This window comes from Schistocerca serialis, chromosome 11 (genome assembly GCF_023864345.2).
Source record: "Schistocerca serialis cubense isolate TAMUIC-IGC-003099 chromosome 11, iqSchSeri2.2, whole genome shotgun sequence".
NCBI classification, from domain to species: Eukaryota; Metazoa; Arthropoda; class Insecta; order Orthoptera; family Acrididae; genus Schistocerca; species Schistocerca serialis.
The window spans coordinates 78,105,687-78,172,452 of record NC_064648.1 but is presented as its reverse complement, the minus strand read 5'-3'; the positions used below and the strand labels follow the sequence as shown (position 1 = coordinate 78,172,452).

The following is a 66,766-nucleotide window of genomic DNA, read 5'->3' as shown; positions in this document are numbered from 1 at the left end:
TTTTCTCGGCACAAAGGTAAGAATAATTCAGCAGTCAGTAGGAGAGCGTAGACAGCTTGTATGGTGACCAGTCGCAGTTGCGAATTTTTGCGGTGTGAGTTACTTGCCTCCCGATCAGCTGGGAAATGTGCTGAAATGATCGTACGTAGTCAGTGACATTTGTCTTATGCCAGTTAACATGTATGAATCACATATGTGCTCGAAAAGCAGATAGTTTTTTGCGTTCTGTCTCTCTCTGTTTCTCCCTGTTCCACAACAGTCGGTATACATTACAATCACTCATAGGTAGAATCGATACAGTAATCATTGATTGTGTTTCACAACAAATAGAAAACTTAGATGTGTTGTCGTCAATGCCATAACAGCATGCCTTTCTAGTCATATCGAATGCCTTTTGTGGCTTGGGTTTTTCCGATATGCGAATCAGGAAATACGTGGTACGAATTTGATGCCACCTACCTTGACGCTGACGACATTTTCATCTTCATCATACCTTGTATGGCACACGAATGATATGAATTCGAAACCGTTGTACTCAACGAATCGACAGCTGTGGTACTGTGGTGTCGGGTTGGTGACAACCAGTTGGTGCAGCAGTGCCGCCAACTATATTGTGAAGCCTGAAATGACTCTGCCAGGCTACTGTTTGTGTTGGATCTTTGCGCTACAATATCCTGACACACACAAACGCACAGGGTGTCTCAGGAGGGACGTTTGATATTCGGGGATATTCTAGCAACAACAGCATGACTTCGATGCTGGTATATAATTACCACCGTGTAAGGAAGGATGTAGTGTTTTGATACAAACAAATGTATTATAGTGATAAGTGGATGTTTCGTTTTGCTTCCTTTCGAACTGTTACCCAATAACTGTAATGTATTACGCCCTAATCGAGCAGGTAGGTTAGCAAATTTAAAAAGGGAAATGGATAGGTTAAAGTTAGATATAGTGGGAACTAGTGAAGTTTGGTGGCAGAAGGAACAAGACTTCTGGTCAGGTGAATACAGGTTTATAAATACAAAATCAAATAGGGTCACTGCAGCAGCAGCTTTAATCATGAATAAAAAAGTAGGAGCATGGGTAAGCTACTCCAAAGAGCAGTGAAGGGAGACGAAAATTTAATAGTCATGCGCGACTGGAATTCGATAGTAGGAAAAGGAAGAGAAGTATAAGTAATAGGTGAGTATGGAATGGGCGTGAGGAATGAAAGAGGAAGCCGCCTGGTAGAATTTTGCCCAGAGCGTAACTTAATGATAGCTAACTCTTGATTCAAGAATCATGAAATAAGGTTGTATACATGCAAAAGGCCTAGAGACACTGGAAGGTTTCAGACAGATTATATAATGGTAAAACCGAGATTTAGGGGCCAGGTTTTAAATTCTAAGACATTTCCAGGGGAAGATGTGAACTCTGACCACAATCTATTGGTTATGAACTGTAGATTAAAACTAAAGAAACTGCGAAAAGGTGGTTATTTAAGGAGATGGGACCTGGATAAACTGAAAGAACCAGAGGTTTTAGAGAGTTTCAGACAGAGCATTAGGTAATGATTGACAAGAATGGGGGAAAGAAACACAGTAGATGAAGAATGGGTAGCTTTGAGAGATGAAATAGTAAAGGCAGCACAGGACCAAATACGTAAAAAGACGGGGGATAGTAGAAATTCTTGGATAACAGAAGAAATATTGAATTCCATTGATGAAAGGAGAAAATATAAAAATGCAGTAAATGAAACAGGCAAAAAGGAATACAAACATCTCAAAAATGAGACTGACAGCAACTGCACAATGGCTAAGCAGGGATGGCTAGAGGACAAATGTAAGGATGTAGAGGCTTATCTCACTAGGGGTAAGATAGATGGTGCCTACAGGAATATTAAAGAGACCTTTGGAGAAAAGAGAACCACTTGTATGAATATCAAGAGCTCAGATGGGAACCCAGTTCTAAGCATTCCATTAGAACTATTGACAGCCTTGGGAGAGCCAGCCCTCACAAAACTCTACCATCTGGTGAGCAAGATGTATGAACAGGCCAAATATCCTCAGACTTCAAGAATAATATAATAATTCCAATCCCAAAGAAAGCAGGGGTTGACATATGTGAAAAATACCGAACTATCAACTTAATAAGCCACGTCTGCAAAATACTAACGCGAATTCTTTACAGACGAATGGAAAAACTGGTAGAAGCTGACCTCTGGGAAGATCAGTTTTTATTCCATAGAAATGTTGAAGTACGTGAAGCAATATTGACCCAATGACTTATCTTAAAAGACAGATTAAGGAAAGGTAAACCTACGTTTCTAGCATTTGTAGACTTGGAGAAAGCTTTTGACAGTGTTGACTGGAATACTCTCTTTCAAATTCTGAAGGTGGCAGGGGTAAAATACAGGGAGCGAAAGGCTATTTACAATTTGTACAGAAAGCAGATGGCAGTTAAAAGAGTTGAGGGGTATGAAAGGGAAGCAGCGGGTGGAAAGGGAGTGAGACAGGGTTGTAGCCTATCCCCGATGTTATTCAGTTTGTATATTGAGCAAGCAGTAATGGAAACAAAAGAAACATTCGGAGTAGAAATTAAAATCCATGAAGAAGAAATAAAAACTTTGAGGTTTTTCGATGACATCGTAATTCTGTCAGAGTCAGCAAGGGAACTGGAAGGGCAGCTGAGCGGTACGGACGGTATCTTTAGAAGAGGATATAAGATAAACATCAACAAAAGCAAAACGAAGATAATGGAATGTAGTCAAATTAAATCGGGTGATGCTGAGGGAATTAGATTAGGAAATGGACACTTAAAGTAGTAAATGAGTTTGGCTATTTGGGTTGCAGTAGGTACTGGGAGATGAAGAAGCTTGCACATAAAATAGAGTAGCATGGATAGCTGCATCAAAGAAATCTCTGGACTGAAGACCACAACAACAAAGCATAATTCATTTCCTCAAGTAGAAGTGGGTGAATTCAACAGCTGGACACAAACCGTAACTTTTCGGTCGTGGGTTTTTGTCCAAAATATTATGTACCCACTCACATCTACATGTATTAGAAGTTTGGAACAGGAATTTCAGAACACCCTGTAGCTCAATGCAGTTACTAATCCACGATCGTATTTATTCCGGTAGTTCCAGATTTTTAGTATGTTGTATTAACTTAACCCTGCTGTAAAATCTCGGCATTAGAGCGGACGTATGCATGTGGTCACATTCGAAAAACCAGCCGAAATCGCGACAAAATCTTTTTCCCTATATGTCTACTTTCCAGTGCAAATTTCGGTAAAAGTAGTGTCAATAAATTTTGTAGAGCATTTTTCTCCAAACTTGCATCTACGATTTTTTTTCTCTCTCTTATGGGTTCCTAGATATTATGCCTTAAAAATGTGTATGAGTTAGGAGAAACACGCATTTTTTACGAATAGGTTTGATTTGTCGTGAGTCGTTCTTTCCAGGGCAATTTTGAGAAAAATTAACTGACAACAATGTAGTACAGCATAAAATACCCATAATGCATATAAGCTGCAATGGGTTAATCCTGAGCCCTAGTTAGAAATGCCGAGATAAGGGAAAAGGAAGAAGAGCAGCAGTTTAAGTCTGAACACCATTTTAGTTGACATGTTACAGTTTCCAGTCTGTAACATGCCAAAAGAACGTTAACACATTTCAACTCTTGTTTTTCTGCGAGTATTAATCGACATGCGAGATTTTGCTCATCACTCCAGGTAATTTTCGATAGCAGGTGTTCCAGACTTTGTATCGTTCGAATTACTGATTAAAATTGCCATATAAATCGCTGGTGTGTTTTGTGAGCAATAACTAGCAACAATTGCTCCTGACATTGCCAGCGAGATATTGCCCATGTGTAGCCTGCTAGATGAACTCGTCGTGGGCGAACCTATCAGATAATAGAATGCACAAGTGTGTAAGAGGTCACAGGTAAATGATGCTCACTGCTGCATGTTACATATCACTGAAATAAAACACAGCTTTAATCAATGACGATCACAGCTCTTGAATGATATTTCCGCCTTCTGACTGTACACACTTCCTTGTTCTATATTAAAATCGTGATTTTGGCCTTAAGTCATTATTATCAGGTTCGGTGGGTATAATTAGACATTGTTAAGTGATGTCATCGTTAAGATCTATTGAAATGGATGTGCAGCTTGCAGAAAATCCAAAATCGTCTAAATATTTGACAAACAAGTAGCAAATATTGAAACGTCCCCTTTGAACAATTATACAAGACTGTGCTTAAACTGACACACAATATTTTTAGCGCAACGCAATCTGACTTTCAAAAATCCCTACAAAAGAATGGCCCTGACTAACATTAACCTATACCTTTCACAAATCACTTACCTCACAAAAATCTTCGTTAATCGAACTACTGCAATACAGCGAGCGCCACTACTGCCAGCTAAATAAAAGATTCAAACTGCGGAAGGCACTAAGTACTAACAGGCATAGTTAGGAAATGAAAGATTTTAATAGAGAACAAACAATGTATTTACCTTAATGGTCATAATATATATAGCAGTTCATGACACCCAGTCTTACAAATTCCAAAACTCCGCCATCTCTCTCCCCACATCCACCACTGCTGGCGGCTCACCTCCAACAGCACAACGCTGCGCGCTGTTAACATGCAACTGCCCAACACTACAATAGCGAATATTACAACAATGCCACCCAGCCACAGACTGCACACAGCACAGCCAGTGATTTTCATACAGAGCGCTATGTGGCGTTACCAATATGAAAACCTAAAGAGCCTACTTACAATATGTTTTCCAGTCATTAAACAATTGAGCGACAGAATGAACATTAGTACAGTAGTTACATGTGTGGGTAATTTGGTCTGAAAATATACTATGGAAGATACTGATTGACTGATGGCCAAAGATGAATAGCATGGGTTGTATGTCCCTGTACGATAACACATGTTCACAGGAAGATCATGGGTACATAAAATAATACATCTGTGGAAGAACTATGTTTTCTGTGAATACACTTACAAATACATCTTTGGAAGACCAGTGTTTTCTGTGTCTACAGGGTGTAAACAGCATGTTCATAGCATGAAAATGTGACACCATGCCATAATGAATACCCACATCATACACAGGTTTAAATGAGAAACATGTCCATGTGCCAAGCCAACATAACGTGACAATATTGCACTGGTGTTAAGGATACGAATTTCATTGGCGCAAGGACGATAAAGACGCCTCATTTAATGATACACAAACGGCAAAAAAGCAATGAATAAATTCTAGTGTCCCGTTTCTCCCTCGGCTTTGACCACAGGGTGAGCACTCGGATGCACGGATTTGGTTTTCTGTTGTCGACACACACTGCCACAGTGGGCACGTGACCTCGGGGCGGCGTAGGTTTGTCCGTAAAACGTCCCACAAAATTGGAATGCCGCCATTTCCTTAGTACCGACAGAGACCCTTCGTGTGTGCTATCTATTTGGGGCAGGCGTTTTGTAGACCCCATAACAATTTGCATTCGATACCTGGAATAAATTCTTCTCTCAGCTTAGATGAGTAAAAGGAGCGGGCGTCGTCTAACTGCACCGTCACGTCAGCGAGTGTTCACACTGTCTGTCACGTAATGTAACGTCAATTCGCTTAGTCTGTGTGAGAGTATAGTATTGCAACTGAGGAAACAAGGTTGTTAATGGCCAAAGTAAACCTCATAAGATATGTTCTTGATCAGTTTTGATTGTGCTAAGACGTGAAACAACATTGCAAAACGTCGACATTTCTGTGCTGTGGGAAAGTGAGCATCTGTTCTGTTACTCTCAAACCTAAATAATTTTGTCGCTTTCGGATATCTCACATTGCTTGTGTAAAAACATCCAATGCAAAAATCCTGCAAGTCGGCATGAAACATTTACAATTTACCACGAAAATAAAGCACAATAATAAAAAACAAGATTAAGAAGATACAAAGCACAATATCCACTACTATAACACACGCGAGTGCGGCAAAATAGGGTAACTTACGATGGTAGCAGACAATAATACTGTCGACATTTTCTTCGCGAAAATCGTTGACCTGCCGTGACGTGACGAGACGTGACAGTCTGTTGACGACTTGACTGAATGCCACCATTTGAAATGCATTGTGGAACGTTTTGACGGGACTCAATGGCCGAGGTGAACTGTTCTTAAAAAGAGTCATGCCGAGATCACGTGATAATTTCTGCTTAATGTTGACAACGTGAGCACCACGCAGTGCACACTCCAGAGATTTTTCTACTCTATGGCTTTGACCGACGTCATATCTAAGTCACAGGCGCTACATCTGAAGGATATGAGGTTTATTCCTAAAGCAAAGAACGTATCGCAGAAAAGAAAGATAATAGACATACATACAATAAAATTTCATAGCAGCTCACGCGAATTAAATAGCCACAAGTTATAGCGCAAAGAAACTGAGGTAACAAAAAAGAAAGTAACAACATTAAAAGCAAACAGGCATAAAATAATTCCAGAATGGGATTTTCACTCTGCAACGGAGTGTGCCCTGATATGAAACTTCCTGGCAGATTAAAACTGTGTGCCGGACCGAGACTCTAAGTTTTTTTTTTTTTTTGAACGTATATAGACTTTTATTTACAAAATAACAATTTTCGTTTTACAGTTACAGTTTGCGATTTACTTGTAAAGACGAGACAATCCATTCTTTGCTTTCCAGGTAATTATTTCATTTGGTCCTTTTTTATATATATTTTTCGAGAGTCTGTCAGTCACATTTCGTTAGTTGTTTCTTGCACTGTTTATTGTTGCAGTTTAGCTTCTTCTGAGTCTTTGTGCACTACATCTGTACGTGTGGCATAATGGATAGGGAATAAGCATTGATTGTACGATCTAGTTATTTACAGGGAAAAGTTAGTAAAAAAAAGTTATTTTATGGAATTTTTACTCATTACTAGTTATGGTATTATTATTATTGTTATTATTTTTGTAGATATTTTGAGTTGTAGATGTGCTCTATTCATTTTATAATAATGTTCAGTTATTACTATCTTCTTAGTAAATCTTGTGTTAGAAAACAAGAGGGAGGCATTTTACGTTGGGTCTTGAAAACGAGACCTTAGTGGGACATGCACTAGGCGTGAAATCAGTTTGACAGAAATATTAACGAGTGTATCAATTGTCCGCTGTTGTTTGATGAGTGAACTCGGGACCTTTGCCTTTCGCGGGCAAGTGCTCCACCGACTGAGCTACCCAAGCACGACTCACGCCCCCTCCTCACAGCTGTACTTCTGCCAGTACCTCGTCTCCTACCTTCCAAACTTTCTGTGTTTGCAGAAGAGCTTCTGTTAAGTTCCAATGTTTGCAGGAGAGCTTCTGTTAAGTTTGGAAGGTAGGAGACGAGGTACTGGCAGAAGTACAGCTGTGAGGAGGGGGCGTGAGTCGTGCTTGGGTAGCTCAGTCGGTGGAGCACTTGCCCGCGAAAGGCAAAGGTCCCGAGTTCGAGTCTCGGTCCGGCACACAGGTTTAATGTGCAAGGAAGTTTCATGCATTAAATTAATTATTATCACAGTTTATGCAAGCAAGTGAAAGAACCATAGACGGCCTTTTAAGTCCGTAATATCACTCGTGGTAAATCCTTAGTCTATATTTACACCTATAGGGATACTTTGCAAATTACATTTACGTGCTTGGCAAAGGGTTTATAGAACCACCTTCACGATAATCCTCTATTATTCCAGTCTCAAACAGCGTGCAGAAAAAACGAACACCTATATCCTTCCGAGCGAGCTCTGACTTCCTTAATTTATGATGATGATAGTTTCTTCCCGTGCAGGTCGGCGTCAAAAAATATTTTCGCATTCTGAGGCGAAAGTTGGTGATCGAAATTTCGTGATAAGTTTCTGCCGCAACGAAAAACGCCTATGTTTTAATTATGTCCGCCCCAAATCCTGTATCGTGTCAGTGACACTGTCTACCCTATTTCTCAATAATGCAAAATGTGCTGCTCTTCTTTGAACATTCTCGATGTAGTCCGTTTGATCTGTCTGGTAGGGATCCGACACCGTACAGCAGCGCTCCAGAAGAGGACGGACAAGCGTGGTGTAGGCAGTCTCTCTAGTAGATTTGTTGCATCTTCAGCCAATAAAACGCAGTCTTTGGTTCACCTAGCCACAACATTTCCTATGTATGGTTTCCAATCAATTTTGTTCATAATTGTGATTCCTATGTGTTTAGTTGAATTTACAGCCTTTAAATTTGACTGATTTATCGTCTAACCGAAGTTTCACCGCTTCCGTTTAGCACTCATGTGGAGAACCTCACACTTTTCATTATTTAGGGTCAACTGCCAATTTTCGCAACATACAGATATCTTTTATAAATCGTTTTGCAAATTGGTTTTGATATTCTGATGACTTTACTAGATGGTAAATGACAGCATCATTTACAAATAAGCCGGCCAGAGTGGCCGAGCAGTTCTAGGCGCTTCAGTCTGAAAGCGCACGAGCGCTACGGTCGCAGGTTCGAATCCTGCCTGCGGCATGGATGTGTGTGACGTCCTTAGGTTACTTAGGTTTAAGTAGTTCTAAGTTCTAGGTGACTGATGACCTCTTAAGTTAAGTCTCATAGTGCTCAGAGCCCATCTACAAACAACCTCAGACGATTCATCAATTGTCTCCGAAATTGTTTATATAGATAAGGAACAGCATTACCTTGGAAAAAGCTGGAAATCTTTTCCGTTTCCTCCAATTACTATAGACTGTGGCCTCTGTGACAGGAAATGAGGAATGCAGTCACAGTCCAGCCTGTGAGGATATTCCACAAGCACCGAATTTGACTAGAGGCCGCCTGTGAGCTACAGTGTCAAGTGGCTTCTGGAAACCTAGAAATAAGGAAGAAATTGGAAATCCCTTGTCAACAGCGCTAAATACTTCGTGTGAATAATCGCTAGTTGTGTTTCACAAGAATGGTCTTTTAAATCCGTGTTGACTGTGTATCAATAGACCGTTCTCTTCGAGATAATTTATAATGTTCAAACACAATAGACGTCCCAGAATTATGCTGCAAATCGACGTTAATAATATGGCCCTGTAAATTGATGGATTATGCCCACTGCATTTCTTCAGTATTAGTATGTTTCCACTCTTTGGGTTACGGATCTTTTGTCAGGGAGTTACAATATTCAGTTTCTCTACGACAATCCTGTGTTCATGCACGTTGATTCTTACAACACAATCCTGTGTTCACTAATCTCAGTATATGTTTTGGTGCCCATTATTAGCTCTGGATTATTTGTTTGCTAAGCCGGTCGGGTTTGTTTCCACAACTGATAACTATTCGAATGGGCTCATGAACTTACTGCTCGAAATACTTCTCGGAGAATGTATTCAGCACAGTTTCGGACGATGTTCTTTCTGTATCTCCGGATTTAAGTATGTATTTTCGCCAACATATCCAGGGTAAACTGAAGCAACTACCAACTATATTTGCAAGAGGCGGGTACGTGTTTGAAATTAGACTCAAGTTTCCTTTGAACCTTTCAGCAGTTCCATCATCTGAGTTGGGAGGTCGGCAAAGGATCCAGTTACTATTTTATTCCGGTTGCCAAGCATGAGCTCAACTCATACTAACTTACAGAAACTATCTACTTCAATGTCGCTAAAAGATAAACTATCGGTACTTCTAACAGCAACAAACACACCAATGCCAACTGTGTTTAGCCTGTCCTCTATGATCACCGTTAGCTCATTTGCAAAAATTTCGGCTAGACTTATCTCCAGCTTTAGCCAGCTTTAGGTGCCTTTAATGATTTGAGCATCAGTACTTTCTCTTAATGCCTGGAGTTCTGGTACTTCCACGACACAGAGAGGACAGTTGACAACTGTTATACCGATTGTTCCTGGATCTTTATTCTTCCTGCATTCGACCTGCACCATTTGAGACTGAAGACCTATTTGAGTTTCTCTGAGACCCTCTAACCTAAGAAAACCGCCCAGTCCACGCCACACAGCCGCTGCTACCCGTGTAGCCGCCTCCTGTGTCTAATGGCTCCTGACCTACAGGCTGGCGCACGAAATGTGTTACCAATCGTTTCTTTCACAATTTACGGCGCACATTAGATATCCCGCTGGAATCTCCACCGCAGTACCAGCAGAGCTTGGAAAAAGTAATGGCTTACGAAATGTCGTGTAATTCACGATACTGCCGCTAGGAGACTAGTAAGCAGCAATAACTGACAATGGAAGACTGACGACACAGCAACGATCGGCAGTTGTGTTACTTTTCATGAAACGAAAAGCCTTGTTGTGGCTCAGAGGCACTTTGGACAATAGTTTATCACATGATGAGTCCCAGGTTTTACGATAAATTTGTACAGGAAGGAACAGTATTGGAAGCGAAGCGTCCTCGGCCTAAGCCTGTTTGTTCGCCGGAGAATATTGAAGCGGCACGAGTTGCTGTACAGAGAAGTCCCGGGAAATCGTGTAGAAAGGCAGCAGTGCGACTGGGAATATCCAGACGCTCCGTTCAACGCATTCTTAAAAGTGACCATATGTACCCATACAAGATGACCTGTGCACAGAAGCTCACTGAAGAACACAAGCAGCAGAGACTACTGTTTGCTCAGTGGGCGGAGGATAGGGAGGAAACTCTCAACAACGTTTGGTTTACAGACGAGGCGCATTTTCATTTAGACTGTGTGGTTAACAAACAAGATGTACGCTTTTGGGTCACTGAAAACCCACAAGTGCTTCATGAACAACAACATTATGCTCCGAGGATTACAGTGTGGGCAGCAATTTCCAGTCACGGACTTATTGGACCCTTTTTCTTTGAAGAAACTGTGAACAGATTGATTGATTGATTGATTTCTTTATTAATCCATGTAGCAATTTACATTGTGTGGATTTCTTCAGCAAAATCATATACAATACAATATACCTACAATTATACACATAAAATTTGTATTTACACACATTTTTGAGGTATCTTAAATTAGTTTTATATCCTTGTGTAATTTGTAATTTTCTTATAGTACTGTACAATTTTTGATTTCATTTTATAATTATTTCCTCATGTATTACAATGCAGGCTACTTTAAGTACACTATGTGTTTTAATTCAGATAGTCCATTACTGCGTAATAACTTTTATTTAATTAAAAAAGATTTAGTTTTGTTTTGAACTGTCCAATTGTGTCAATATGTTTTATTTTTTGAGGTAATTTATTATACAATTTAACAGCATTGTACAACAAGCTCTGCTGAGTTTTAACTTTATTTTTCCTCTCTAGATGCAGATTGTATTGGTTTGTAGTTTCATAGCTGTCTACTAAAGAATTTTTCATATAGCAGTCAACATTTTTTTTAAATACATAACACTTTGAAAAATGTATTCGCAGGGGACAGTTAGGATTTCCAGCTTTTGGAAATGTTCAAGGCAGTGAGCCCTACTGCCACTCTTGGTTATTATACGAATTGCTCTTTTCTGTAATTTGAAAACTATTTGAATACTTTTATTGTTGACTCCCCAAAATATTATTCCATAGGTAATAACAGAGTGGATATAAGAAAAATATACAGATCTGACACATGTAGTATCACAAACTGCAGTCAGAATTCTCAGAGCATAGCATGCTGTAGCGATTCTGTTACTAAGTATTTTAATATTTTCTTCCCACTTTAACTGACTGTCAACATGCATACCAAGAAATTTTGTGTAGTCTACACATTCTATAGTTTCATTGTTTAACTTAAAGTTGTTATAGTGTGGTTTTTTGCGGACATAGAAGTTAACAGTATTTGTTTTTTTAAGATTTAGTGTTAGTTTATTGTTGGATGCCCACTCACGTACACTGTTTAGTGTTTGTTTGGCTCTTTCTTTTAGTGCATCTGGTGATTTGTCACTGATTAGAACATTTGAGTCATCTGCAAACAATATTGTTTGTCCATGCTTGATGCTCTGTGGGAAGTCGTTTATGTAAATGAGGAATAGTACTGGGCTAAGGACACTACCCTGTGGGACACCTATATTTACATAATTAGGGTCTGAAGTATACATCACAATATAGTTTGAGCAACTTGAAATATGTGAGATTTCAGTTATCTGTCTTCTATTTTTTAGATATGACTGGAACCATTTGTTCACAAGTCCCCTTATTCCAAGTTCATCTAACTTATTTAATTGAGCATGCTTCGCAATAGCTTCATTCCACAGCTTCTTGCTACTGCCTTGCTCTTCAACACGCAGTGGTTCATGCAAGATGGAGCAAGGCCACATACTGCAAACAGTGTGTTGGAGTTTTTGCACGAGCATTTCGACATGCGGATCATTTCACTCAGGTTTCCAGGTCGCTTCAATGACGGACAAAATTGCCCCCCCCCCCCAAATAGTCCAGACCTCAGTCCATGCGACGACTTTTTTCTTTGGGGGCGCCTAAAGGAAAAAATTTTCCCGAAACGTCCACGTGGTTTAATGGAGCTCTGAGGACTTATTCTTCAGGCTTGCAGTGAAATTACGGAAGACATGTGCCGTAGGGTAATCACTAACTTCAGTATTCGTTTGAGGGGAGTTAGGAAACGAAATGGTGGACATATTGGTCATGTGCTCAGTTAGAAGAAATCTCCATGGACGGCTCTTCATTGTAGTATATGTTCCTTTCAGATTGTATTGGCAATTAAGTTTATATTCAAAAAGAAAATGGTAACACGTTTCCTGCGCCACCCTGTATTTAGCGGAATACTATGGATTAATGGTAATACTTAATAATAATTCTTAATAATGACAACTATTGAATCTGAGGGGATATCACGGGAAAGTGGGGGTTTTGGGTGGGGACAAACTAAAATCTAGCACAACAATGGCAAAATGACATAAATAGTAACATGTGGGAAACGTATAGCTGCAGACTTGAGACAGAACAATGCAAGGGAATTCTATATAGTTTTCAAAGAAGTAATAACAGGGAACAAGCAGGAGCACTTCAAAGATTCAAAAGTCAAACTGATCAACAACAAACACAACTTTGTATTACTAGCAAAATACTTCAGATAGCTTCTAAACTGCGAGGAACCAACACACAACACCTCATTTTCAGACAGCCTCAAAAGGAAGAGCCACCCTCAGAGCGACTGTCCTGCATTAGACTGAACAACACACTGGCCAGCCGAAAAACGACAGGACGCCAGAAGAAGAGGGGATATTGGCTGAGATGTGAAAGCTAGGAGGGAGGGGGGCAGCTGAAACCGTTTACGAGGTTACGAAGTATCGCTGGGAGGAAGGAGGAATAACGGACGACAGGCAACAAGGCACAATCCATCCGCCACATAAGAAGGGGGACAGGACATACACCCACACTTTCCCAGCTCCAAACTGAGGCGTCTACTGAGAAAGACAGAAGAGCAAGCATAACACACAAACGGCGACTACCATTTGGGTTGAGGAAAAATAGTTTTTGCCCAGAGCAAATTCCTTACTCGAAAACAATCATCAGGATCAGAACAATGAAGAACCTCAACACAGTCATTACATTCACCGATTTCAAAAAAAGCCTATGATTCTCTACAGACAGTATCCTTAACAATGGATGAAGCAGGTATAGACAGTATCAGCAGACTGTCAGTCAAACGGACACGTGCAGACACAACTTCAGAAGTTAAATTCCTAGGAGAAGTTTCTGATGCGTTCAGAATTACCACAGGAGTTCGGCAGGGCGATGGACTCTCACCCATTCCCTTCGGTGTGATCTCAGACAAGCACATGAGAGGGAGGGATAAAGAACTACAAGAGGAGAATGTTGAAGGAATCCATCTAGAACAAAGAAGAGTAAGATCTGAGATGAAATATCTCGTTTTGCTGAAGATATTGCTATTATTTCTAAGGACAAAACAGATGCAAAGATAAAGATAGAACCACAATACAAAATAGCAGCTGAAGTCTGACTACAAATATCGAAAACGAAAACAGAATGCATTGAACACAAACACTATACAGAAAAATGTCTACAAACATAAGGTGGAAACGTCAAACGAGTTTATAAGTTTAAGTATCTGGGACAGTGAATACAATTAAAAAAGGAATTAGCAAACAAATAAAAATCGGTATCATTCTGGGTAAAATTTAAAAACTGCACTACAGTAATTAAACCAGGTGCACTACGCAGATCTGAATGCCTAATACTGAATACAAGAGGTGAACGAGAACGACTGGAAAACCAGAAAAACTTGAGAGCGACAAAAGAACAAAACTGATAGCTTGACAAATATGAGAAATGAAGAGCTATAGTGAAACATAGGAACAGCAGACACAATAAGACAGAAGAGATGAAAGTTTTATGGTCATGTTTACGGAATGAATGACAAGAGTCTAACAGAGAAAAATTTTAATTTCATTTTCAAATTAAAAAACACCACAAGATGGTTGGAAGAGACAAGAAAGGATCTGAGAAACCCCAACATCAAAGAAGACACCAGAGAGGACAGGGAAAATTTCAGGCTACAGATCAATAGTGCAAAGTTTGTTATCTGACAACAAAACTCACAACCTAGCAGGTTGATGTTAAATGAACAGAGGCAGGTCGTCAGTCAATGCATAAAGAGATTCTGGGAGGAAGAATAATAATTTGCCATTATCTTAGGTTCTAAGCTATCCACAGTTGATCAAATTCAGTAATAAAAAAATAGGAAACCTAAGCAGGATGTAAGCAGGAAATTAGGAGAAGTCAACACAGAATCCCTAAATGAAGCACTGCAAAAGTACAGAAGATTCATGAGAAAATAACAAATGTTGGAAATGCTCACTGGAACTGAGCTATATATGTCAGTTCTAGATATCGAGTCCAAGTATTTTCAGCGTTCCTGCAATAGGCGAGTGCAGTTCTTTGTCATAGGATTTCTGTTGTTGATGTTGCACTCTGTACTACTGCGACAAACAAGATATCCTGGAATTCGACAACTAAACTTGACCTAGATATCTCAAGTACTGAGAGAAGACATTAAAAACTTCTACAAAGTAATAATAATAAACACTTAATGAAATGTCATCAAAAATAACGAACTGTGGAATGGAGAACTACAATTAACCTATACAGGCCTAGCTGTCCTCTTGTTCCTGCCTAACCTCACCCACATAAATCCTGCCTGACCTAACCTTCGGAAATCATGTCTTATGGGAAAAGAAGTATCCAAATATTTTACGAGAACCAAAATTATAAACACTGTTGTTACTTGATCCACCAGCAGCAGTTTAAGCTGTGCCCTTTGGTTGCTGCCCAACCACACTCTCGGAAGCAGTGACGTAGTTACAGTAAACGGCACATTTTACATCATCAGGCACTAAGACAAGCACAGATAACATATAATGATGGGACGCGGGACACTTTCATCTTTCGCGTCGTAGACCGATGAAATCACGAAGTCGCCGGTCAAAGCCGACGCGTGGAACAGGACACTAAATTTAAACCGAAATAGTATTTAATGCCTGAAATTCACATGTACGCCAGTGGTAAATCTTGTGAAACTAAATTATGTCTTACGATAAGTACACCGACGACATGTGTTTCAAGAAACCACAACGATGTACTAACCTCGTCAAGCATTATCCAAACGATCGAATGAAGAAATCACTTGGCGTGGCAGCTTTGTAGGAGCATTTATAATTCACAGACGCCCGACCTTCCCGTAATTAAAAGATACATAAAATTAATGTTTCTCCTACACAGACTGCCTCAGACTGTTCTGAATGAATAATCCGTTCGAGTGGTTTGTAAAATTAAATTATTCTAAATGTAACTGCTGTGTCGAAGATCTCCATATTTATTAAGCACGCACGAGTCGAGAATGAATGTTACACATGTGCAGTCATTTCGGTGGCCGTGCTTTGGCAGACGGAGACCAGACGCTGATTGGTGACTCGGCACAGACCGCTGCCGCTGCTCCGCGCTGTTGCCGCGTTTCTCTGTTTTCTAAGACTCTGCTGGGAACGGGGACAGGAACAGTCGAGTCCCTCGCCTTTCCACTCAAACCGTTGCTAAGCTACGGCGTAGGCCGTAGAGGATAGCCGTGTATTGTTGACAAGAGCGTAACGTCACGATTTGTCTTGTTTAGTCTAAGAGGGTGCAGTTGATTGATAGTCTTTTTTGAAAGGGCCTTGCTCTAAATTCTGACAAAATGAGTTACGAAAGATAACAGATGATATACACATAGATACATGTTTTTGCTTGCCAAGCTCTTTATTCCAGGTATTGTCAATGTGTTTTTGCGGCTGAGTTACAGCGACGTCATTTATGAAAGGGCTTTACTCCTGGAATAGCACCCTTTCAATGGTGATCATATTCGCATGCCTTCTACTGAATACTTAATCCACTATATCTTATGTTTCCCTTTTCGTAGTTCAAATGTTGTTACTTCTGAGCATGTGTTGTGAAATGTAAAATAGCTTCGAGTACCGGGTTGGAATGTACCGAAAGAAGCAAGAAAAGAAAGAAAGAAAGAAAGGCATAATGTTGGAAATTATGAACATAATGCTGTAAAAACAGCAGCAGTGAACTGTCACGAGCATACTAAACATTTGAACGCCTGTTTCTTTATGCATTTTCAACATAATAACTCATAGTCACGTGTTGTGGCTTCTAAACACATAGAAGGACTGCAGAAGCAAACACTTGATGTTATATTTGCGGAAGTGTCTGTTGTTTTTAATTTAGAAAATACATGCACTGGACACGTAGCTGTTAACAGCAAGGAAGATCAAGAAATTCAACATTTACTTAATTATATTCGGCATGAATATAGGTATTTCTGTGATGATTATATGAAATGGCTCTACGTAACACTACCGTTGCTGCTGGTGCTGCTTTTGATGATAATAATCGATGAAACCATTTCATGAACTTTGATTAGAGTAATAATACTGTGAAATTGAACAGGAAAAAATGAGCAATTTAAAACACTAATAAAACATAACTTGACCATGCGTACGAATTACTTATTCAAGAATAGGACCTTATTCCAAGATTTTGGACTTTTTTTTCTCAAATGGATTGCAAACCTTAGCAACTGCTCTAGTAGTAAACTATCCATTTCGTCCTATTCTTTAAACAGGGGAAAGCCATCCCTGTTACATTCCATATACTCACCTACAGAACGGTTTTCTTCACCCCTCAAAACTTTAGATTTGGAGTAATGCCTTTTCATGGATAAAAACAGTAAAATCGATCAGGCAAGGGGAGTCCTTCACTAGGTTAAAGTAATGGAAGTCGTTTACCTATTTTTGTTTTGTTGCACACATCTATGCTGAGAAGCAAGTCTCTATGGTGATGGAACGAGTTGGTACATCAGACCAACGTCTGGAACCTTAAACAGATAAAAGTACACGAGTAGTAGGCAGATGTCAAGCCACCAAGTAATATGTAACGTAATAAACAATACAACACAAGAATTTGCTTCATTTTTATACATGGGGTCACGTCAGCGTAGAAGGAGTGAGTCATTAAAGTATTTCAGATCAGACTTGAAAGTGCGTCGATTCCTGCTAAGATTTTTTAATGTGTGTGTGTGAAATCTTATGGGACTTAACTGCTAAGGCCATCATCAGCCCTAAGCTTACACACTACTTAACCTAAATTATCCTAAGGACAAACACACACACCCATGCCCGAGGGAGGACTCGAACCTCCGCCGGGATCAGCCACACAGTCCATGACTGATGCACCTAAGACCGCTCGACTAACCCCGCGTGGCTAAGATTTTTTAATTCTTGTGGCAATTCATTGAAAATGAAGAATACTGCACGTCCGAGTCAAGAAGGTAGGATTGAAGTGCAGTGTGGATTTGTGCCTAGTATTAACTGAGTGAAGGCTGCTAATTCTCAGGCACAACCACGAGTTGTTAACAACAAATGACGTTAAACTACACACTTAGAGGCCAGAACTCCCGTAATCCGGAACAGGGGTCGACCACAGTTTCGAAAACTTGCTCCACATTTTGCTCTAATTGCCGTTTTCCGAGCCAAGAAGAGCCTTTGAGAATGAGAAAAACTACATGGGATGTAACATCGTAAATCATAAGCTAACCAGAATAATCAAAGTATACTAATTCTCTTGTGGGGCTATCGCTTATTTCAGATACTCTTCCAGTGATAGTATGAAACGTCCCCTTAGTAGAGAATGGCCCTGTCTAATTTTAACCTATACGTTTCACAAATCACTTACTTCACAAAAATCATCGTTACTCGAACTACTGCAATACAGCGAGCGCCACTACTGCCAGCTAAATAAAAGATTCAAACTAAGGAAGGCACTAACTACTGATAGGCATAGTTAGCAAATGAAAGATTTTAATAGAGAACAAACACTGTATTTACCTTAATAGTCATATTATATATAGCAGTTCATGACAGTCTTACAAATTTCAAAACTCCGCCATCTCTCTCCACACATCCATCACTGCAGGCGGCTCACCTCCAACTGCGCAACGCTACACGCAGTGTTGCCAACTCTAAAAAACCCGAGTCGCTAGATTCAATATCAAAAGTCGCTAGAAAGTCGCTAAAACTGATTTTACTAGGGTTATACTGAAAATTTCGTGCTGTGAATGGTGCAATAAGCCAGGGGGGGGGGGGGGGGAGGTTAATGAAATATTAATAAAAATTGTCTCATACCTAATTGTTATATTGTCTTAATTAAATGACGCATTGCTTGCAACAACATACATATAAAATACACTAACGTTTAATTAAACATGTTATCATAATTGACACAACACATAAATTGTTGTTTCAATCACAGTAGTCAAATATACTAGAAATATACAACTATATTTGTAACAAAAGAAAGCAAGAATTCAAATTAGGTTACAAAATATATAAATACCGGTATGTGAGCTATTCATCGCCGTCACTCAGAAGATCGAATAACTCTTCTGGTTCATGCTCTGACAGAACTGTAGTTGGTATTCACTGAGGCGTGGGAAACTGCAAGCTGAAGAGAGTGACAAATGCAATGGATCACTACCAAATGCTTCAAACCATATTCTCTCTTGAGTTGTTCGTAAAGCCCATTGTTTATTCCAACTATTGCAGAAGCATTATCTGTGCCAGTTCCTACCATATTAGTGATTGGAAGTTTGCGATCTTTCAAGGAATTCACAAGAACAGCAGCCAGATTTCTGGCATCTGCAGTTTCTACTACAGCGAGTTTGATAAATGCTGATCTAATGGTTTGGTTGTTTACGCTATAGTACCGTACAATGATACCTAGCATTTTTGATATTGATACATCTGTGGATTCATCTATTAGTACACTGCATTTTTGGTCACTTATATCTTCAACCAATTATTGTGTAAAATATGGAGCCAAAACTTCAGTTATAATGTTAGTGCACTTTGTACGATGTAATTGCATGTTCTATCACCGGAAAACACCTTCTTGCACAGTATTGCTAAATGATCTACAACTAAAATAGAACAATATTCAGCATTAATAAAGAAAGGGCGGCTTCCTCTCTGCTTGCTATTCTAACTGTAGTTTTCGGAACAATTTTCACAGGTAAAGTGGTTTGTGTTTTTTTAATCAATTTTTTGTTTATGCTTAATAGTTTTCGAATACTTTCTAATATCACACAATTTAGCATAAAACTCTGTTGGACATACTTGACATCTTGCCTTGGATAAGTCTCCAACGACTGGTTTCAGCCACCCATTGAATTCAGGTTCTGCTTCCCACGCATCCCGATTTTTTTTGAGCGTACTGCTTCTTCTTCTTCTTCTGCGGTAAATCCATTATGTAAGCCACCACAACATAAGTTTCACCAATTTATAATCACTGAAAATACATTAAAACTCAGGCGAACCAGAGGTCATGAAACAATCTACTCACTCGGTAACTCGATATCAGTCCTACTGTTCATTGTTTAAAACGTAATAATGTCTGAGATACCCCCACCGAATTGTTCTTGCATTACCACTGTGCATGTGTTAATAATTTGACTGCGAGTTAACATTTCGAAAAATTAGAGATTGCTGGACAGAAATGTATTTTATTATACTTAATATTACGTATGTTTTTTGTCAATTCGAAAAATAAAGGGAGTTCAAAAGTTGAAGAATTATAGATCGATACGCTATCGACGATAACAGGCTAGTGGGTAATGAATAATGAATTGGTCTATAGTCAAGGTTTTATTACTCTGTAGGCAATTCCGACATTCAGGTTTACTAAATGCTGAACAATGCTACATGATCTGCTAAGAACTTAATTTAACTTAGTAAATCTAGAACAAAGTCAGTGTAGTACCCATTCTATAGTTAAAATCTTAGTTTTGTTACTGAAAATACTAGACCAAAATAGTTTTGATTTGTACTTCAAAAGTCGTCAGTACTCCAAAAGTCGCCAGATAAGTCGCTAAATAATTTTTGTCGCTAAAAAGTTTTTTTTGTCGCTAAGACGAAGGCAATAGTCACCATTTCTAGCGACAAAGTCGCTAAATTGGCAACACTGGCTACACGCTGTTCACATCCAGCTGCCGCTGCCCAACACTACAATGGCAGACAACAATGCAAACTAGAGACAGACTGCACACAACACAGCCAGTGATTTTCATACAGAGCGCTACGTGGCGTTACCAATAAGAAAACCTAAACAGCCCACTTACAATAGATACATCGCTATCAAGTCTTTGAAGAAGATACTGAAAATGCGCTCTCTATGTCAGCTTACCACCTACCAGAACACCCACGAGTTTGGATTGTTCGGACTGACTAATCAAACGCCTATTATGTCAGTTTTACTTAAGTTGTTCGCTAGAAACTGTAAAAACTGAGTCTTACTTTGATTTAGCATCAATTTGCTTTCTACAACCCATGAACTTACGCCTACTATATTTGATACAGTACTACCTACCTTCACTACCAAGAAATCTGTCAGAAAACAGATAGATCTTAGAATTGGCCGTAATTTCCACATCAACATTAATAGTCCGCAAGCGACCTGATGGTGTGTGGCGGAGGGTAATTCTGGTACCACTAAGTGATCCCCGCCCCCCCCACGTTCTCCGTTCCACTTGTGAATGGCGCATGGGAAGTGCGATTGTCGGTAAGCCTCTGTGTTGGCTCTAATTTCTAGAATTTTCTCGTGGTACTTATTTCACGAGACGTATGTGGAAAGAAGTAATATGTTGTCCGACGCTTCGTCGAAAGCGTTTTTTGCAAGTTACAGCAGTAAACCCCCTGCGATGCTTAACGCCTCTCTTGTACCGCCTGCCACTGTAGTACGTTGAGTATCTCTGTAACGCTCTCGCGCCGACCAAACGATCCCGTGGCGAAACACGCCGCTCTTCGTTGGATGTTCTGTATCTCTTCTGTCAGTCCTACCTGGTAAGGGTCCCAGGTGCAAGAATGGCTGGAACAAGCGTAGGTTCTTGTATCTGCGTCCACTCATTGCCGCTTCTCGGTATGAACAAAGAATGCCGTGATCAGCTGCTCCGGTTCTTCGTGACGAATACACAGCACTCCTTTTCGGATCTGTTTCAATACAGTAAGGCTTAAAAGGCTACTCTCCACTGTTGTAACTAGGTGACATAATTGATTGACCTACCGTGTTATTACTATTTGCTATTGACTAATGTACCTTATGAACCCTCCAGTTCCAGCCAATCCCGATACGAAGAAAGTCACGTATGCAAAAACAAGAACTGCATTATCCGTGTAGGAACCGGACACGGAATCTTCGCTCACGGACCACGTGTCTCCACTCCTTACCAAGCGCCGCTTTCGCTGGAGCATGTTTACCTTCATGCGTGTCAAAGCGGCAGTCGTAAAATATTCTTTTCCTTATTTCTCGGAAAATGTACGTTTTCTGACAACATATAAGATGATGAAAAATGCTGACGTGACTATTATTTCTCGATCCACTTAATTCTGAGTCGATTTAGTGTCATTAACTTTAAGGCCGATTTTCTCATACTGTGGTAGGTAATGAGCGAATGTATCTTACATTCTTTACTTTCGTTGAGGGTCAATACCTGTCATTTCGATCGGACGATGACTGAAAGGTGGGTTCGAATTCGGAACCTTCCGCAGTGAAACAATTTTGGAAGACCGAATTCAGTATTTCCTTCTCTCTGTTTTCCTGGAGATACTAGAAGGTATCAGATAGATTATATAATGGTAAGACAGAGATTTAGGAACCAGGTTTTAAATTGTAAGACATTTCCAGGGACAGATGTGGACTCTGACCACAATCTATTGGCTATGAACTGTAGATTAAAACTGAAGAAACAGCAAAAAGGTGGGAATTTAAGGAGATGGAACCTGGATAAACTGAAAGAAGCAGAGGTTGTACAGCGTTTCAGGGAGAGCATAAGGGAAAAATGACAGGATTGGGGGAAAGAAGTACAGTAGAAGAAGAATGGGTGGCTCTGAGGGATGAAGTAGTGAAGGCAGCAGAGGATCAAGTAGGTAAAAAGACGAGGGCTAGTAGAACTCCTTGGGTAACAGAAGAAATATTGAACTTAATTGACGAAAGGAGAAAATATAAAAATGCAGTAAATGAAGCAGGCAAAAAGGAATAGAGGCGCCTCAAAAATATGATCGACAGAAAGTGCAAAATGGCTAAGCAGGGATGGCTAGAGGACAAATGTAAGGAGGTAGAGGCTTATCTCACCAGGGGTAAGACGCCTACAGGAAAATTAAAGAGCCCTTTGGAGAACAGAGAGCCTCTTGTATGAATATCAAGAGCTCAGATGGAAACCCAGTCGCAAGCAAAGAAGGGAAAGCAGAAAGGTCGAGGGAGTATATAGAGGGTCTATACAAGAGCGATGTACTTGAGGACAATATTATGGAAATGAAAGAGGATGTAGATGAAGATGAAATGGGAGATATGATACTGCGTGAAGAGTTTGACAGAGCACTGAAAGACCTGAGTCGAAAGAAGGCCCCAAGAGCAGACAATATTCCATTAGAACTACTGACGTCCTGGGGAGAGCCAGTCCTGACAAAACTGTACCATCTGGTGAGCAAGATGTATGAGACAGGCGAAATACCCTCAGACTACAAGAAGAATATAATAATTCCAATCCCAAAGAAAGCAGGTGTTGACAGATGTGAAAATTAGCGAACTGTCAGTTTAATAAGTGACGGCTGCAAAATACTAACGCGAATTCTTTACAGACGAATGTAAAAACTAGTAGAAGCCGACCTCGGGGAAGATCAGTTTGGATTCCGTAGAAATACTGGAACACGTTTGGCAATATTGACCTTACGACTTATCTTAGAAGAAAGATTAAGGAAAGGCAAACCTACGTATCTAGCATTTGTAGACTTAGAAAAAGCTTTTGACAATGTTGACTGGAATACTCTCTTTCAAATTCTAAAGGCGGAAGGGGTAAAATACAGGGAGCGAAAGGCTATTTACAATTTGTACAGAAACCAGATGACAGTTGTAAGAGTCAATGGGCACGAAAGGGAAGCAATGGGTGGAAAGGGAGTGAGACAGGGTTGTAGCCTCTTCCCGATGTTATTCAATCTGTATATTGAGCAAGCAGTAAAGGAAACAAAAGAAAAATTCGGAGTAGGTATTAAAACCCATTGAGAGGAAATAAAAACTTTGAGGTTCAGCGATGACATTGTAATTCTGTCAGAGACAGCAAAGGACTTGGAAGAGCAGTTGAACGGAATGGACACTGTCTTGAAAGGAGGATATAAAATGAACATCAACAAAAGCAAAACGAGGATAATGGAATGTAGTCGAATTAAGTCGAGTGATGCTGAGGGACTGAGATTAGGAAATGTGACACTTAAAGTAGTAAAGGAGTTTTGCTATTTGGGGAGCAAAATAACTGATGATGGTCGAAGTAGAGAGGATATAAAATGTAGACTGGCAATGGCAAGGAAAGCGTTTCTGAAGAAGAGAAATTTGTTAACATCGAGTATAGATTTAAGTGTCAGGAAGTCGTTTCGGAAAGTATTTGTATGGAGTGTAGCCATGTATGGAAGTGAAACATGGACGATAAATAGTTTGGACAAGAAGAGAATAGAAGCTTTCGAAATGTTATGCTACAGAAGAATGCTGAAGATTAGATGGGTAGATCACATAACTAATGAGGAAGTATTGAACAGAATTGGGGAGAAGAGGAGTATGTGGCACAAGTTGTCCAGAAGAAGGGATCGGTTAGTAGGACATGTTCTGAGGCATCAAGTGATCACAAATTTAGCATTGGAGGTCAGCGTGGAGGGTAAAAATCGCAGAGGGAGACCAAGAAATGAATACACTAAGCAGATTCAGAAGGATGTGGGCTGCAGTAAGAACTGGGAGATGAAGAAGCTTGCACAGGATAGGGTAGCATGGAGAGCTGCATCAAACCAGTCTCAGGATTGAAGACCACAACAACAACAACTTTGTTTTCTTCCGTTTTGGTGCCAGTTTAGTCTCTGAGTGAGTAAATAGATGATTTCGAACCACTTACTGTTTGTAGGTAAGACCAATACTTGTAAGGGCCTTCAGTCGAATCGGTTGCCAAAATATTGCAGTCAAATTCATTAAAAGCCTGACTAATTGTCCTGCTTTTCCTCACTTTCGCTTCGTTCAGCTTTTGCTTGTCAGCTAGATTTTGACATATTTTGAATCTGTGACGAATGTCTGTTTGCTTATGTAGAAGTTTTCCAATACGGCTTCAGACCTCTGGCAGGGTACTCGGACAGTGGAGCCAGACTACTGAGTTAAGAAACACACGTGTGTCCCGTCACAGAACGACACTCAAGTGTGTGGGACGTATACCAGATAGCACCGACAGGGGCTGCTGCACGTATACAGAGAAGGGCAGCACGAATCGTCCCAGGTTTATCTGAACCACGGCAGAGTGTCACGGAAGTGTTGAAGCAGCTCTGTCGGTAGACGCCTGGAGAATGACGCAAGCTGTCCCACGGCAGAACGCCCAGAAGTTGGGCAGACGGCTGCTGATGCAGAGCCAGGAGTCCAGAGGCGGCCCCGGCAGGGAGGCGGAGCCAGGCCGGCCGCAGCGCCATCTAATTGCCTGCCAGTTCCCAGAGGCAAATGTGAAAATACTAACCAGTACTAAGAAACTAAACGTATTTAACACAAATCGAGTGAAAGGAATAGGTAATTCTGCCAAGGGAGCCATATTTCTAACGTTTCGCGTCGTTTTCTTCTTAGCACAAGGACGTATAACAGTTCGCAAAACCGAGCAGTATAGCTATTCTGTTAAACGACAAAACGGCTTTACATTTCAGGGACCAGATCACCCAGCAATAACTTCAACACGGACGCCAGGTGTTCATCTGCAGAGCAATCCCGCCACTTAAACACGTACCGCCGTCAGGGGAACAGCGTCGCCGACATCGACACCCTATCTGCAAACACGACGGCGCCGAGATAGTCCCGAAAAAAGGCGACGTACTCTTTCGCCCTAATCTAGATTTGCCGCCTGGAATCTAGCGCGGCACTCATACAGACAGCGGCGTCTGTCACGAGAACGGCGTCGCGAGAGACTCCGCAGCCGGCTGTAACGCAATTTTCGGACCACAGCTGTTTAGCCGCGCTTTGTGAACTGCTCCTCAGTTAAAAGTGTTCGTTTGTTGCTGACGATACGAAAAAACAGTCAACTCAGCAGAAATCTGGAGGCGATGGTGATTTGGTTTCCCAAGCAGATCGACTGTGGGACTATTGGTACCTACGTGTTTGCTTGCATTACACGTGTAGTGCACGAACAGGAAACGCGATCGTCGGTAATCAAACAAGTGGTCCAGCCAAGGCCGGTGATGAAATGTAACCCACTCCCTTTTTGCGGTTACAGTATTTTATTCTGTTATCGGACAAATGGGAGGTGGCGGAAAAGAATCTCAAAAAAGAAAAATCGAATTCCAGGAGCCTTTTTCCGCTGTCGTGTTTGCGTGTAAGACTTGAATCACTTTCGCTAACCAAATCACATATCTGTTTTGTGGAGGCGTTGTTACTCTACAGTAATGGTGTCTGTGAAACAGCTGATCTATTTCGCTTGTGCGATGAGGCAAGTTCAGCAGTACTTTGGTAATAACTTGAACCAAGGGAGAGAACAGTGTCTTCATGTATGTCAGCCGAGTCGTGATGAGGAGGAGCAGAAAGAGGGTATTGGTTCGGAATCGATGTGTAAAAATCTGTCCTATTCCTGTTAATTCGTTGGAAGGTTTTTCATTCTCCCACTTCAGTCGCACACTTTGTGGAAAGAGGGTAAAGCAGTCGCTCGTGGAAGATTTTCTGTGGACAGCGGAACTGCTGTGTCTGGATGGACTGAAATGTCACAATGACCTCCTCCTGTGGTTACATGTTTCGGGAATTACTTCATTGAGCCAAGCACGAACTCTCTCTCTCTCTGACCTGCATCACTAACGTTTGCGTGTAAATGTAACAATGAAGCCTGTATAAAGTAATATTACTACAGAAGTTCTGCTTGGTAAATGCGAGCTATATTTCAGAGATGCCTACAAGTTTCTTGTCACAGCTTTCAGTGAAGCGAAATGAAACTGCGTGCGGAGATAACAAGGAATCAGCTAACCTGGAAATAAAACTCGGTGACTCTTTCAGACTCATCGCAAAGCTTTAAAAGTCAACTACAACATTTAGACGAGATGGTCAGGCAGCTCTCTCGCATCGTCAGTAATGACGGACGCATTTAACAGCGTCTCTGGTTGGCGAGTGGTGCTTCCGCCGTTATTAACGGTCTGCTACCATCACTAACTGGAGATGAGGTCTCAGTTTCCCAGTATGATTCACAAATATGGGTCAGGAGTCATTAAATAGGGATGTAAAGCACTCTTTTCTTTACGGTTTCAGTATGTACCTACGTCACACGGTAACGTTTCGTGTGTGACGCGGTGGTGGATGTTCAGCAGGTAGTGAACATAATCTGTCGCAACAAACTGGTGCCATCAGTTTCTTCTCACTAGAACGTAGCTTAATTTCATCTGTTACCAATGTTGCCTGAGCGTAAAGCCTCCAAATAATGCCTCTTGGCTGAAGTTTGAATGTTTATGTGCAACTAGCGGTGTGGGCTAAACGAGAGTCGTTCCTAAGTATGCGTCATTCATTGATATGGTGGCAGTACCAGACGAGATTCCTTAGAAAACTTTAGTGTATTGATGAGAAAGCAGACAGTAGTTCTGCCGTAGTAGATGTGTTTGCGCTAGGTGGGACATAGCTTTCTGAGATTAAATACATTCACGATTCGCTCCAATTCCTTATACAATCTAGTAGTGTGGTCTGCAGGGTGTCCCAAAACGTACGGTACAAAACCAAATTGCTGTAACTCGACTTGCGATTAACTTAGAGAGAAAAACTTAAGTTTCTCTGACGCACCCATTGTTTCGTCGTTAAAATTTGTTTCTTGTGGACTCGTCAGTGTAGACACATTTAAGTGATGAATGCGTGGTGTAGTTTGTGAAAATGTTTCTGCTTAGAAGAGGGACAGCGTCTCACAGGGACTGCAGCCAGAGGCTGGCGTGGGCGGTGACGTCAGACTGGAGTCTCGTAACGTACCGTCAGGTTCTGCGGCGGCACTGATACCGTATAAGGTGGCTCGACTAGAGTTTAAATTTTGTTTATTTATGTAGCTGAAAATAGCTACGTTTATGACTGTTTTTGAGGAGAGCAGTTATTGTATTCGATCGGAACCGTATAGGGATCCAATACAGCACATTATTCGGACAGATGTTGATCACATATTTACCTGCAAGATTCTGCCTAAACAGACAGCTCCCCAAGCAACTGGGCAGAGCGAAAAGAGCCCTGCGTTGCGTCCACTCCCTTCCCAAGTTTGTTATCGACGACCAATCACAGCTTGAAGAAAGAGAAAAATTGTGACTGGCGACCTCGGATACAAAGAATACTAACTGCTGAGGTGGCGTCATTTTCCACAACAGTTACTAACTAGAACTGCACACCGCACTCAGTTAAAAATAAAACTGTGTCATTTTCACTTAATTTTGGTTCGGTATGTTAAAGAAAATGACGAACTACTAACAAGTGAGGAGAAGTGTTTCATGAGGAAAACCACAGGCCTGCTACTCTACGTCTGCATCTAAAGTACATTCCACAAGCCAGCTCACGGTGTATGGCGGAGGGCGGTTTGTGAACCAGTGCCGCCTCCCCCTTTTCCCGTTCCAGTCGCGTATGGTTTGCGGGAGGAACGATTGCTGTTAAGCCTCCACAGTTTTATCCTCGTGGCCTTTTCGCGAGATACAACCTAGGAGGAGATAATGCAGTGGTCAGCTATTCCAGCGATGTACGCTCTCAGAAATTTAACAGGACACCATAAGGTGACGCAGAACGCCTCTCTTGCAGTGTCTGCCACAGGAGTTGGCAGAGCATCCCAGAGACGCTTCCGCGCTTACTAAACGAACCTGTGACGAAACGCGCTACTATTCTCTGGATCTTCTCTGTCTCATCTATCAGTCTTGTCTGACGAGCACTTTTCAAGTATTTGTCTCCACTCGGAGTGGCCGCGTAGTTAGAAGCGCCATGTCACGGACTGCGCGACCCTCCCGCCGGAGGTTCGAGTCTTCCCTCGGGCATGGGTGTGTGTGTGTGTTGTTCTTTTTGTAAGGTGCTGACTCTGTTGATGGATGAAATTTCCTGGGGATTCTTCCAATGTACCTCAGTCTGCCATCAGATTTGCCCTCTTTCTACCAGGAGGTTATCGTAGGTCGCTAGAGTAACGAAGGGTATATAGCGACTGGAGAAAAGCGCAGGCCATTCCCGTTTGCAGGGAAGTTCGTGGGGCAGATGCATATAATTGTATACCTATATCGTTTATGTCCATCTGTTGTAGAGTTATGGGACATGTTTTGTGCTGCCCGCATCTCGTGGTCGTGCGGTAACGTTCTCGCTTCCCACGCCCGGGTTCCCGGGTTCGATTCCCGGCGGGGTCAGGGATTTTCTCTGCCTCGTGATGGCTGGGTGTTATGTGCTGTCCTTAGGTTAGTTAGGTTTAAGTAGTTCTAAGTTCTAGGGGACTGATGACCGTAGATGTTAAGTCCCATAGTGCTCAGAGCCATTTGAACCATTTGTTTTGTGCTCAGGTTTTGTCAGATTCTTGGATAGCAAAAATCTCCTCTGTAAAAATGAACATGGATTCCGCAGAAAGGGACCTTGAGAACCTCAGCTCGCCCTGTTGCTCCATGAGACGCCGGCGCTCAGGTTCACTGACTGCAGGAAGGCATCTGACACCGTCCCACTCTGCCACTGAGTGAACAAATACGAGCTTCGCCAGTTTCAGACTAGATCTGCCACAGGATACGAGACTTCCTTACGGAGAGAACAGTACGTACCGAAGAATATCTAGGAGAGAATGTACAGAGCGATCCTACGTGGAATGACCATATAAACCAATTAGTAGGAAAAGCGGACCCCGATCAGATTCATAGGGAGAATCTTACGCAAATGTAAGTCGTGGATTACAAGGCGCCTGTGCGACCAATTCTTCGCTGCCGTTCATCAGTGTGGGACGCTAACCGGGTAGTTGTGACAGGAGAGGCGGGGAAGATCCTGCGGAGAGCGGGATGGTTTGCTCGGCGCGATGGAAACAACAGACCCCAGCACCAGACGCTGCTAGAGGGGCGTGCTGTGTGTCACGGAGAGGGCCGCCACTGAAATCTCGGGGCAGCTCTTTCCGGAAGAATCGGACTGTATGTCACTTCTTCCCACACACAACTCGCGATGGGACCGCGACGAGAAAATGCGAGCCCGTGCAGGGGCTCGCCAGCAGTCGTTCTTCCCGGCGCCATTCGCCACTGGAGAGGGGGAGGGGGGACCAGTGAGTGGTACAGGAGGTACCCTCCGACACACACCGCCAGCTCACTTTCGGAGTATGTTGTACATGTAGATTAGTTTTACGTTCTAATTTAACTCCGTATCGCTACGCGCGCATATTCCAAGACATTTTACGGAAGTGACTGCTTCCACTGATTGTTCAGTAATTTCGTAATCACACACTAAAGTGTCTGCCTGTGTAATTACTCGCAACACGTCACATTTGTCTGTTTTGAGGGTTAACTGCCACCTGCTGCACCGAGCGTCGCTTCCTTGCACGCCTTCCTGCGTTTCGCTACAAATTTCACAGCGTACCGACTCGTCTGTATACACCAATGTACGCGTAAAGCCTCATTGAACTTCCGACTTTGCATACTAGGCCATGTATATATGTATTATGAAAAGTAACGGTCCTATAATATTTGCCTGGGCCGGGCGCGAAGGTTCTTTTACGTCTGAAGACTTCTCAAAATCGGTTCAAATAGCTCTGAGCACCATCGGACTTGACATCTGAGGGCATCACTACCCTAGAACTTAGAACTACTTAAACCTCACTAACCTAAGGACATCACACACATCTATGCCCGAGGCAGGACTAGAACCTGCGACCGTAGCAGTCGCGCGGCTCCGGACTGAAGCGCCTAGAACCGCTCGACCACAGCGGCCGGCCGGGGTTTGCATTTTCTGTCACCAGAGACGCCGCACAGAACACATTTTGCAACCATAGTTTCAGCATGGGAAGCGGCTATTGTCTTAGCGTTGACTGAGTACAGAGAAATTCGCCGGAATTTATTGTCTCCGTGTGTGGAAACAGTGCAGCAGACATCGCCACCTTCTCCGGCAGCACGACGGCAGTAATACGGTCCCGAAAAAAAAAACTAAAAAAACAAGGCGGTGGAGTTTCTCGTCCTCATCTCGATCTGTTACTCAAGTGTAATTCGGCACGGACACGGACAGCGCCTGACGCAATAATGCCTTTGTGAGCAATCCCGTTCCCAGCTGTAACGGAATTCTCAGCGGCAATTTATAAACACCGCCTGATTTTAATCGTTCGTTAATCTGGCGCTGATGAATTGCACACCAGCGAACTCGAAAGAAATTCGATTCCAAACATGATTTGGTGAAGGCTTTTTTGTTATCTATTGGTAAATCGGGAGACTGTGTTTTCTGTGGGTTAAGGGAGAGAAGACAATGCACTTCTAGTCCCTTTCCGCAGCACTGAAACTTAAAACCGGAAGATTTAAACGAGATGGTCAAATCGCTTCATCGCCTTGTTAGCAAGGCGACCTCAGTTAATAGCGTCTCTGGTTTGGAAACGGAGATCAACAGCGAAAGTTTGCTGCCGTCACTGACTACAGAGGCTTCCTTAGTTCCCAGGGAAAGCAGAGCACGCGGCGAGAGGTGAATGAGTGAGACGTCGATATATGGTGATATCAAGCGATTTCTCTCTTTCTGGACTCAGTGTATAACTGTGCACAAGAGTAACGTAATCTCTGTGATGTTGTCGTCTACGTGGCGGGATGAATAAGCATATGTGTCGGAACAAATAGGTGCTATCAATTTCTTATGAGCAGAAGGCAATGTAGCTTCGTATATGACCAATGTTAGCCGCTAAGTACTGCCTCCAGACGCATGTGTGGATGCGTTCCAGAACTTTAATGGTAGCCGGAAGGTTCGATGTTTACATCGAAGCGCTGATCGGAACGAAACAGAAGAGTCGTTGTATCCGTCATTCACAGAAATGTTCAGAGTACCAGAGACGCTCTCCTACTTAAAGTCAGTGTACTAAACAGAAATTAAAGATTTTAATAGTACGCAGTAGTTGTAGCATAGCAGTTGTCTTTGCTGTAATTGTCCTGTGGTTTTCAAACTTTAGATTTACTCCAATTACTAGTAGTTTTCTACTACGGAGAATTAAAACACGGCGGAGTGCGGACTCTAAATTCCGTATGACCAGCTACATCTCTCCTCTGTCGTCATCAAGTCTAATTGTTAAAGTACGTGGCCAGAAATTGTGAGACGTTGCAGGCCTACTTCGCAGAGGCAGAAGCAGCTATAACGAAAACACTTTGCCAACAGAGGTTGTGCGATTCGCATGCCGAGCAGAAAATAAGGCGACGGAAATCTCTACGTTTGACGCTTGTAACCCGCGGTGTTCCAAACGATCGATTACGTGTACCTTAATTTAAAGGTTTCAAAAGCGTCTTAGACCTTGTCTTAGTGAGAAGGGTGTAAGGACAAGCTCTGGCAATTGTAGGGCCGGCATATGTGGCGTTGCCGAATCGGTCGTAATAAACACGACGAGAGGTCCGTGTTATGACGTCACAGTTGTTTATCACAGAACGAGGCCTGAAGCGAGGTGTTTAGAATTCTAAGTGTAAATTTTCTAAAGTAGGTGACTACATCTTCATACGCGTTTCCACGGCGGTGAGGTGTCGGTCGGGTCAGCTTAAGCTGCAAGTGCTTGCCAGACCATCACAAACACACGTGAAACAAAACTCGTTACGATTTAGCCAGTGACGAAAATTTGGACACTCTCTTTCAAAAGGGAGAATGTCAAGCCAGTTGACTGCACAAGCTATGCAGCAATCCTGTTTCAGAATCCTTGCATGGATCGAAAGTAGGGATGTACGTCGGTCGTCAGATCTAAGACTCTACGAATGGCGACGATTTTTGACACGACTGAACGTATTCTCTAACTCATTATTAGGATGCCCTGTAGCATAATAAAGCGTGTCACATGTATAGCTGAGGAAATTGCAAGAAAACTATATGCCTCCTGCCAAACCGATATTTGGTATTGTCACTGTGGAAGCGTTCACCTATAGTCTGGGAGACGAGTCTTTGGTATTGACAGCTCGGTAGCGTCTTTCCGTTGCCTAGCGACCGCAGGCAGGCAGCCAATGACGGCCTGACTTTGAGCGGGTAGCAAGGGCCACGTTGCCGCTCTGAAACCCGGTCGCGCGCGCCTATGAAACTTACCAGGTCTCGCGTGCAGGCGGTGCGGTCGTTCGTCGTTTGTCTGAAGTTGAATTCGCAGTTTATTTCGTTTTTGTTGTTTTTAGTGTTTATTTGTTTATGTATCGTTGTAAACAATGTCTAGTGCGGCGGGTAGTACCAGCCCAACACAAGAAGTGAAACGGAGGAAGAAAAGTGTGCTACACACCCAGGCCCGTGAATTCGTGTGCTCTGTGAGGGATTACTTTGAGAAAGAAAAGGACAAAGTTGGGCCCTTAATTCCTGTTGTTCAGGTTGTGAAGAGAACAGCAGCAGCATTGAAAATAAGTAAGAACACTGTTGTGAAGATAGGGAAAGAACAGTATAGTGTAGATTGTGACGAGAGTGGCACAACAAAGCTGCACACACCAGGAAAGAAGCGACCGAGAAATAAGCAGGTGACAGCTTTGGACGATTTTCAGAAAGACGCTATTCGTCGTCATATATACAGCTATTATAAGAGAAGGGAACATCCCACTCTATCTAAATTACAGGTGTCGCTTCAGAAAGACGATCTTTTTAAAGGGAGCAAATTTTCATTGCGTACAGTGTTGAAAGACATAGGCTTCAGCTATTCACTGTTTAACGGACGCAAAATATTAATGGAAAGGACAGATGTAGTTGCATGGCGGTGCAGATTTCTGCGCAGGATCATGGGTGTGGAATTCGAAAGTATAGTGTGGTTAGATGAAACTTGGGTCAATGCCAGCCATTCTTTACGCAGAGGCTGGAATGATGGAACGCCCGAGGGGACAATGGCAGTGCCTGTTGGCAAAGGAGGGCGTATTATTGTCTTACATGCAGGAACATCGAAAGGTTTTGTGCCAAACTGCTTGAAAATGTTTCGGTCAAAAAAGACGGGAGATTACCATGAAGAAATGAACAGTGTAGTGTTTCAAGAATGGTTCGAGACATCGCTTATGAAGAATCTGACAAGTCCATCAGTGATTGTTATGGACAATGCGCCTTATCATTCCGTTGTTCACGATAAGGCACCAACCTTGGCAACAAAAAAAGACGATATCATTCAGTGGTAGAAACGGCGAAAAGTAGATTTCAGAGAAGATTTAAGGAAGGCGGAACTGCTCGAAATTGTGACACAAAAGAAACCCCAATTTCCAACATACGTAATTGACGAGATTGCTAAAAGGCACAGGCATGAAATCGTTCGGCTTCCTCCATACCACTGTCACTTCAATGCAATTGAAGGAGTGTGGGCGCAGATAAAATATTACATTGTTGCAAACAATAGAAAATTCACGATCTCTGAAACTCTCCTTCCAGCAGCCATCAATAAAGTGACAAGCGAGACGTGGGCTAGAATTGTAAACAGCACTGCAAGTGCCATCAGAGAGGCGGCCAAAACCGAAGGGGTTGTGGAAGAATGCATCGAAAATTTAATTATACATCTGGGAGAGAGCAGTGATAGTTCGAGTAATGCTGAGGAAGACAATGTCAAATCAGATTCTGACAGTGATGTGAGTGGTGTTTTTCCATTACAGTAACTACAACGTATCCAGGAATGTAAGGAGGGAGTTTGCTATCGATCTACAACCAGATCATCATATTGTGAGTACTTTCTTCAGATTATAACTCTTAATACACTGACCAATTATTCTGTAGCTTGTAGTAGAACAAATTAATAATGCTAATACTTAACAACGGAAACCAAAACTGCTAATGTTCAACAACTTGCGAAAATAGTTTTCATTTCAGTTGTGAAGTTTTACAAATAACTTTATTATGCTTCAGCATCTTAGATGTTGTTGTTGTTGTGGTCTTCAGTCCTGAGACTGGTTTGATGCAGCTCTCCATGCTACTCTATCCTGTGCAAGCTTTTTCATCTCCCAGTACCTACTGCAACCTACATCCTTCTGAATCTGCTTAGTGTATTCATCTCTTGGTCTCCCTCTACGATTTTTACCCTCCACGCTGCCCTCCAATACTAAATTGGTGATCCCTTGATGCCTCAGAACATGTCCTACCAACCGATCCCTTCTTCTGGTCAAGTTGTGCCACAAACTTCTCTTCTCCCCAATCCTATTCAATACTTCCTCATTAGCTATGTGATCTACCCATCTAATCTTCAGCATTCTTCTATAGCACCACATTTCGAAAGCTTCTATTCTCTTCTTGTCCAAACTATTTATCGTCCATGTTTCACTTCCATACATGGCTACACTCCATACGAATACTTTCAGAAACGACTTCCTGACACTTAAATCAATACTGGATGTTAACAAATTTCTCTTCTTCAGAAACGCTTTCCTTGCCATTGCCAGCCTACATTTTATATCCTCTCTACTTCGACCATCATCAGTTATTTTGCTCCCCAAATAGCAAGACTCCTTTACTACTTTAAGTGCCTCATTTCCTAATCTAATTCCCTCAGCATCACCCGACTTAATTAGACTACATTCCATTATCCTTGTTTTGCTTTTGTTGATGTTCATCTTATATCCTCCTTTCAAGACACTGTCCATTCCATTCAACTGCTCTTCCAAGTCCTTTGCTGTCTCTGACAGAATTACAATGTCATCGGCGAACCTCAAAGTTTTTATTTCTTCTCCATGAATTTTAATACCTACTCCTAATTTTTCTTTTGTTTCCTTTACTGCTTGCTCCATATACAGATTGAACAACATCGGGGAGAGGCTACAACCTTGTCTTACTCCCTTCCCGACCACTGCTTCCCTTTCATGTCCCTCGACTCTTATAACTGCCATCTGGTTTCTGTACAAATTGTAAATAGCCTTTCGCTCCCTGTATTTTACCCCTGCCACCTTTAGAATTTGAAAGAGAGAATTCCAGTCAACATTGTCAAAAGCTTTCTCTAAGTCTACAAATGCTAGAAACGTAGGTTTGCCTTTCCTTAATCTTTCTTCTAAGATAAGTCGTAAGGTCAGTATTGCCTCACGTGTTCCAGTGTTTCTACGGAATCCAAACTGATCTTCCCCGAGGTTGGCTTCTACTACTGTTTCCATTCGTCTGTACAGAATTCGTGTTAGTATTTTGCAGCTGTGACTTATTAAGCTGATAGTTCGATAATTTTCACATCTGTCAACACCTGCTTTCTTTGGGATTGGAATTATTATATTCTTCTTAAAATCTGAGGGTATTTCGCCTGTTTCATACATCTTGCTCACCAGATGGTAGAGTTTTGTCAGGACTGGCTCTCCCACGGCCGTCAGTAGTTCCAATGGAATGTTGTCTACTCCGGGGGCCTTGTTTCGACTCAGGTCTTTCAGTGCTCTGTCAAACTCTTCACGCAGTATCATATCTCCCATTTCATCTTCATCTACATCCTCTTCCATTTCCATAATATTGTCCTCAAGTACATCGCCCTTGTATAGACCCTCTATATACTCCTTCCACCTTTCTGCTTTCCCTTCTTTGCTTAGAACTGGGTTTCCATCTGAGCTCTTGATATTCATACAAGTTGTTCTCTTATCTCCAAAGGTCTCTTTAATTTTCCTGTAGGCGGTATCTATCTTACCCCTAGTGAGATATGCCTCTACATCCTTACATTTGTCCTCTAGCCATCTCTGCTTAGCCATTTTGCACTTCCTGTCGATTTCATTTTTGAGACGTTTGTATTCCTTTTTGCCTGTTTCAGTTACTGCATTTTTATATTTTCTCCTTTCATCAATTAAATTCAATATTTCTTCTGTTACCCAAGGTTTTCTACTAGCCCTCGTCTTTTTACCTACTTGATCCTCTGCTGCCTTCACTACTTCATCCCTCAAAGCTACCCATTCTTCTTCTACTGTATTTATTTCCCTCATTCCTGTCAATTGCTCCCTTATGCTCTCCCTGAATCTCTGTACAACCTCTGGTTCTTTTAGTTTATCCAGGTCCCATCTCCTTAAATTCCCACCTTTTTGCAGTTTCTTCAGTTTTAATCTACAGGTCATAACCAATAGATTGTGGTCAGAGTCCACATCTGCCCCTGGAAATGTCTTACAATTTAAAACCTGGTTCCTAAATCTCTGTCTTACCATTATATAATCTATCTGATACCTCTTAGTATCTCCAGGGTTCTTCCATGTATACAACCTTCTTTCATGATTCTTAAACCAAGTGTTAGTTATGATTATGTTGTGCTCTGTGCAAAATTCTACAAGGCGGCTTCCTCTTTCATTTCTGTCCCCCAGTCCATATTCACCTACTATGTTTCCTTCTCTCCCTTTTCCTACACTCGAATTCCAGTCACCCATGACTATTAAATTTTCGTACTTGTACTAAATAGCTCTTATCAGTTTTCGACTTAATGTATTTCAAGCATCAACTTTAAATAAATTCACGCGTACCAATACGACTTGTATTTTGTCTCGCTTTTATTTCTGCTGCTAGAGAATGCGTGTAGCAGACAGGGCGCCGCGTGCTGTGAGCCACGTTCGGCAACAGCGCCGTCTGCCCGCCGGAACTGTCACTACCAATCACTCGTCTCACCGACTATAAATGAGTCACAGTCTACCGTGAAAAGGAATTCATCGAATAAGTTCAAATGGTTCAAATGGCTCTGAGCACAATGGGACTGGTCATCAGTCCCCTAGAACTTAAAACTACTTAAACCTAACTAACCGAAGGACATCACACATATCCATGCCCGAGGCAAAATTCGAACCTGCGACCGTAGCGGTCGCGTCATCGAATAAGTAGACGTTTGCTGTCGTCCCACGTAAGAAGAATAGCCATCACAATAACGATGCGAGTTTTGGGGAATTTACGATAACTCAGTTACTACATGGGTAACATTAAAACAACAAGGAGATCAGTTCTTGAAATCAGTACTTTATTCCAGCTATGATGAGATACAACTGTTTTAAGTGTCGAAAAAAATTTGCTTCAGACCTCACCACAGCAGGGAGAGAGGCATGCACGGCATGCACCGTCTACATATGTATCTGTATGGTCCAAGGTACGAGACGTGGTTTGTGTCCAAAGTGTTACACGGGCCAACGAGCAGCGTATAACGCAGTCAGCCACTGCCAACTAAAACTTTCGTTGTCTTCCTTCTCCCTTCTCGCGACCGGCCCTGCCGAGAGTGGATGACACAAGTTTTCTTGTTCTTTTTTTTTTCTCTCTATTGGCGTTTCAGTGACTTAATGTTTCACTTGAATGTCGTCTTTCTCCTCACTTATGCAACGTCTAAACGTCCTCGAAAGATCTTTTCTTTTATCTGTTGCCAGAATGGAATCTGTCGAAACAGACAAACAACAGCTCGACACATTGCCACTAAATAAAACAGTTTCTGACGCTGTGTGACCACTACATTACATCTTCACAATCTATGGGTGGTAACAAAATATACGCTAACTGTACGAACGTAATTAAGATTTCACCTTGACCCAAGAGGAATCTTTCCAGCCGTTATGAGTCTCCAAAAGACGGGAGTTAAATGAGTTACACCTTTTACCGCACAATGCGTATGATGCAGATGAGCATAATAAACATATCACACGCTTTAATTGGTGCGGATAAAAATGTTTCGACGATATTTATTGACGATTTGTACACCTGTGTTCTGGAAGATTTTCTCACTCAACCTCCTCCTCTTCAGGAGTTTATGTTAACACCAACTGGAGGCATCTGAGACACAAGGCATCCCTGGATGTTTGGAGTGCGAAACAGCACTGTCCGGATGCACTGAAATGACGCAACTGGTCAGCAATAGGAATGTGATTCACAAGTGGGAATGGGCACGCTTGTCGTAAATGGTAGGCTACGATAGGTTCTGCCGTGGGTAGATTAAAAAAAAAAAGTTTCCGTCCTCATTTACGTCAGAATACCGGTGTTACCCGTGAGAGAGCTAGACTGGCGACATTTCTGACCGCTAGCAGCAACAGCCAGTCGCTGAGGCAGTGACAAAGCTCTGTCGGCTGCAGGAAACAGACAACTGACGAACAGATAAGTTCGGCTTCTGCATTACAGGGATCTGCATTTGTGACTGAATGTGCTCTTAACCATTACAGTGTCATTATGCGGATCTGATGCTGGTTGGGTGACTTGGTGTGTCGCGTGCTGGCGTTCCAGTGACGTGGTGGAACATGGGCGGAAGACTCGACTGGCAGTCATCGCTGACACAGTATGTGTGTAACGTACGTAGAAAGAGGAGGCGTGGCGTTAGCAGTGCAGGTTGAGCGAGGTTTCCCATGCACCACCGTTATATATTCCTGACGAAACATGACAGCTTGCCGTGCTAAAAACATCATAATGCAGTGGTAGACTGTAGGTACGCAAAAGGAAACGAGATACGTGTGATCAAGGCAATACGAAATAAGATGTAAAATATATTTCCTGATTACAAGAAGCCCTCTAGTAACGTACTCAATAGATACATGTTGTTACAGAAGCGAGTGTCACGCTAATATAGGGCACCAAACATGACCCTACAGAATCGGTATTAATGAAAGGAAGGACTATACACCGTTCGTGAATTGCCGAAGTATTGAAAATGAGACAAAACTTTCAACTGTGTTGGTCCAGTCACAATGACGATATACTTTTATAACGTGATTTAGAAGCGATGACTCAGAGACTGTTGAATGCGGAGATATTAACTCTTGTTTGTATCTCGATATGTATCTAAAATACTTGGACAATAATGTTTGTAACCAAGTAGCCCTCTCTTTTTCTTCCGGTCACAAGCTAACACTATTTTACTTACTTTCACTACACTGAGAGGTGGTAAATTTCGCGTCAAGGCCTCCATCAAGGTGGGCTACTGGACCATAACACCTGCTGCGAGTTCCCACGTGTTTACTGAGCACGCGAGGTGGACTGTACGGCAGTTGTGGCGTTTACACGGGACACAACACTCAGACGACGAAAATTTCGGAAACCGTTTTTATCTAGTCACGTTTACATGTTGAACCTTAGTCGGTTTTACTAGTCCTAACTAGTAACTCAGTGACCGGGTTGTTCTAATCAGAATCGACAGCAGACCAACACCGACAACGATAGTTCAGGTATACATGCCGACGTCGCAAGCTGAAGATGAACAGATAGAGAAAGTGTATGAGGATATTGAAAGGGTAATGCAGTATGTAAAGGGGGACGAAAATCTAATAGTCATGGGCAACTGGAATGCAGTTGTAGGGAAAGGAGTAGAAGAAACGGTTGCAGGAGAATATGGGCTTGGGACAAGGAATGAAAGAGGAGAAAGACTAATTGAGTTCTGTAACAATTTTCAGCTAGTAATAGCGAATACCCTGTTCAAGAATCACAAGAGGAGGAGGTATACTTGGAAAAGACCGGGAGATACGGGAAGATTTCAATTAGATTACATCATGGTCAGACAGAGATTCCGAAATCAGATACTGGATTTAAGGCGTACCCAAGAGCAGATATAGACTCAGATCACAATATAGTAGTGATGAAGAGTAGGCTGAAGTTCAAGACATTAGTCAGGAAGAATCAATACGCAAAGACTATGGCTCTGAGCACTATGGGACTTAACATCTATGGTCATCAGTCCCCTAGAACTTAGAACTACTTAAACCTAACTAACCTAAGGATAGCACACAACACCCAGCCATCACGAGGCAGTGAAAATCCCTGACCCCGCCGGGAATCGAACCCGGGAACCAGGGCGTGGGAAGCGAGAACTCTACCGCACGACCACGAGATGCGGGCAATACGCAAAGAAGTGGGATACGGAGGTACTAAGGAATGACGAGATACGTTTGAAGTTCTCTAAAGCTATAGATACAGCAATAAGGAATAGCGCAGTAGGCACTACAGTTGAAGAGGAATGGACATCTCTAAAAAGGGCCATCACAGAAGTTGGGAAGGAAAACATAGGTACAAAGAAGGTAGCTGCGAAGGAACCATTGGTAACAGAAGAAATACTTCAGTTGATTGATGAGAGGAGGAAGTACGAACATGTTCCGGGAAAATCAGGAATACAGAAATACAAGTCGCTGAGGAATGAAATAAATAGGAAGTGCAGGGAAGCTAAGACGAAATGGCTGCATGAAAAATGTGAAGACATCGAAAAAGGTATGATTGTCGGAATGACAGACTCTGCATACAGGAAAGTCAAAACAACCTTTGGTGACATTAAAAGCAACGGTGGTAACATTAAGAGTGCAACGGGAATTCGACTGTTAAATGCAGAGGAGAGAGCAGATAGGTGGAAAGAATACATTGAAAGCCTCTATGATGGTGAAGATTTGTCTGATGTGATAGAAGAAGAAACAGGAGTCGATATAGAAGAGATAGGGGATGCAGTATTAGAATCGGAATTTAAAAGAGCTTTGGAGGACTTACGGTCAAATAAGGCAGAAGGGATAGATAACATTCCATCAGAATTTCTAAAATCATTGGGGGAAGTGGCAGCAAAACGACTATTCACGTTGGTGTGTAGAATATATGAGTCTGGCGATATACCATCTGACTTTCGGAAAAGCATCACCCGCACAATTCAGAAGACGGCAAGAGCTGACAAGTGCGAGAATTTTCTCACAATCAGCTTAACAGCTCATGCATCGAAGCTGGTTACAAGAATAATATACAGAAGAATGGAAAAGAAAATTGAGAATGCGCTAGGTGACGATCAGTTTGGCTTTAGGAAAAGTAAAGGGACGAGAGAGGCAATTCTGACGTTACGGCTAATAATGGAAGCAAGGCTAAAGAAAAATCAAGACAATTTCATAGGATTAGTCGACCTGGAAAAAGCGTTCGACAGTATAAAATGGTGCAAGCTGTTCGAGACTCTGAAAAAAGTAGGGGTAAGCTATAGGGAGAGACGGGTCATATACAATATGTACAACAACCAAGAGGGAATAATAAGAGTGGACGATCAAGAACGAAGTGCTCGTATTAAGAAAGGTGTAAGACAAGGCTGTAGCCTTTCGCCCCTACTCTTCAATCTGTACATCGAGGAAGCAATGATGGAAATAAAAGAAAGGTTCAGGAGTGGAATTAAAATACAAGGTGAAAGGATATCAATGATACGATTCGCTGATGACATTGCTATCCTGAGTGAAAGTGAAGAAGAATTAAATGATCTGCTGAACGGAATGAACAGTCTAATGAGTACACAGTATGGTTTGAGAGTAAATCGGAGAAAGACGAAGGTAATGAGAAATAGTAGAAATGAGAACAGCGAGAAACTTAACATCAGGATTGATGGTCACGAAGTCAATGAAGTTAAGGAATTCTGCTACCTAGGCAGTAAAATAACCAATGACGGACGGAGCAAGGAGGACATCAAAAGCAGACTCGCTATGGCAAAAAAGGCATTTCTGGCCAAGAGAAGTCTACTAATATCAAATACCGGCCTTAATTTGAGGAAGAAATTTCTGAGGATGTACGTCTGGAGTACAGCATTGTATGGTAGTGAAACATGGACTGTGGGAAAACCGGAACAGAAGAGAATCGAAGCATTTGAGATGTGGTGCTATAGACGAATGTTGAAAATTAGGTGCACAGATAAGGTAAGGAATGAGGAGGTTCTACGCAGAATCGTAGAGGAAAGGAATATGTGGAAAACACTGATAAGGAGAAGGGACAGGATGATAGGACATCTGCTAAGACATGAGGGGATGACTTCCATGGTACTAGAGGGAGCCGTAGAGGGCAAAAACTGTAGAGGAAGACAGAGATTGGAATACGTGAAGCAAATAATTGAGGACGTAGGTTTCAAGTGCTACTCTGAGATGAAGAGGTTAGCACAGGAAAGGAATTCGTGGCGGGCCGCATCAAACCAGTCAGTAGACTGATGACAAAAAAAAACTAGCCTCCACGTTTCGAGAATCACAATTTTTAAACGCATGGCCTCTGCGGTGCAGCTGTCCTCGGTGCAGCGAACGTATCAGTGTCTTCCTAATGCGAGGAGGAGACGTTAACAAATAACGGAGAGAGTGGATTTCCTACTGACGCCAGTGGAATAGGAAGGCGGATGATGATGATGAGATTGCACATAAGGGGATACTGGAAAGTGTTATCCACGTCCGTTAAAGCGTCGTCTGCTGCTTTATTGAGAGACGGAAATTACGCTCGTCGTGCAGGAAGAGCTATCCGATCGCTGGTCTAAGAGATTCCTCACAAAAGTTTAGGCGTTTAGGGGTGGCCAGAATACATCTGATCGAGTAAGGACCCATCCGTACTGTTGTGCCCAGAGTCACGGGACGCCACGCCGTGTCGCCGGCCGCTGCTGGTGTGCGGCAGCCTCTGCCACCGAGTGAGTGGGTGGCTGTGGTCGTAGCTTCCGGTTTCCTGAACAGTTTCTCACACACTGCGTGGACTCGAAGAATACAGACGTGCAATATCAATAACGTTTGTTTCATTTACAGACTTTTAACAACTTCCATGCAAAAAAATCGGAGGCATTACTTTACAGCACGCCCCCGTGGATGAACCTGAGTCAGAGAGACAAAAATACGGAGACATGAAGTCCTCTTGCTATCCTCTAACATACTTAAGGCACAAGAATAATACTATACGGAAACAAATACACTTCATCTATTTCTCCTAGCCAGAGTCTAACTTTATGACATATATACAGGGTGTTTCACTCCTGTACGTTCGGTTGGCATCTGCGACGTCACCAGCCACCAGATGCGTACGAGAGCCTCTGCCACTTAGTGAGGCGTTGGCTGTGGTCGCGGCAGGTTAGAAATTAGCCAGCGGTGGACGACTCGGAACTGCTACGTGTCAGATCGATTTCTGTGGTGCAGCAAAAATATAATTTCAGTGTCATCCAATTGAATAAAAAATTAAGTGCAATATATTCAGTCAGATGCAATAAATACGAGAGTTGGAACTCAAACTGAGGCAACTATTTATTCACAACCGATACAAAAGAGTTACATGCTTTCACCTGTTACTGTCCTCCAAAATAGTCACCAGCCTTGTGTAGAACCCTTTGCCAGCAATGTGCAAGCCGTAGCAGAGCCTGTTCTGTTGATGGTACAAATGGAGCGGACTGAAGATATGGTGATTCTCGTTATCCTCCACGGCAGACTGTCAATGCGCGGTATTACTGTTCGTTTTTGGAGTATCACCTGCGACCAGCTTTGCGAAAGAAGCGGCGACACTTTCTGCGCAACCCACACATAATTTTGCACGACAATGCGCGGGCGCATACAATGCAAGCTGTGGCTTCTCTGTTCGGTCCATGAGACTGGGATGTACTGTACCATCCACCGTACTCCCCAGACTTAAGTCCTTGTGACTTTGATTTGATTCGGAAGATGAAGGAACCTCTTCGTGACATTCGCTTCAGAACTGTTCCAGAGATTCGACAGGCAGTAGATGCTCCATTCGCACCATCAACAGAAGAGACTCTACTGACGGTATGCTACGCTGGCAACGGGTTCTACACAACGCTGGTGACTACTTTGAAGGACAATAACAGGTGCAAACATGTAACTCTTTTGTATCGGTTGTGAATAACCAGTGGCCACCATTTAAGTTCCAACCCTCGTAATTTCTCGCCCATTGCAGTAGTCATACATCTTCACACCGCATCAAATAACTTTGTCCACATTAACCAACATATTTGGAAGCAAGAGGGAACGTGACAATGTGGGCATTTCTTAACGCGGTTGAGCGTCTCAGTGTGAACAAATATCGATTGTGGAGCTGGAAGTCTTTCATCGATAACCACATTTCCAGAATCGATATAACAGTGTCAACATGACCAACCAGTAGCTGTTTTGTGAGATAGATCTATGGAATCCGCCTTTGATGACCCGTCGTAGGACGCACTAAACAAATCGTACTGTGCGTCATTCACAGAAACGATTTCTGGATTACATACACTTAGGTACGTGAGTGTCTTCCTGAGAAGGTAAGGATTCAAATGGTAACAAATAATTCCAGCATAAGAGACGTGTTTGGCTCTTACTGGGACATGGTTTTGAAATAATTGCAGATACCTCTATCTGTTACGGCTTTGTGCTATCGACTATCAAACGCGATTGAGGATCGATATTATACTTGACAAGAGGTTATAATAATGATAACTTTTCTTGTTTCGCAATGTCAACAAGACGAGTTTGGGTCTGTTGCTACATACGACAGAACTGTTGAAGAGATCACCGCACCATTTCCGTACAGGAAATTTAAATGTCACAGCAGTTCAAAAAAATGGCTCTGAGCACTATGGGACTTAACATCTGAGGTCATCAGTCCCCTAGAACTTAGAACTACTTAAACCTAACTAACCGAAGGACATCACACACATCCATGCTCGAGGCAGCATTCGAACCTGCGACCGTAACTGTCGCGGGGGTTCCGGACTGAAGCGCCTAGAACCGCACGGCCACCGTGGCCGGCTGTCACAGCAGTGTAAACAGGTCGTCTACAGGGCTCGCGTGATCCTTTTGCTGAATCAGAAGCCAGAGCGATTGATAATTGTATAGTTGGCAGCTGTAACCAGGAGAGTTAAAATCGATCGCGCCGCGCGGGATTAGCCGAGCGGTCTCAGGTTAAGTAGTGTGTAAGCTGAGGGACTGATGACCTTAGCAGTTAAGGCCGATAAGTTTTAACACACATTTGAACATTTTTTGACAAAACCGATCGGAAACATTTCCGCCGTTTGCTTTTTCAAAATGTATCGGGCCTACATTAAAACAAAAATGAGACACACTGGAAAGTAAAATAAAAAAAAAAAATTCCATTAACGCACGAAACTTTCAGAATAGTTATTATATTACTTTAAGGAGCAGAATGTCAGGTCAGACACACTCGATTACAGGGGTAGCATATGCGGCAGTGAAGGATCGTTAATAATGAATGAGGCGCTAGTGTCGATGTTATGACGTCACCATAGTGTATCAGCAAGAGACGTCCCCCGAGACCAGAATATACGTAACGGAACTGAAGTGAAGGGAACAGTTAATCCTGGGAGGCGCGCCATATTTCCAACATTCTCCGTCGTTTTCTACTTGGCTTATCTAAGTATAATATTTCAAACTAGTGTTTACATTACTGTTATCAGCGCAAAACCGAGGGATACAGATAATTTTTTATATCATAAAGAGGCTTTACACTTTCTGTCATGTGAGTACCATATTTCGCAACAGTAAATTCAACCTGGACGGCGGCAATCGTCTTAACTTCGAGTGACCACAGAGCAATTGGCAGAATTTATTTGGTATCCATGTGGGGAAACAGCGCCGCAGACATCGACACCTTACGTGGTAGCAAGGCACCACTGATAGGGTCCCGGAAAAAAAGGCGATGATCATTTTTGAAATTATCTTGATTTGTTACTCAAATTTGGGGGCAAGAATACGGATAATGTCTGACGCAAGAAAGCCGTCGCGAACAACTTCGTTCCCGGTTGTAACGGAACTTTCGGCCTACAGCTGTTTTCGCGGCAGTTTATAAACACCGCGTCATTTTAATTGCCGGTCTATCTGATGCTGACGAATTTCAGAGCAGTGAACTGGAAAGAAACGTGATGGTGATGAGATGGAGGCCATTTCTTAGCTATAGTTTATTCGGAAGAACGTAACATGTCTTATTGTCTTTTCTGTGGATTAAGGGAGGCAACACTTTGCACTTTCAGTCTGTTCCCCTAAGCGATGAACATCTACATCTACATCCATACTCCGCAAGCCACCTGACGGTGTGTGGCGGAGGGTACCTTGAGTACCTCTATCGGTTCTTCCTTCTATTCCAGTCTCATATTGTTCGAGGAAAGAAGGATTGTCGGTGTACCTCTGTGTGGGCTCTAATCTCTCTGACTTTAACCTCATGGTCTCTTCACGAGATATACGTAGAAGGAAGCAATATACTGCTTGACTATTCGGTGAAGGTATGTTCTCGAAACTTCAACAAAAGCCCGTACCGAGCTACTGAGCGTCTCTCCTGCAGAGTCTTCCACTGGAGTTTATCTATCATCCCCGTAACACTTTCGCGATTACTAAATGATCCTGTAACGAAGCGCGCTGCTCCCCATTGGATCTTCTCTATCTCTTCTATCAACCCTATCTGGTACGGATCCCACACTGCTGAGCAGTATTCAAGCAGCGGGCGAACAAGCGTACAGTAACCTACTTCCTTTGTTTTCGGATTGCATTTCCTTAGGAGTCTTCCAATGAATCTCAGTCTGGCATCTGCTTTACCGACGATCAACTTTAAACGATCATTCCATTTTAAATCAGTCCTAATGCGTACTCCCAGATAATTTATGGCATTAACTGCTTCCAGTTGCTGACCTGCTATATTGTAGCTAAATGATAAGGGAACTTTCTTTCTTTGTATTCGCAGCACATTACACTTGTCTACATTGAGATTCAATTGCCATTCCCTGCTCCATGCTTCAATTCGCTGCAGATCCTCCTGCATTTCAGTACAATTTTCTATTGTTACAACCTCTCGATATACCACAGCATCATCTGCAAAAAGCCTCAGTGAACTTCTGATGTCATCCACAAGGTAATTTATGTATATTGTGAATAGCAACGGTCCTACAACACTCCCCTGCGGCACACCTGAAATCACTCTTACTTCGGAAGACTTCTCTCCATTGAGAATGACATGCTGCGTTCTGTTATCTAGGAACTCTTCAATCCAATTGTAACCTCCCCACAAAAATTTTAAAAGACAGAAATATAAAATGAATAGGAGCCAAGTGTAACCTCCCCACCGTAATTTAAATGACAATATTTAATAGAAATGGGAGCCAAACGTAACCTCCCTGCAATGAAATGTACTGACAAAGGCAACAAAAATGTGAAATTCGCAATCTGACTCTGGTGTGAGCTCCCACAAAAATAATGAAAAACAATTCAGTGCTAATCAAACTTCAGTGACAATGAAAATTCAATTAAATCGAAATATCTGTCTTTGGCCCTGTGCAAAACAATCAGAATTAAATTCTTACCTCATTGAAACTGCTTGTCAAATTTCTGCTCTTATTGTTGCGCACGGCTTGGAGGAACTGCATTGCAAATAATAATTTTTTTTTTATTTTTAAACTTAACTGAAACTTTTCTTTAAGGGAAGTGGAACGAAATCGTTAGTTCAATTAAATAATTTTTTTTTGTAAAAATTGCTTTGAAATCAAAATTATTATTGGGGCACTTGTTGGAAATTAATTACAATAAATAAACTTTACATTATCTGATGATTACCTACATTAACAATATACCTCATTCAGCATCTTGACCAGAATGCCATGTGGACGCTCGCCGACTCCTCACACACACAACTGCACTCGACTGCTACTACCGACATACTGCACTGCTCACAGACTGCCCACTGACAGACTGCTCGCAACTGTACTGCACGACTACTACTAGCGTACTGCTCGCAACACTCGCGCGGTCAAGCGCAGACTAACCACGATAAATGGCTCTCTGGTCAGAGATTTTAACGTGCCTCACCATCGCTGCTACGTTACATACGTGTTTCATAACCCTCCACTGGGGGGGGGGGGGGGGCAAAAATTTGGCAGCGATGGTGAGTCATTTGGACTTGCCATCGCAAGAAATTTTTACAATTTACAGAATTTAGTACATAAATTAAATGTGGTGCACACGCACCGAGTACAAAATATATCAGACAAAGACAAAATGCGAGTACAAAACATAGTAGCAAATCAGAAAACTGTATATACAAATTATTTGACAGATAACAGAGTGCACACGCACTGAAAAAATTCTTTAGCATAAACAGAATGGCAAAAAAATCATGTTGACAAGTGACATGAGTGCACATGCACTGAAAAAATTCTTTAGCATTTTCAGAACAAATAAACAGAATGGCAGAAAATCATGTTGATAAGTGACATGAGTGTACTTGCACTGGAGTTGAGAACATATCAGCAAATGACGAAATGTATATACAATGAGTAACAAATGACGTAAGTGCATATGCACTGAAGTATTGAACATACAGAATGAGTACAAATCATATTGAAAAATGAGAAAAGTGCACAGGCACTGAAGTTCAGTAGAAAACATATTAATACCTAACATAAGTGCACAAGCACTGTAGTTCAGAACATATCATCAAAATAAAAATATATATACAATATAAAAGACAAGAGTGTACATATACTGTACTTCAGAACAAATCAAAAAATGTCTTTAGCATTTTCACAACAAATAAACATAATGGCAAAAAAATCATATCGACAAGTGACAAAATGTACTCGCACTGGAGTTCAGCGAATCGAAAAAAAATGTATAGCCATGAACATAAATGATGTTAGCAAAAAATGACTTTCATTATTAGGATAGGAAAGGGAAGGATTGCATCATGGTTGTAGCACTTTAGATTGCACACAGCTGTTCTGAAAGTCCATATCTTTCCACAGAAGTACAACACCAAGTGACACAATTTGAAGTTCTTTTCCCATCAGAATTTATCAGTGTAGCCAAGACACTGAACTGTCGTACTAATGTTCCATGTTCTCATTTTGGCAGTACACTAGGTACACCAAACAGTGGGACCATAATAACGTCTTCATCGCTCGCGGTGGTGGACAGCATGTCGTGTCAACACCACGCTCTTACAAGGCACACCAACGTAGAATTAGTGCAAAACCAAATATAGTGCTCCATGATCACTAGGATAGACAGGACAAATGGACATTGCAGTAATTCAGGGTAGTTAGCTCATAAGGTGAAGGACATTAAGTCACATACCATTCTTCATTAGTAGTTTGCGGCATTCATAGCCCAGTTATTGAACATTTCTGTACCATATATGTAGTAGTACAGAAAAATGTTCATTAATTGTTCTACATAGAATCAGTAACCTTCTTTTCCTAGTTACAAAGCATTATTAAATAATCGCATTCTTTTCCAGTTACAAAGTATAGCATGGTTAATTAATCATTTGTCATTCCAATATAGTATTAATCATTAGCCTTTTCCTAATTACAAAGCATTATTAAACAATCACATTTTTTTCCAATCACAAAGTATGGCATAGTTAATTAATCATTTGTCATTCCAATACAGTAAGAATCATTACCTTTTTCCTAATTACAAAGCATTATTAAACAATCGCATTCTTTTCCACTTACAAAGCGTAATTAATCATTTGTCATTTGAATATAGTAAGAATTATCAGCCTTCTCCTAATTACAAAGCATTATGAAACAATCACATTCTTTTCCAGTTACAAAGTATAGCATAGTTAATTAATTATGTGTCATTCCAATATAGTAATAATCATTAGCCTTCTCCTAATTACAAAGCATTATGAAACAATCGCATTCTTTTCCAGTTACAAAGCATAATTAAGAATCATTAGCCTTCTTCTAATTACAAAGCATTATTAAACAATAGCATTCATTTCCAATTACAAAGCATAGCATACTTAATTAATCATTTGTCATTCCAATAGTAATGATCATTAGCTGGCATCATGGGTAATCGTATTACAATAAACAGTGGCAGTCCTTGGCCAGTTACAAAGCATATTTAGTATGACAGAATAATGTTCATCAGAAGTCTTAATTGAAAAGGAGAGTCAATTATTGGCCTAGCATTAACATAATACATTGAGTGATACAAATTATTGGCACTCATTGGTCATTTACCAAAATATGAAAACTCAAAACAAGAGCTAATTAATGGCTTAATTAATAACATAATTCATTGGGTGACATTAATTATTGGCACTCAGTGGCCAGCAAGTATTGAATAGAGTAAAACATTGTTCATCATTCAGTATTACTCAGATCATTACAAAGTCAATATTAAAAATCAGTTAATTACAGTCATTGCATTAATAATCATGGCCATTATAAGTAGTCTCATTACAATAAAACATTGTTCCTCATTCAGTATTATTCAGATCATTACAAAGTCATTATTAAAAATCAGTTAATTACAGTCATAGCATTAATAATCATGGGCATTATAAGTAGTCTCATTACAATAAACAGTGGCAGTTATTAGCCAGTTACAAAGCATTATTTTATATATATATATTTTTTTTGTATCATTAAGAAGTCATTACTGAAGTGACATACTATTCAGAGCTGATCAGCATTACTCAGAACTTTCTCAAACTGGTATCACTATTTGAGACTGGTAATACATTTTTTGTTAGCAATGCATTGCGTTGGGATCGATAATTAATTGCTGAGGCATAACACTATTTTTCCAGAATGAGATTTTCACTCTGCAGCGGAGTGTGCGCTGATATGAAACTTCCTGGCAGATTAAAACTGTGTGCCCGACCGAGACTCGAACTCGGGACCTTTGCCTTTCGCGGGCAAATGCTCTACCAACTGAGCTACCGAAGCACGACTCACGTCCGGTACTCACAGCTTTACTTCCGCCAGTACCTCGTCTCCTACCTTCCAAACTTTACAGAAACTCTTCTGCGAACCTGTAAAGTTTGGAAGGTAGGAGACGAGGTACTGGCGGAAGTAAAGCTGTGAGTACCGGACGTGAGTCGTGCTTCGGTAGCTCAGTTGGTAGAGCATTTGCCCGCGAAAGGCAAAGGTCCCGAGTTCGAGTCTCGGTCGGGCACACAGTTTTAATCTGCCAGGAAGTTTCATATCAGCGCACACTCCGCTGCAGAGTGAAAATCTCATTCTGGAAACATCCCCCAGGCTGTGGCTAAGCCATGTCTCCGCAATATCCTTTCTTTCAGGAGTGCTAGTTCTGCAAGGTTCGCAGAAGAGTTTCTGTAAAGTTTGGAAGGTAGGAGACGAGGTACTGGCGGAAGTAAAGCTGTGAGTACCGGACGTGAGTCGTGCTTCGGTAGCTCAGTTGGTAGAGCATTTGCCCGCGAAAGGCAAAGGTCCCGAGTTCGAGTCTCGGTCGGGCACACAGTTTTAATCTGCCAGGAAGTTTCATAACACTATTTGCTTTTGACCTATTGCTGCAAATGAGGATAGGTAACGTCATTCGTCGTGAGTCAGCTGTAGCAAGGTTATGTAACAAGGCAGTATATGTGATCACATTTATAAATGATAAACACAAATGGGTAAAAAATAAAAATGCAAGTACTAGAACAGGTATAATAAGTAACAGGTTTAGTAAGTATCATGAAAAGCTTCTCCTGGAAAAAATACAAAATGGATTATTGACCTGAAAGAAGAAACGCATACTATGCTGAAAAGTAGTGAACTTCGAATTAACAGGTAGTGAAATGTGTATAAAAATGTGTTCCATAGCTGTCCTTTCCAAAACTTTCCGTCATCCTACTATGCAATGTAACACCTGCTGTCAAACAAACTGCAACAAATACTTAAATAACTACATAGCCTAAATATAACTTCAACATTATCCTCATCTGTAAAAAAAAAACTTCATTATCAATCACTTCATTATCCATATTATCATAACTTCATTATTATCATCACCTGTAAAGAAAAACTTCATTATTCATAACAGCATATTCTTCATCATTATTCATCAGCATTCATTATCATCTAAAAAAAAAATCACTTCATTATTCATTATACAACTATTCCTTATCTGTAGCATATTTCATCACTAAAACTAAGATGTGTAGTTCTGTCTGACAGCCTGCATCAATCACCTTGTATTCTGAAAGAAAAAATTAGTTAAGACTGCTATTCTATGATGAGTATAGTATATTCTTGTTAATGCTTGTTAATCCTGATCCATTTACTCTTCCTCATAAAGTTATCGCATCTTCTTTCGTTTATTCCGTAGGTGAAATTCCCATTTCTGTTGAATTTATTTCTTACACGCATCATTTCTTTCTGAAATTGATGACCAAAGATTAATGTCTTGCATTTAAATCATATACCCACTAAATAATGACTGGTTTATGGTGACATAATTAACCATACAGCATAACATGACAGAAAACGTAATGTGTCAAAGACATTGACAGTGTTCAGATGCAAAAATGTACACAGAATAATACAATGCAGCAGCAAAAAATGTAAAACAGTCACGATCTTGAGATGTCATAGGGCAAAAAAATGTCAAAGTCAACTGGTGTGTGTTATATCTTAACTATTTCACAGTGCATACAAACAAAACTGGAATACAATCAGACACACAAAAAAAAATGGAAAATGTGCACGGTCTGATGTGTAACGACAAGAAAAGCGACCTGCTAACCTTACCTTGCCGGGCACTTGTCAAGAAAAAATACGATAATCATCAGTAATTAGTCAGGTGAATATAATTGCATTAGTAAATGGCATCATAGTGTGTTGAATCATACAGTGTCTTCATTCAATAAACGGTTTAATATTTGACCAATGGTGGTTGCCTTTCGATTTTCTGGTTCTCAAAGTTTCGACGTGTACAACATTGGGGTGAGGGATGCTGCGAATCCGATATGGACCTGCATATAGAAGTTCAAATTTACTGCACTTACCTTTTAATTTACTGGATAAATAGTGTGTACGTACTAATATCTTCTGTCCAACGTGAAAGTCGCGGCGTGGACAAACCTGTTTTTGCTGTCTTCTCCGGCGCTCTGCGGCACGTTTGATGTTGTTCAGCGCAATGTCAATTATTTCGTGGTGTCTTAGTCGACGACATTTAGGGAAGTTTACTAATTCTTTAATTTTGTTTGGTGGTTCAACGTTTTTCAATATAACAGACGGAGATAGCATAGTGGATTCATTTGGAATGGAATTAATTACATTTTGGAATGAGAGTATGTGTGTATCCCAATCAATATGTCTTTTGTGGCAGTATATTCGGCACAGCTTACCAATTTCTTTCATTAATCGTTCACAAGGGTTCGAAGAAGCATGGTACTTGGATATATAAATCGGGGAAATGTTTCTAGCTCGTAACATGCGCGTCCATGTACCAGAACGAAATTGAGATCCATTGTCAGAAATTACTCTCATCACATGCCCTACATGAAATAGAAAATGTTTTACAAATGCTTTCGAAACAGTTTTAGCAGTAGCTTTGCGTAATGGAGTGAAAGTAACAAATTTTGAAGTGAGCTCAACAGCGACAAAGATGTAGCAAAAACCACTGTTAGTTCTCGGAATCGGACCAAAAATATCTACAGCGGCCATATGTCTTAATTTAACAGGTATAATGGGATATAAAGGAGGAATATGTGGAGTGGTGTCTGATTTAGCTTTCTGGCAAATTTTACAAGACGCTAAAACTCGTCGTATACGTTTTTCCATGTTGGTAAAATAACAGTTGTGTCTCAGTATAAGAAAACATTTTCTTGCTCCGTAATGTGCGTAACTTAAATGAGTGTACCATATTAATTTGTTAACCAGTTCGTCAGGAATGCATAATAACCAATTGTTGCTGTCAGGATGAGAGCGGCGAAACAGAATGTCATTGCGTACAGTGTAATGGTTTCTAATCGTAACATTATTCCTATCTTGCCAAAGGTGTTTAATTTCTTTCCACACGTTGTTTTTATTTTGTTCTTGTGCTATGTCCTGTAATGACGATGAAATAAAGTTTTCAAATGCAACTTGCTGAATGTACATGACACTGAAATTTGTTTTGCAGAAGTTGGTTGCTACGTCTTGCTGATTGTTGCTCAGAGAACGCGATAGTGCGCCTGCTATAACATTTTGTGTGCCGGGAATGTGAACTATTGTAAAATTAAATTCCTGTAAATAAAGTTTCCATCTGCTTAATCTATCGTGAGTGAATCTGGCCGAAAGTAAAAATTGTATCGCTCTGTGGTCTGTGTAAACGGTGGTATGTCTGCCATAAAGAGAGTGCCGAAATCTCGTAAAAGCCCATACAACACATAACGTTTCAAGTTCTGTAACAGAATAATTTCGTTCAGCAGGTGACAGAATGCGGCTTGCAAATGCGATGTTTTTGATTGCTATTGACCCATCTTCTTCTATTTCCTGGAAAATGTGTACGCCTAAAGCGGTATTGGAACTGTCGGTGGCAATGGAAAAATTTCTAGTAAGATCTGAGTGCGATAACAGTGGAGCATTCAACAGAGCATGCTTCAGGTTCATGAATTCAGAATGTGCTTGCTTATCCCAAGACCAAATACTGTTTTTACCTGTTAATTGGCATAACCTGGGTGTGTCTAAAGCAGAATGATGAAAAAATTTACGAAAAAAGTGAATTAAGCCCAAAAAACTGCGTAATTGTTTTTTCGTTGTAGGAATAGTAATGTCACGTTGAGCTTGAAGTTTTTCCGGATCAGGTGCAATCCCTTCTGCTGAAATTACATGTCCCAGAAATTTTATGGAAGTTTTGCCAAAATGCGATTTACTGAGGTTAACTGTGAGTCCTTGTGCATGAAAAGTTTGTAACAGTTGTTCAAGAATCAGATTGTGTTCAGACCAGTTAGCTTCTGCGATAAGAATGTCGTCTACATACGTCGTAATTCTGCCCTTAAGTTCTGTCGGAAGTATTGTGTTCAAACTGCGAATAAAAGCTGCAGAAGAAATAGTTAAGCCTAATGGTAATTTGCAAAATTGATAACAGTCGCCAAAACAAAGAAATGCTGTGTATTTTCTGCAATTCGGATGAAGTTGAATCTGCCAAAATCCCGATTTCAAATCTAATGTGGAATAAATAGCTGTACCGTGAAATTTCTGTAAAAGTTCCTCTAATGTCTGTGGTCGGTCTGTTTCATTAATAATAATGTCATTAATGTGACGTGAATCAAGTACAAGGCGAAGTGAGCCATCTTTCTTCTTAACAATATGTAGCGGGTTTATGTACGGACTAACTGCCGGCTCTATAATTCCTTGATCAAGCATATCCTGCAATTCTTTTTTAACTTGTTCTCTGTGAATATATGGAATGGGATAATGCTTTGCTTTAAATGTGTCGTGCTGTTTGACTTGAAATTCATACATAAAACCGGACATAGTACCAGGAATGTTGTCAAAAACTGGAGCTTGCTGTAAAAGAATTTTGCGTAGTTGCGTTCGTTCGTCGTCTGTAGTGGCACTGCTTTGTCTAACTTTATCGGAAATCATTTGCATTACGTCGTAGTCAGCTTCGTCTGGAGTATTATAGTTGTGTACGTACGTATCCGTGAACAATGTGGAATTACAATCAATGTTACGTGTTGCGGAAATGACCTCTGTGCGATTAATTGTTTGTTCTTACGCAGACAAAGAGTGCTGAAATTCTAAAGCAAGTTGTACATTTTCATCCTTTAACATTAAATAAGAATTTTGAAAATCGATAACTGCGTCGTGTTGTACCAGAAAATTCGTACCTAAAATAACGTCTGTTGTCAATAAAGGAACAATCCAAAAATTTGAGTGGAAAGTATGACCTCCAATACAAAATGATAAATGCGTCTGTAATTTAACGTCTACTCCTTTACTCGGTACTGCTCCTTTCACTTTTGTTTTGCCTAAAGGTAATGTCGGATAGGTATTCTCTTTGTTGCACTCGTTGAAAGTCTCCTCATTTATTACTGATATAGGTGATCCGGAATCAATTACTGCTGAAAATTTTGATGAACCAATTTTAATTTCGATAACAGGATGTGAAATAGTTTTCTGAACAACTGGTCTTTCCTGCAAAAGAGTGTCTCGTATGTCGTCAAAAGTAATTACATTTTCACGAACAACATTTTGCGTGTCAAAGGTAGTGCTTGTATTATTGGAAGATGCGTCCTGTACAGTATCTAGTCAGATTCTATCTGACGTGTTATTATTATTAGGAGGATGTTGTGGCATTTCGACTATTTGAACTGTCCTATTACTTCTTCCAGACGTATTACGCTCTGGATGATACCTACTGTCGGGTTCGTTCATGAGAATAGGTTCTCGTGCATAATTTTGCTGTTGGTATGACCGACTGTTGTTAGATGTACGCTGAAAATTGTCCTCATTATTTTTACGTCTGTCGTAATAGTCCTTCCTATACGGTGCATTACGATAGGAATTGAAATACTGCCTTCTTTGTACGTAGTTGTTTCCTTGCTGCCGTACGTTACTATTTGTTGGATCTGTGACTATACGTGCACGCGGCGAAACATTAAAGCCTGTTTGACCTTGTGCATCCCATTGTTGGTTAGGTATGCTAACCGGCTGGTTTTGATGTTGTTGTTGTGAAATATCTCTATTGTTACTAAAGTGTGGTTCCTGTTGCTGAAAATTTTGACGATATTGATAATTAGAATTTTGACTGTTATTAGAGTTTTGGTAGTTGTCGTTCCTAAAGCGTCTGTTATCTTTCCTATTGAAATTACGCGTCTGATCATAATTGCTGTACTTTTGTTGACCTTGGTTATTATAAGAAAAATTTTTGTTTACAAAAGAATAATCAGATTGTTGTACTTCCAAGAGCTGTAAAAGATCTCTGAATGCTGAAATGTTTTCCTTTTGCTGCCCCGTTAGAAGTGACACTCTTAATGACCGTGGTAATTTGGAAATGCATAATTGTATAAGTGCAGATTCACTGTACGGTTCACTTAGGTACTGGTTTTGTTGGACCATATGCTCAAAAAATTGCGTGACACTGGGAACATTGGAGTTCTCATAATTTGGCAAACTAATTAGTTGATCTTTAATTCCGCGCTGTGTCGTCTTCGACCAGTACGCTGACAGAAAAGCATTCTGAAATTCCTCTACCGAGTAACACTGTCTCGCGATCGGTCTCATACGAGTTGCCGGTTCGCCTTCCAAAAAACTGCAAATAAATTCAAGTTTATGTGTTACAGGCCAAGTCGGTGGAAAAGCAAAGCTAAACTGTTGTATCCAATCCAGTGGGTGAATCTGCGTTCAATCGTTTTTAAAAACTTTAAACTTTCTCACTGACAGAAAATGTTTGTAATCAAAATTATCGTCTCTGTGTGATGGAACAGTTTTAGGATTGTAAGAGAATCTATTGAACTGTGGTTGTTCGGAATCTAAGTCCCGTACTCTCTGTAGATTACCCAAATTATACGCGTTGCGCGAGTCTGACAGATGTTCGCGAAGTGGCGTCTGCTGTGATGTGTTATTAACTGAAATACTTTTCATTTCTGTTACTTCTTGTTGTAAACTCGACAACTTCCTACGCAACGTGCTATTAGACGAATCGATCTCATTAATTGTCTGCTGTAAATTTTGAAATTCAGGTGTTTGATTAAATGAAACCCGTGAAGTATCGTCTGATTTATTGTCATTAGCACTTTCGATAGCATCAATACGACTGGCCAATTCATCATATTTTTCAGTCAGTATTTTTGCCTGATCATCGGTTTTAGAATCGGACGCATTAATCTGTTTTTGCAACTTACGCGTAGTTTCGCTCAGTTTTTTAACATCAGCTTTGATGACATCGCAATCCTGTGTTAGTTCTAATTGTTCGAATCTGTCTGTCACTATTTGAATATTTACTGTGTGTGTATCTGTTTTTGATGTAAGATCAGAAATTTCATCCCGTAATTCCGCGTTCAACTGTTCTATGGTATTAATTTTGTCGGACACTGTAGTAATATTATTGTCTACATACGTCTTCGCTTTCGCGAACATTTTACGTTTGTCTTCTTGTCTTTGTGCAGTGATTGTTTGCATGACTTGACGTTTGACTTTATTTTGATCCTGAATAAATTTGCGGAAACGCGTATCACTGTTTTGTATGTGAAGATTAAAGCGTTCGTCAATCTGAGTGTTCTGCTGTTCGAATTTCGCGTCTATCTTTGCGTCCGCTGTGCGCGAAAGTTCTACCGTCATTGCTTTAAACTCGTCCCGTAATTGTGTAGCTTTTTCAGAGCATTGTTTAGCGACTCCGCTAATTTCGTCTCTGAGTGTTTCTGTTGCAGCTGTTCGCAATTCCCTTAATTCCTGAGCAACAGACTTAATTTCTTCGCCACTTTTTTTTGAACAAGCCTCAATTTCCACGCGCAACTGTTCCTTAGTGTCGTGACACTGCGCGGCAACGGCTCTAATTTGTTCACTAAGCTGTCTGGAATTGTCGTCTAATTTTTCATTTAACTGTCTGGAATTGTCGTCTAATTTTTCATTTAAGTATTGTTTGAGTTTTTCGTAATCTTGTTTGTTATCTTCCCTAAGTTGTCTAAAATCTTCACTTTGTTTTTCATTCTGTTGTTTGACCTGTTCACTAAGTTGTTTGAAATTTTCATCATTATTTTCTAGTCTTTTACTATTTTGTAGCAATATTGCCATAATTTGACCCAATGTAACATTATCTACTCCATTCTCTATACTATTTGACGGTGTATTTGCAATTGTCGCGTTTTGTGTGACCATTTGGTCATTCTTTGGTTCACAAAAGGCTTTCCCTGTCAAATGTACACTCTCATTCACTATTTCGGAATTAAAGAACTCCGGCGTACTTTGTGTACCTTGTTCATTTTCATTAAAAAAATTTGTCTGTACGTTACTTGAATTTTCCAAATCGGGTGTGTTAAGCTCGGCAGCGCTCATTACAACAGAGCGTCCCGCGTCATCAATTGTCGTCAAATTAACAGACGAGACAATTGAGTTCGTTTGTTCATCATTAAAATAAAAGTCATCATTAGTGGTTGTAATGCACTGATTGTTAGTGAATGCAGGATTGTCATCATTACACTGCGTGTCACATGCCCTATCGGTAAAGTTGTTTGAGACGGTAATTTCATTCATAATACCTCGCGATACACTATTCACAGTCTTTCTCGGCATTTTCACAATAGTCACAAATATTCACAAAACAAATAAGCACAATGCAAAAACAACACACAAATACCACAAAGCAAACGAATTGTCGTTGATCTGTGGAAAGAAAGTCACAAAATTAGTAAAAGCGTACCGCCAAATCCTAATTATATCTAAGCAAATAAGAGCAAATATCTGACTGTTGTTCAAAAGATTCTCAACGAAATACGATCCTGGACTGGGTGTCGCCAAGTGTAACCTCCCCACAAAAATTTTAAAAGACAGAAATATAAAATGAATAGGAGCCAAGTGTAACCTCCCCACCGTAATTTAAATGACAATATTTAATAGAAATGGGAGCCAAACGTAACCTCCCTGCAATGAAATGTACTGACAAAGGCAACAAAAATGTGAAATTCGCAATCTGACTCTGGTGTAAGCTCCCACAAAATTAATGAAAAACAATTCAGTGCTAATCAAACTTCAGTGACAATGAAAATTCAATTAAACCGAAATATCGGTCTTTGGCCCTGTGCAAAACAATCAGAATTAAATTCTTACCTCATTGAAACTGCTTGTCAAATTTCTGCTCTTATTGTTGCGCACGGCTTGGAGGAACTGCATTGCAAATAACATTTTTTTTTTTTATTTTTAAATTTAACTGAAACTTTTCTTTAAGGGAAGTGGAACGAAATCGTTAGTTCAATTAAATAATTTTTTTTTTGTAAAAATTGCTTTGAAATCAAAATTATTATTGGGGCACTTGTTGGATATTAATTACAATAAATAAACTTTACATTATCTGATGATTACCTACATTAACAATATACCTCATTCAGCATCTTGACCAGAATGCCATGTGGACGCTCGCCGACTCCTCACACACACAACTGCACTCGACTGCTACTACCGACATACTGCACTGCTCACAGACTGCCCACTGACAGACTGCTCGCAACTGTACTGCACGACTACTACTAGCGTACTGCTCGCAACACTCGCGCGGTCAAGCGCAGACTAACCACGATAAATGGCTCTCTGGTCAGAGATTTTAACGTGCCTCACCATCGCTGCTACGTTACATACGTGTTTCACAATCACACAATTGGTCTGATAATCCATATGCTGTTACTTTATTCGTTAAACGACTGTGGGGAACTGTATCGAACGCCTTGCGGAAGTCAAGAAACACGGCATCTACCTGTGAACCCGTGTCTATGGCCCTCTGAGTCTCGTGGACGAATAGCGCGAGCTGGGTTTCACACGACCGTCTTTTTCGAAACCCATGCTGATTCCTACAGAGTAGATTTTTAGTCTCCAGAAAAGTCATTATATTTGAACGTAATACGTGTTCCAAAATTCTACAACTGATCGACGTTAGAGATATAGTCTATAATTCTGCACATCTGTTCGACGTCCCTTCTTGAAAACAGGGCTGACCTGTGCCCTTTTCGAATCCTTTGGAACGCTACGCTCTTCTAGAGACCTACGGTACACCGCTGCAAGAAGGGGGGCAAGTTCCTTCGCGAACTCTGTGTAATATCGAACCAGTATCCCATCAGGTCCAGCGACCTTTCTTCTTTTGAGCGATTTTAATTGTTTCTCTCTCCCTGTGTCATCTATTTCGATATCTACCATTTTGTCATCTGTGCGACAATCTAGAGAAGGAACAACAGTGCAGTCTTCCTCTGTGCAACAGCTTGGCAAAAAGACATTTAGTATTTCGGCCTTTAGTCTGTCATCCTCTGTTTCAGTACTATTTTGGTCTCAGAGTGTCCGGACATTTTGTTTTGATCCACCTACCGCTTTGACATAAGACCAAAATTTCTTAGGATTTTCTGCCAAGTCAGTACATAGAACTTTACTTTCGAATTCATTGAACGCTTGTCGCATAGCCCTCCTCACACAACATTTCACTTCGTGTAATTTTTGTTTGTCGGCAAGAATTTGGCTATGTTTATGTTTGCTGTGAAGTTCTACTACCAGAAGGCCTCTATGCATCACAAACGACCACAATTGGGGCATCAGGCATCATACAGACAGAAAAGATAGAACGTAAAATCCTTCGAAGATTTTTTGGAGCAGTACAAGAGGTCAAACAAAGAAATGTACGAACATACAGACAGACGTAATCAGAAAACGTCGGTTAACATTGTTTGGGTACTTCACAGAGTGAACAACAGACTCACAAAGAGGATTTTTGTTGTAGCCATCAGTTCACTTAAAAAGCAAACTGGTTTCATGAAATAGAAGAAGACCTAGAACAAACAGAAGTCAATAGAGAAATGATTGATGAACGAGATAAATTCAGAAACAAAATTATGAACACGAAATTTGAAGTAAAAGAACGGAGGAGACCGGGCAAAATGTGGAGAGAACAAAGGAAATACGAACACAGTCAAAGAATGAAGAGGCTTTAGGAAGAGAAGAAGAAGGAGAAAACATAAAATGGCCGATTTATGGCAGCCTGATCTCGAAGATACGCAAGACTACTCAAAATCAAATAGTGGTCAGAGAGACATACTGCAAATTCGCTTGGGTCTTACATGTGACGGTAAAGACAGGGAAGGAGGCTTCAGAGGTTTCTGAACAATTTTTGCAGACTGGAAAAAACTGATTGCCCAACAACCTTAAAACCGATCACAGAGGAAAGATGGACTGGGTTAATTATCGCAAAACACAGGTGGGAAAGCAAGGCCACTCATACTGTACGCCTCTTCTGTCACCATCTGCCGACTCACCGGCCAAATTGAGGCTTTTTGAGGTCTAGTACGAGAGGGAGTTTCTTGCACGCTCTGTAATCCCTTCCCAGAAGTTTCTTTGCAATCTTAAATTTTCCTTTGCCTTTCCTTTTCATGATTTTTGTATAAATAACAACATATGCAGTATACTGAGCATTCTTCCAGTTTGTATACACTGTTAATAATGTAAAAGTTAAAATAAAGAAAGTTTCCGCAGAGAGAGCCGACCCTGAAGATGTGGATGTATTGATAATACATATAAACCTGAAACGATTTTGTTTTACAATTCATAACAACCTAGACATCGAAGGTCATTCCTTAACAACACACTTACACACGGGTCCCCTATCTTATATACTTCACCCACAACCGCCATTTAATTGTTTTATATTCTCTGAATACAGCAACTTCAATTGACGAAAATGGTGATTGTGGGTAAACTATCAAATATAAACAGGCGCTATTGATGTGTTTTATGTACAGTACATATTTATGGGTGCGTGTCATCCCAGACATTACTCTGCTGGAAAATTTCAAAGAGCGAGTTAGATTTGTTTTCACATGTAAATAAAAGCAAAGGAACTAATTAATTTTTGGAAACTTTCCTTTTTTGATTTTTTAAAAAGAAACTACTAACTAAGCCCGTCCGCACTTTGCAGTTGCTGAGTCTGATACGTAGTGAATGGGAAAGTAGGTAAAAGTGTTCTAGCGAACTTAGTTTCACGGAGAAGACCCACCATTCACTTCAGTGCCCTGACCTGCATTTCGATATATGGAATGAAAGGAAAGGAAGATAAAGGATGTTTTCAGGGAAATTCATTTTTATTGTATAGCTAGAGGATTGAGTACATTTTTTGTTTTTCCGTTTTCCGCATAAACATAAAGGTCAGGCGGTGTACGACCTCTTGGAGTATGCGACGCATAGTTGCCGGTGAGGTGAAGCAACAGTTTTCTGAATTCAAACCGTGCACTTGCAAAGACTGCCATTTCACTTTATTGATAATCCTAGCGAACGCAGCCATGTTGGATATTGAAGTCGTTTGAATTCGAACGCGATGTCGGTTGGAATAAGTGGTATTTGTGGAAGCAGTACGTCTTCACCTTTATGAGGTCGAATCAGAATTGTAGCTTCAGTTAGACTATTGAACAATGTTTTGACCACTAGCCTAGTGCCATTGCATAACTATGCCCGACTGACGTTTCTCAGTAATATAATTGACACTCCAGTTTATAGTTTCATTAAGTGTGATGGTAATTAGGGAACATCGATAGAATTAAGAAATTCAGTTGTAAAATTCACTGCTTTACCTTGGTTCACCACAGAGTCAGTGGATTTGTATGTCACCATCTCACCTTCAATTCTGATTAGAATGATGTTCATGTCATGTACGTCGATATTTCTAGCCTCAAGAATGAACTGAACTCATGCAGTTTTGATCCTCCTGAGCAGAGTGCATTTCGACTGTACGATCTGCCGTTTGAGTAATCTTATCCACTGTTTCGTCAGATGTAACTAAAATACTTCGAATGATCCTAGGAAGTTTTTCAAGTCGAAGTGTTTTCAAGATCTTGTAGGACAGGTTGGTACTCGCATAGCCCCACATTTTCCTTAAAGGGGGCTAGGACATGAAACGGGCCGACTTGAAGCAGGAGGGGCACTACAGGACGTTTTAATGTACACTGTCTATACTTTTACAAATAAATTCATAAAACTTTGTTAGCATGACCAGGAAGAATTCAGGAGTCACACTCATAGCACAGAAGTTCAAAAACATAACAAAACAATTTTTTTTTTTACATGTGAAATTTCATCACTTTTTCACTTGGTATTGGCTGCATTTGTTGCTGTAGGTACACTTTTCTTCATAAGTAAGAGAAATTCTTAGATGAATTTTGCACAGCATACAAACCATACTTACAGGTATATGAAACTCTAGAATTTTCCAAATCTGTTAAAAACTGTGATTCGTGTTTTCTCTGAACACGAAGTTTAAAACGTAACAGCTCATTCATTTTTCCATAGATGAAATAAATTCTAGAGTTTCATACACCTGTAAGTATGGTTTGTAAGCTGTGCAAAATTCATCGAAGAATCTCTCTTACTTATGAAGAAAAGTCTACCTATAGCAACAAATGCAGCCAACAGTAAGTGAAAAAAAAATTATGAAATTTCACATTTAAAAATATTATTTTTTCGTGTTTTTGAACTTCCTCTGTTATGAGTGTGAATCCTGAATCCTTCCTGGTCATGCTGACAGAGTTGTATGAATTTGTTTGTGAAAGTATAGACAGTGCAAATGAAAATGTCCTGTGGTGCCTCTCCTTCACGAAGTCGGCCCATTTGACGTGCCCCCCCCCCCCCCTTAATAGTTGGCTAGGCTTGGTATCACTGAGTTCTAAACCCTCAAGAGTGGGAGTCAGGTCTGGCACAGACAAGGAAGAAGAGGAGCTGCAATGGCCATTGGCAGAAATTCAGAATGATCTGTACGTAATACTTTCAAATTAAAATGACATCTTATTACTAAAAAGAAAATAAATATAACTTCACTTCTCGTTATGAGTGACTTGAAGTGCTTCCTGTGCATCCTACACACAACTACATTTACTCTCTATTACCACTGCAGAAAAAGGCTATTACTCAGTACCGATGCTACCCAAGCCTGTAACCGGACTGGGCCTGACCAGCAATGGGCAGCTCGTTAAGTCCGCATTGACAGAACTAGCACTCCACAGCTGTGGCTAAGCCATGTCTCTGCAATATCCTTTCTTTCAGGATTGCTAGTTCTGCAAGGTTCGCAGGAGAGTTTCTGTAAAGTTTGGAAGGTAGAAGACGAGGTACTGGCGGAAGTAAAGCTGTGAGGACGGGGCGTGAGTCGTGCTTGGGTAGCTCAGTTGGTAGAGCACATGCCCGCGAAAGGCAAAGGTCCCGAGTTCGAGTCTCGGCCCGGCACACAGTCTTAATCTGCCAGGAAGTTTCAAACGTGCACAATCTCTGATCTATGAGACTACCTTATCTGATGCGCACTGAATGTGCATTATGGTTCCCTTGTAGTTGGAAGGCGACATTCGGCAGCAAGATGGTGGATTGACTGTATGGACAGACCACAGTTATAATTTGCAGAACTAGCCCCTCTCGACTTAGGTAGTAGGAGATGGTTGTTCTCTTATGGACATTTCAGAGTCACTTTCTAATTGAGCCAGTTACCCTAACCTCAATGTTGTCATAACGACAACAAGGTCACATGTTGCAACACTCCCTGAAGAGGCTGTGTCCTTCACAACCCGCTGTGTCGTCACATGACGACTCAACTGTGCTAAGTCCTTAGATCTCTGGCTCCCCAGATGTGTTGGTTCGATTACCTGCATGTGCAATTATCAAATTATGTAGTTATCTTCCTGCTGTCCCCTGGATCCTGAATTACACATCATAATTTCTTCAGATAATTATGCATGATTTTATCAGACAATTATGCTGCTTCTTAGGCCTTAGTCCCTTGATTCTGAGATGTATGTCAGAGATAATTATAGTGTTCGTGATGTGATATTTTGCGTCATCCTCTTTGAAAATTAAATGTTTTTCTCATTGTTCTTGGCTACAGCACTGAACAAATCGTCAGGCATAGCTAATTTTGTATCCAGGACCTACTGCAGGAAAAAAGTCTTAAATTACCCTTTAGATATGTACCTGTTGCAATATTGCATTCAATGTAAACTGTGTGTCAGGAATACATCTACAGGCAGGTCAGATTCGTAAACAATTTCTGAATCCACTCCTTGATAATATTCTCTCAGAAAGCCTAGAAGTTGTACTACTGAATCTTCTTTTGTAAGTTTAATACCTTCTTCAGTTGTTCACAACACTGCTTTAAGTGTCTTGGTATCTTCAGGTGACTTCAATCCTTTTATATGCTGTCTTAAATGTGTGTTTATATCATCGATATTTATTGTCACTGTGCCTTACCCACGCTATTAACTGAACGAGTGAGTGTATTTATTATTTGTATGTTTGAGGGTTTGTGGAATAGTATGAACTGTTTATTGTATCTTAAGTATCTTGCATAATATTTATGTTTCATGCTACTGCTGCTGTACATATCACCGCTGGAACAGCTTCAATAAAAGACAAATATATTATATATTTCAAAAATTGTTTACTAATTTTTTTTACACACTGAAAATAAAAATATATATTGTTGCCATGTTTCTTATTATCCATTGTGCCTTACATCCTACAATATTGTTTAAGTTGCTGGTATTTAGACGGTATAAATTTTGCTTCCATGGTGATCAAACCAATAAGAGCAATGACGTATTTCAGTTCTTCGTTTGTAATACCAGGTTCTACAGATTTAATATTTATAGGAGTTAAAATAGCAGACTTCAGTACTACATACACACTTTCATTTATGCATGGTTATAAAACATATTGAGTACTATATTCACATACATGACTCACAACAGCATTAAATAACTCTTTCACGTATTGTTGCTATCGACTTTTTCTGCTGCAGTCCAAAAGTGCACAGTGCAACCAACACAAGTTCAGAACACCTCAAGGTTTTAAATAAACACACAGTGAAGAGTCCTGCAATGACGATGATAACTTTATTGTAGGAGTTTCACACAAGTCAATGATGGTCGCCATGTTGCGACAGATGCTCATCAGGAGAAAATTGATATGAATTGTCGTCTGTTGTCATCAACCTCTCAGTGTGCTTCATCTGCTTACAATGCACTCCCTACTTCATCTCTGTAAATTCTATTTTGGCATTATGTCTAT

At 40.9% G+C, this 66,766-nt stretch overlaps 3 non-coding genes across 3 annotated transcripts; 2 read left to right on the top strand and 1 right to left on the bottom strand.

Moving 5' to 3' along the window:
• Window positions 1–50,921: 50,921 nt before the first annotated feature.
• Window positions 50,922–50,996, bottom strand: Trnas-cga (transfer RNA serine (anticodon CGA)). Its single transcript has one exon. It is a non-coding gene; the product is annotated as a tRNA-Ser (tRNA).
• A 154-nt stretch (window positions 50,997–51,150) lies between these two features.
• On the top strand, window positions 51,151–51,225 carry Trnas-cga (transfer RNA serine (anticodon CGA)). Its single transcript has one exon. It is a non-coding gene; the product is annotated as a tRNA-Ser (tRNA).
• A 226-nt stretch (window positions 51,226–51,451) lies between these two features.
• On the top strand, window positions 51,452–51,526 carry Trnas-cga (transfer RNA serine (anticodon CGA)). The gene has a single exon. It is a non-coding gene; the product is annotated as a tRNA-Ser (tRNA).
• The last annotated feature ends 15,240 nt before the right edge of the window (window positions 51,527–66,766 follow it).